Here is a 72,089-nt window from a genome sequence, read left to right on the forward strand (position 1 = left end):
GAATGAATACCAAGAACAATGATTTGAGGACACATAAAGCTAGTTGTGTTGAAGAAAGTGTGTTATGTCAAAGTTGTTACAGAAAGAAAAAGGAATAGCGCTTCTTGATAACTCATATTTTTACGAACTAGGAATAAAATGAATGCCAAGAACAATGATTTGAGGACACAAAAAGCTAGTTGGGTTGAAGAAACTGTGTTATGTCAAAGCTGTTACAAAAATAAAAAGGAATAGCTCTTCCTGATAACTCATATTTTTACCAACTAGGAATAGAATGAATGCCAAGAACAATGATTTGAGGACACAGAAAGCTAGTTGTGTTGAAGAAATTGTGTTATGTCAAAGTTGTTACAAAAAGAAAAAGGAATAGCTCTTCCTCATAACTCATATTTTTACCAACTAAGAATGAATAAAGAATTTAAAATGCAAGAAAGGGTCAATTCCATTGTAACTTCAAATTCAAGCCTTGCAATTCAATATTAGACTACTATAATAGCAACGCTTCAGACCTAATATTTTTTGAAAGTTGGCAATAGGTCACTATTGAGGAGAAGTAAGCTTACAAGTGATTGAAAAAATACACTCCAATCATCAATAACATGCAACAGACCTTAGAATATCCTCACACCCTAGACAAATCAATCAAATAAATCCCACAACCCTGCAAGATAAATCTAGAAAGAATTTTTGTGTATGAATTTTATGTGTGAATCCTCACTGTTTCTTTCTAGATTTCTTGTTTCTTTCTATGAATTTAATTATTCCAAGCTTGTTGTAGTATGAAATTTTATGTGTGAAAGCCCTTCCAATTATGAGTTTCAGATTCGAGATGTATTTAGTTACAATATATAGATAAAGAACTGATTATTGTTGCTCATTGATTGCAAAGGCCAACAGATTATCTTGTTTTCTAATACAGTTTTTTAAAATCAGAATTTCGTGGTAACTATGCAGGTTGTTGTAGCCATGCCAAGAGTTTCTCTTGCAGATCATACAAAGAATAGGAGGAGGCAAGGGGCGAGGGGGGGCCAACTGTGATTCATTGAATCAGATGAGAGGGGGGTGATGTGAATGCTCCTAATGCACCCAATAATGTCATTGAAAAGGACATCGTGGTTGCAGATCATTCTATTCCACCATAACCACAGAGTCACCTTCAATCATAGTGAAAGGTGCAAGTTCAATAAAGAAAATAAGTGCCATCAAAGGTTGGACAAAGCAAGACATGTTAGCTGCAATTAATGACATCGAGTTTAAGGGGCATTCAATCCGTGCCTCCGCAAAAAACATGGTGTTGTTGTCTCTAACATACATTATTTGATAAATGGGTTGACTAATACAAAGCATAGAGGGCATGTTACAGTTATGACTGAAGAGGACTAGGAGGAGGTGGTTGAGTGGTGTAAGGACATGGCCCAATTGGGACATGGGTTAGAACATATACAACTTAAATCCATAGTAGCTCAAATCTGTCAGGGGAGGCCAAACCCCTTCAAAGATGGGTTTCCTGGTAAATCATGGTGGAGTGGGTTTAAAAAAAGGAATTAAGACCTTGTGCTACATATAGTTGAGGGCCTTGACAGAGACAAGCATTTAAATCTATTCCCTGCAACTGTGTCCAAGTTCTATAACACTCTTTCTGCTACATATGAGCAACACTCATATGCCGCAGACCATATATGGAACTGTGATGAAACAAGCTTACAGGCAGGAAGGAATTGTGGTATGCGGGTAATTGCCAAGAGAGGGAGCAGAAATGTGCCTAAGAGTAAGGAGTGGATCACTATTCTTTGTTGTGTCAATGTAATTGGTTCTTCAATCCCAGGATTTTATCTATTCAAAGGTAAAACACAACTAAAAAACTATATGCATAATTGTGAACCAGGTGCATGCATGGCTGCACATCCCCATGCATGGATGACAAAGGAACTATTCCTGAATTGGATTTGTCACTTTGTTGCATTTGTAACAGGTGGTGTCTCGCCTAAAAACAGACACCTACTGATTTTAGATGGCCATGGAAGCCACATGGTTGTGCAGACAATTAATTATGCCAACAATTTGGGCATTGACCTGTTAACATTGCCGACTCATACCACTCACAGACTGCAACCCCTTAATATCAGCGTGTTTGGGCCTTTCAAGAACTATTTAAGGGTTGAGCGAGATTCGTGGATGGAAAATAATCCAGGGGTGGATGTAAAGAGGTTTGAGCTAGTTGAGCTTACAAGTAAAGCATTTAAAAGGGCTCTCACACCTTATAATATCAAGGTTGGATTTAGGAGGACTGGTATATGGCCACTTAATGTTGATGCTCTTATGCATGATACCAGTTGTAGCCAAGCATTTTATGTGGAAGGTCAAGAAGCAGAGAACTTACAAGACCATGTTGATGGTCAAGAAGATGTTGTTGTTGCTGAAGGTATAATGTCCCTTTTTGAAGGGCACTTTTATGGTAATGATGATGAACATGTGAGTGAGACGCAATTCATTCATGAACCAACTATCAATTTCATGGAGGTTGGCACACCCATTGAACTACCGACCAATTCTTCATGTGATATTCCATATGAGGCAGTTGATCAACTTAATGAAAATGCAAATTTGATTTCAAATGATAATGCAACAAGATTAAACAATGAGAAATTGAGCATGCCAACCCAAGTAAGTCCACCATCATGGTTGGTAGAGGCCATGATGAATATCAACACACATAATGTGTCTACCACCAATATAGAAAGCATGGACATGCCTTCACAACCATCAAAGTTGAACATCGAAATTGTTCATTATTTTATGGACAATGGGTCAATGGAAGAAGAGCCTATTCAGCATGAAGTACTTGAAGAAGACAGTAATGGGGACCAATTAGTTGTCCCTGAGGTTGAAATCCAATTCTTAGGTCCTGACGAGCATGGGACATCAAAACAGAGAAAACTTGGAGCATTCCTAAAGTTACCAGTAGAGAGAGTGAAGACTTTGTCAAGGCACTCAACATCAGATTGTCTTCGTTTGGGGAGTTCATTTTTGCTCACATTTGAAGATTATATGAATTTATTGTTTGAGTCTGAACATAAAAAAATGAAATTCAGGAATCTAAAAAGATAAAGAAGGAGTTAGCCAAGGAAAAGAGAGCTGCAAGGACTGCAGTAGTAGAAACTCAAGCAAAGGAAAGGTTGGAAAGACAAAAAGAAAGGGAAGATAAGGAACATCATAAACAATTGGCAAGGCAAGAGAGGGAAGAAAGAAAGGTTCAACAGGTGTTGGAAAAAGGAGTAGGGGTGAAAAGCATCGAAGATTATGGTCCAAGCCAATTTGGGTCAAATAGGATGTTGTCCAACACACTGGACCATATTGCAGAACACACACCATCACACCAAGACCTGATTAACATCCAAGTCCCCCGCTATCAGCCAGGGGTTATGCCCACCTATTATACCCCTACCAGTGCAGGTTTAAATCCTAATTGTGTTTATATGACTCCCGCACTCAGTGTTGGGGTTAGTAACGCAAGTGGACACTTGGGCTACTCAGCCGCTCCATGGCTACAAGGAGGAAATTGGATTCAATCATATGGAAACATTCAGTCACATCCTAATCAACCAATCTTGGGTAGTCCACCATACTTGGGTCAGGCAGGCAACTCAACAATTTTGGGCAATGCAGGAAATGGAGGCCATCAAACATAGGGGTGGCATGACATAATTTTTGTAACCACATCGCAATGTAAATTTTGTAAGGATGCATTATGTTGATTGGTTTAATAGTAGAAGCTACACTTCTACATAGTTAAGGATTATCTAGTTCATCAAATTAAGGAATGCAAATGATAAAAAAGACCATTCTCTTCTACACAGTTACATCAAATTTTACTTGATTTGAGAATGTTTGTTAATGGTCATTGTGATGATCAAGGAACAAAGGTAGATGAACAAAATTCAAGAATTTTAACTTTGTTGTGATAATATGATCTGTAGATAATTGAACTTTGTTTGGATAATTTGATCAAAGTTAGATAAACTGAATTCAAGAATCTGAACTCTGTTAAATTTGAATTTTAATTCTAATCTAGAAAATATTTTTATTTCGATGTCAGGTTTTTATGTTTTTTTCAATCATCAAAATCTTCTCTTTTATTTAGATAAAATCACTAACCCTAAAGCAATGAATCTAAAACAATGAATCACTAACAAACAAACAAGATAACAACATAAATGATTCTAAAGCAATGAATCACTAACAAACTAACTAACTAACAACAAAAATGAATCTAAAGCAATGAATCACTAACAAACAAACAAGCTAACAACATTTTACTGCTAACAATTTATACTGCTAACAACATTAGGGGAGGGATGCCATTAGGTGAATGGGTCCACATAGACCAGCCATTATGCCACGTAAACCAGGTGAGGTGGCATATGACACCTATCCTCCACCATGAAACACATGTCCTCCATGCATCGTGACTGGTTCAACCAGTTTAGGGCATGTTAAGTCCCCTCAAGAACACATTGAACGGTTGTTGTATTCTGTTTGGGTCTGCTACTTGCTCATTTCTAGTCCCAGGTACACAATTCCATACAACAACATACAATCCCTAAAGCTAATTCACAATGGCACAAAGTAATGCACATAATAGAGTAGTTGAACCCACAAATAATTCACAATGGCACATAGTAATGCACACCATAACATATAATAGAGACATGGTAACATATAATAGAGGTGAGACTCTCCAACATGAATTTCTCCTGCTTGAATTGTTGAGAATACAAAAGTACATAGATCAAAAGACTCATAGAAAAGCATAAAAAAATTCATGGAGAAACATCTAGAAAGTAGTACATAACTTATAGAGACATATTTATAACACAAACATTATTTATAAATTTAAACTCAATTACAAAGTACTATAACCAGAAGTAATTAACACATTGGCAATAAAAACTTTGAATCAGTAGACAATTTCTTCAAACCAACAACAATTTTTTCAACATAACCCCCTTGTGCTTGGAAACCCCCTTGTGCTTCTAGCATTTGTTGTAGGGTAATAATTCACAAATGGCACATAGTAATGCACACAATAGAGTAGTTGAACCCACAAATAATTCACAATGGCACACAACAGTAATGCACAGTAATGGATAAAAAATTGTAGGAATTTACCGGGTGAGTTCCTTAGATAGAACACCAAAGGACACCTCTCACAAACAGATCACAGATTAGTACACCAATATTCTTGACATGGTTAAAACCCTCAAAGAGGGAAACACTCCACGGCTTGAGTCAATGCAGCCACTTCAGGCAATTTGTTAATGTAAAAGAAAGAAAATTTACATAAACTTCTCTCATGAACAGTCACCTAACAAATGACCCTCCATGCTCTTTAAATAGAGATCATGGACCAATTGGGTGTTAAGTCACGAATCAAGTGTCAGTAATACTAAGGACAGAATGAACCGTCATATCACTTATTGTCTAGAACATGTCGTGACCGTTGGATTGTAAGTTACAAAAAGTACATACTAAATAAACACACTTTACCTAACTATACACTAGACCAAGTTATACTTAATTATTTCCTATGTGTCAGAATATCCTAACACCCCCCCTTAAGAAAAACCAAGGATAGGATTGAAGATGTACAAAGATGACACAATAGGATAAAGAAGGAGGAATTAGAACCTATACCCCTTAGTGATAACTTCCGGAACTCCAACCATAAATCAAAGTTAGTAAACTTCGCCTCTATGAGAGCCTTTGTAAAGATGTCTACAACTTGGTCATCAATTGAACAATATTGCACTTCAAGAGCATGGTCATGAATGAGCTTTCTGATGAAGTGTATGTGTAGTTAAATGTGTTTGTTGCACTGATGTTGGACTTGATCTTTACATAGTTGGATGGCACTTTGATTATCACACCAAAGTGTAGTCGGATGCTACTGTTGAAAACCAAACTCTGACAGGATTTGACGAAATCACAGGGCTTCCTTACTAGCTTCAATGGAACCACGATACTCTGCTTCTACTGAAGAAAGAGAAATAGAACTTTGTTTCTTGCAAGCCCATGTAATAGGTCCATAACCAAGAGTGAAGACGTAACATGTAGTAGAATTCTGATCATCAGGGTCACCAGCTCAATTAGAATCAGTGAAACAAACCAATAGAGGAGATGCTTCTGCATTGTAATGAATCCCAAATTGAATTGTACCTCGAACATAATGAAGTATTCTTTTAGTTGCTTTCCAATGACTTTCATGTTGGTTTTTCATAAATTGAGCAACAAGGCCAACAACAAAGGAAAGGTCAGGATGGGTATGGATCAGATACAAAAGTTTTCCAACAAGCTAACGGTATAAGGTAGCATCAACTTTTGGGGAAGTACAAGTGACTGAAAGTTTGGCTCCAGACTGAAAAGGAGAAGGGGTTGGATTATAGTCTTCCATGTGAAAGTGGCGTAGAATATCACAGGCATACTTGGACTGGGAAAGGGAAATACCTTCTTTGGATTGCAAGACTTGAAGACCATGAAAATAATGCAAGTGTCCTAAGTTTATCATTCCAAACTGCTTTTTAAGGATGGACTTCACATGGTTTATAACGCTGGGATCACTACTAGTAAGGATAAGTTCATCAACATAAATAACAAGAATGATAAGAGACTTACCCACTTTCTTGGTGTAGACTATATTGTGAGAATGACACCTAGAAAAGTCAGTATCTAAAAGAAAGCTATCCATTTTGACATACCAAGCCCGAGGGGTTTGCTTGAGACCATAAAGGGATTTATTAAGCCAACATACAAGGTTGGAGTTTGTTTGTATAAAGCCAGGAGGTTGTTCCATATAGCTTTCTTCATGCAAGTCCCCATGCAAGAACACAAATTTAACATCCATCTGATGGACTTCCCATTTGAAAGAGGCAGCAAGGGAAAGAACAAGGTGGATAGAGTTCATTTTGGAAACAGGGGAGAAGGTTTCAGTATAGTCAATTCCTTCAACTTGTGAAAAACCCTTAGCAACAAGACGAGATTTATGTTTATCAACTTTTCCAACTGGTCCAAACTTGGTTCTATAAACCCATTTACATCTAACAATTTTTCGTCCCTTTGGAAGAGGAACAAGGTCCCATGTATCATTTACCAATAATGAATGATATTCTTCATTCATAGATGCGCCTCAATCTGGATGGCCTGAAGCTTCTGCAAAGGTGTCAGGGTCATAATTCTCTAAAGCTTGAGCTAGTAAAGAAGAGGCTCTATCAAACTGAGAACATGTATGACGATGATATGTAGGATCACCTGCAAGAGCACTTGCTGCATCCCGAGTAGTGCAAACCCATTTTTGGAAGCTGAGGAACTGAAGGAGGATCTCGAGAAGGTCGAGGAGGATTGTCATCCTCGATGTCATCCTCGATGTCATCATCTGAAGAAGGAATATTTTCAAAATTAGAAGGGATAGAGAGAGGTGTCACATCCGTCGAACTAGGCTCGTAGGACGATATATTTTCAGCAAACTTTACATCTCTTCTAATGATAACATTTTTGGATTTAGGTTGAAGAAGACTATATCCTTTGACATCTTCTAAATATCCAACAAAAATACATTTTTCACTCTTAGGTTCTAAGGCTTTTTGTTTCTCATCTGGAATATGGGCCCATGCTTCACTTCAAAAAACATGAAAGTGACTTACATCTTGTTTAATTGAACTCCATGCTTCGTTTGAAGTGATGTTCTTTAAAACCTTAGTAGGAGTGTGATTTACTATGTAATTTGCACAATTAATTGCTTATGCCCAAAAATTAAGACTAAGTCCTTTAGATTGAAGCATGCAATTAACCATTTCCTTTAAGGTGCAATTCTTCCTTTCAACTACACCATTTTGTTGTGGAGTATATGGAACAGTATGTTGCAATTGAATTCCATGCTCAGTGCAAAAGTTGATGAATTTGTTGTTAACATATTATCTGCCATTATCAGATCTTAGCTTAAGAATTTGATATCTAGATTGTTTCTCAATAAAGCCCAAGAACATGTTAAATACTTCACTCTTGAGTTTTAAGAAGTATAATCAAGTGTGTCTGAATAAATCATCAATGAAAGTTAAGAAATACTTGTAGCCAGAGAATGAAACAACTAGAAGTGGACCACATAAATCACTATGTGCAAGTTGTAAAGGGGCTGAGGCATGCCAAGAGGCACATTTTCCAAAACTATCCCAATGATGTTTTCTGAGTACACATTCGGAACAAACACCATCTCTGCAAGATACCATAGGAAGACTTGACACCATATTTTCTTTACATAGATTTTGAAGGGAGCGATAATTTAAATGACCAAATTTCTCATGCCAAAGTTTGTTCACTTCATCATTATGAGCAACAAATGCCGAGGGAAGAGTTGATGACCCAAATTTGTTAAAATTATACAACCCTGTAGAATCATCAGCAATGTCAATAGCTAAAATCTGTCTAGGATCTCTTAGGTCCTTAATTACAACATAATGAGGTGAAAATTCAATAGTTTTACCTTCACCTGAATGAGTTATCTTATATACACATAGAATGCTGCGGGATAAGGTAGGAACACATATTACATCATTAAATTGACCATTGTCCAAATGAATAGTCCCAGACCCTACAACAATAAGAGATCTATTATCACCAACATAAATATTTTTGGTGTTACAAACATTTAGAGAAGAAAACATGGCTTTGCTTTTGGTCGTGTGATAAGAAGCTCCAGAATCAATGAGCCACTCATGAAAATGAGAAGAATAAGATACAGTTAGTGCATAACCAGACGAGATGTTTGAAAACCACATCCAACAAGTGTTATTCTTGAATATGAAGTTGAAGTTGAAGAGTGCTCCAAATGGATGTTATGCTTCTTCATTGTTGCTTCCAAGGCTTTCATCTTCTTAAAGCATTTGGATTCTAAGTGACCATCATGATTACAAAAGTTGCAATGTCTATCAGTCTTATTCCCTTTGTTTTTAGTTGCCTTATCATTTTGTTGAGTTGATTTTTCATTGTGAGATTGAAATTGCTTGGGACCCTTGTTTGGTTTAGGACTATTCTTTATAGGATGTTGCTTCTTAGGCTTCTTTGAACTTGGTTGTTGTTGGGCTGCTAAGGCATTCTTATAAGTGTTTCTAGTATTAAGAAGACCAAGATGTAAGAGCTTTTCTTGCTCTCTTATTAAAGAATCACAAAAGGCATCAAAAGAGCGGGACTTGTAGGATTTTCCTTGAGAAATAAAGGCTTCTCTAGTAGAATGGAAGGTGGAAACAAACATAGAGTAGGTTGATCCTAACTTAGTAAGAATGAAATATATAAGGTTACCATATTCTTTCTTAACCTTAACACCTTCCAAGAGAAATCTAAGGGTCTTGAACTTAGACAAAAAATCTTAAATGGAAGAAAAATTATTGGGGTCCAACGTAAGCAACTCATTTTTGAGTTGAAGGGCTCTAATTTCATTTTTAATTCCAAAAAAATTACTGAGCTTTTTCATTGCTTCATCGGGGATATCAATTTCTACGATATGGGATCTAAGGTCTGGAGAAATAGTCATCCCTATCATCCCACGTGCTTGATCTTGCTTATTTTCCCATTTGGCTTGCTTATCTTCATCTTGAGGTTTAGACTCTTGGCCTAAGGATATTCTATAAAGACCTTTACTTCTAAGTAAATCCACCATGTAGGATAGCCATTGTAAGTAGTTGGTGTTGTCAAGAATAACTAGGCTTAGGATTTCCATTTTAAAATAAAGTGAAGTTGTATATGCTGAAACTAAATGTTCCAATGGATAGATCTCGAAAAATTAGGCCGATTAAATAAAATGGCTCAGAAAATGGCTTCTGGATGAAGAAATTATGGCTTTTTGAAGAAAAGTTGTTGAAGATGTCAACGAACCACGTGAATGTTGGGAAGTTGATGATAATATTATATTTAAATAAATCCTCCCCGCTTTCCAAACGTAATCTAATTAGCTCACTTTATAAAAGAGATTATTTTATGTGACCCACTTTTATAAATAAGGGAAAGTCACTTTTACAATGGCATTTTAGAACTATCCATTAAATTGTAACTTAAATAAAAAGATAAAGTGACTTTAGAATTATAAGTGAGTCAATTTTTATAATGGGTGAAAACACTTTTACATAAAGTAACTTTAAAACATAAGTTATATGTGTTTTTTGAAAATGTAACTCAACAAAAAAAAAGACTTGAACACAAGACCTCTATTCTCATAAAGTAACTTTAAATCAAGTGGGCTAATTTACAATGTTAGTAATTTTTGGAGAGGAGGAAGGGGATTTTTTTTTTTTTTAATCCACTGAAGCTTTGGGGTGTGTGCTTACTTAAAAAATCTATTTTTCCCTGCAAAACAGAAAACAACCACATAAACTAATTGAATAAGCAAAAGTATCCAAACCTTACAGCTTAAAGTTAGATTTGGTCGGAAACTAGATATTTTCCTCAATGTTTCTGATTTTCTGAGATCACACTAAGGCACGGCAAAAAAGAGCATACGCATGAGAAAAATCATTTCTTTCTATTTTTGGTTTGCCCAAATCTCATAGAGTCGTGGGGCAAAGAGAATATGCAGAAATGAAAAGTATAGATCCGGTAATAAATATTTTTATAAAGAACTATAAACTGAAATAAACAGATAGATAAATAACTATAACTACAAATAAAGACTGTATACCTACATATCTTAAAAATGACGTAGCTATGGCTACCGCTAACCTTTTCGCATGAAACATAAGGGGTTCCTCACTAGTACAAATGCTCCTAACACAATAGAGCAATCCTCTTGGCCCGAAAGCAGTCAGAAATAGTAGATCTAGGAAACGACAGTTGGATGCAGTTGTACATGCTTCGGATTTGAATCACCAATGGACGTGGCCCTCGAATAGCTCTGATACCATGTAGGAATTTACAGGGTAATTTCCTTAGATAGAACACCAAAGGACACTGCACACAAACACATCGCAAATCAATACACCAATATTCTTGACGTGGTTAAAACCTCAAAGAGGGAAACATTCCACGACCTAAGCCAATGCGGTCATTTCAGGCAATTTATTAATGTAAAAGAAAGAAAAATTACATAAGCTTCTCTCATGAATGATCACATAACAAATGACCCTCCATGCTCTTTAAATAGAGATCACAGACCAATCGGGTGTTAAGCCATGGATCAAGTGTCGGTAATACTGAGGAGAGAATGAACCGTCAGATCACTTCATGTCTAGAGCATATCATGACCGTTGGATTGTAAGTTACAAAAAGTACATACTAAATAAACACACTTTACCTAGCTATACACTAGACCAAGTTATACTTAATTATTTCATGTGTTGGAATATCCTAACAAAGAAATCATGGAGAATCATCTAGAAAGTAGTACAAAATTTATAGAGACATCTTTATGACACAACATTATTTCTAAATTTAAACTCAATTAGAAAGTACTATAACTAGAAGTAATTAACACACTGGCAATAAAAACTTTGAATCAGCAGACAATTTCTTCAAACCAACGACAATTTCTTCAACATAAGACACCATAACCCACTGTCTGCAGGGCCAAGTACGGGCATGGTTGTAAGCGGAACACCAGCAGTGCCACGCAAGTAGCTGGGGGGACAAACGAGCAAGTAAACGACCCGAACAGAATAAGGCAGCCGACAAAACAATAGTCGGAGTATGCGTTCTCAAGGGGACTTAAAATGCCCTAAACCGGTTGAACCGATCACGATGCATGGAGGACAGGTGTCGTACGACACCTCACTTAGTTTACGTGGCATAATAGTTGATATACGTGGACCCGTTCGCTTAATGACATCCCTCCTCTAACCTACTTTGACAGATATAAAATTAAATATCAACTCGATAATAAAAAAAGGAATATTACTACATAAAAAATACATAAAATGCATATCAATACTTAGAATTAGATTAAAATATTCATAAAAAACAAATGAGACCTTACTTATTCTATCCTTGTTTTTTAGTGGGATAAGTGAAATTTCGACATTCAACACACTTTTAAAAGTCTATGCACAAACTATTGAAAAAGGTTTTAGTGTATTTTTTAAGTAATGACCCATCACCTTCACGTAAAGTTTCATGCTAGTGAACATACACTATAACTAGTCCAATGCATAATTATTATAAAAAAATCCATTTTGTATTTTGATTATATATCTATTAAATAATTATTAAAAAAATTTATTATAATTATTTTATTTAAGTTTATTTTTATTATATATTTATTTACTAATTACTAAAAAAATCACATTTTGTCTTTTAATTACACATTTATTAAAATGTGATTTTCATTTTGCATTTTGGTTATAGATTTACATCAATATATATACATCAAAAATTGAATGCATAATATTTGTATCTTATATTATATTATTTTGTATTTTGATTACACATCTATTAAAAGATGGCTTCTATTTTGTATTTTGGTTATAGATTTACATCAATATATAAAAGGTTAAAGGAAATTTCAATTTGCAACAAAAATTGAATGGATAATATTTTTATGTTATACTATTTTGTATTTTAATTACACATATATTAAATGATGACCTCTACTTTGTATTTTGGTTATAAATTTACATCAATATATAAAAGGTGATAAGGAAGATTCAACTTACATCGAATCGATAATATTTCTATCTTATATTATTTTGCATTTTGATTACACATCTTTTAAAAATGTGACTTCTACTTTGTTATTTGGTAATAGATTTACATCAATATATAAAAAGTTAAAGGAAGTTGCAACAAAAACTAAATAGATAATATTTCTATCTTATATTATTTTGTGTTTTGATTACACATCTATTAAAAGGCGACTTCTACTTATATTTTGATTATAAATTTACATCAATATATAAAAGATTAAAAAAGTTTCAACTTACCACAAACGTTGAATGGATAGTATTTCTATTTTATATTTTTTTGTATTTTGATTACACATCTATTAAAAGGTGACCCCTACTTTGTATTTTAGTTATAGATTTACATCAATATATAAAAAGTTAAAAGAAGTTTCAACTCACATAAAAAACCGAATTAATAATATTTCTCTCTTATATTATATGTAAGTGTTTTGAATCACTTTTCTTTAATATTATAATAAATTTATGATGTATGGTTTCTATTTTATTTAAGAAAATTAAATTAATTAATTAATTATATATTTTGTTCTTAAAAGGGTACAAATTCAAATCCAAAAGGAGATAGAGTATGCATACCTCTATAGATTTTAATAGTAAAAAATCACTTCATGAAAAGTCTCTTATTTTGTTTTAAATAGTATATGTCAAATGAAAATATAATGAATCATAATTTCAATAATATTATTTTTGCATGATATCTATCAGTTCTATTTTAACTAGTGAATGAATTACATATCTTTCTCTCTCAAAAAAAAATCAATTACTCTACAGCCAAATATACTTCAACTTTCACCTTAATTTTACATCAATTTTATAAAATACTTCAATTCTCACCTTAACTTTACATCAATTTTATAAAAGTGAAAATTGAAGTATTTTACAAAATTGACATGAAATTAGGCTGTGCTCTAAATAGTTTTTTTTCTTACTATTTTTTAATTTGTTAATGCCAGTATTTTTTTTATTTTTAAATGTAACATTATGGGATAACATCTCTCTCATACTGGGTTGTATAGGGTCTCTCCATGCAACATTTACCTTATTTATTTCTATGTAAAATTGATATAAAATTATATTGTTAATATAAATATTGAAATATTTAGTGGTACAAATACTTTTAATTTGTTAGTTTAAATATTATATGTCAATCCAAATTAAAATAATCAAACATCATGTAATATTAATAATATTATATTTACATGTTGAGTGAGCCTAATGGTTAAGAGTATGTGTTTCCTCCTAAGAAGTTAAATGCCTTCTGAGACTTAAAAATAATATTAATATTCTTTTTAAATATAAAATCTTTGAATATAAATTTTGAATTTTTTAAATACATTTTAATTAACAAACCCAAAATTATATATCAACTTTAAATTAAAAAATCCAACAAAATAATTAAACTATACTTAAAAAATAATTATTAATTTTTTTTTTCAAAATGTTCACTATAGATAATTATATTTAGAAAATTTAAATCTTAAAAAAAACCAATTATAAATCTTAAAAGTAAATAATTTGATACTTTGTACTTAAGTGAGTTAACTAACTAATTTAAATTAAAACAAAAAAACCATTATAAATCTTAAAAATATAAATTATATAATCAAAATAAATAATTTGATACTTTGTAATTAAGTAGGTTAACTAAAATAACTAATTTAAATCTTTAAAAAATTTAATTAAATCATTATAAATCCGAATAAATATAAATTGCATAACCGAAGTAAATAATTTGATACTTTGTACTTAACTGGGTTAGCTAACTTAATAAGGTGCATGTAAGTCTTTGATTGTGAAATGTAAGTCTTTGATGAGGTACATGTACATTTTATAGCTTTGAATTGGCGCTCACCCCCTCCTAACATTGACAAAATCAATAGCCTTAAAATTCAAATCTATCGTTGTCTCTTCATAATGAAAGTCATGGGCACGCTAAGACTCTCGTTGTGTAAAGGAGTTCCAAATGGACTGGTCTCGTTGAGGACTTGGATTTTATATTATTGTTCTTTTCTTCTAGAAGTTATTTTCATGGTTGGTAGTTTTAAGTTTTCTTGACTTGGAAAAAATAAAAAATACAAACTTATTATTAAAAATAATATTTTAAATGTGTATTAATTTTAGTATGATAAATAAAGGTCAAATTTCAAAATTAATAATTATAAATTATATTTGTTTAGTTTATTACATAAGAATCTAATTTTATAAATATATTTATAATAAAATATTTTGGTTTTAATTAAATAAATATATTTTTAATAAAGTATTTTTGTTTGAATTAAATGTAATGGGTTTTAAGCTTGAACATATGAGGTAAAGTTTTAAATCATAAATTTAATATATAATATTTCAAAAAAATTAAAAGCAAAAAGCAGAATTTTTATTTATTTATTTATTTTTAATATAAAGACGATAGTTTTTAATGTGGGATATATATGAATGAATGATATTTTAATGTTTACGAAATTAAAATAATCTATGGGATTATCTGCTTCCTTATTTTTTGCGTTTTGCAATTTAATCCTTTTCTTACTCAAATTGATGATGAGGTGACCCAACCTTCTAAGAGTCCCCTCACTAAAAAGACAATGCAAGGAACTGAGGCTAACATACTACTATAATTGTCCCTGATGTCTCTGAAAGCATCACATTCTAAAAGTAATCCTTTTCTTACTCAAATTGATGATAAGGTGACCAAACCTTCTAAGAGTCCCCTCAGTGAAAAGACAATGCAAGGAATTGATGCTAACATACTACTATAATTGTCCCTGATGTCTCTGAAAGCATCACATTCTAAAATGAAATGCTTTTCCGATTCCACTGCCCCAAAAGTGCAAAAAGTACACACCTATTCTTCTCAAGCTTCTTTAGGTCTCTTCCACCATCCTACATCGAAGTTTATGTGAGGTGTTAACTGAGCAATAAGAATCTTTGTTCTCCATAGAATGCTAGCTCCAATGTACTCTTTTTATTGGAGATTACAAGTGGGGTTGAATTCTTGAACATAGTACTTCTTCTTTCTACCCAAGGTTAATTCTTAACTAAGGAATAAGAATCTTTTCTTTCCACTGAATGCTAGCTCCAATGTACTATTTTTGTTGGCGATCATAAGTAGGGTTGAATTCCTGAACATAGTATTTCTTCTTTCTACTCAACTCTTTTCCCCATATACACTTACAAAACTTCTCCATATTTGAATGAGAAAGCTTTAAAAATAACTATAAAACATCCAATATCACCGAAATGAAATGTATATTTCATCACTTGATTTGACTCGTTGTAATAAATAAAGTAAGTAAATTGTAAAACTCACTAAGAGTTATGATGCGTATAAACTCTAAAACTCAGTGAGAGTTATGATGCCTAACTTTAAACAGTACAAAGATATTAATAATGAGCTATGACATGTAGGTATAATAGTTTTTATAATTTTATTAATTTTAAAATAATTTTTTGTTAAACCATCATAAAAATTGGCATCCAATGTACAACTACCAATGAGCAAAAAGTAATTTATATTTTAAATAAATAATAAATATATGCATTACAAAGATATTAATAATGAGCTATAATGTGTAAATATAATGGTTTTTTTTTTAAATAATTTTTTGTTCTGAAATATCTAATTTAAATCACCATAAAAATTGTCATTCAATGTACAACCACTAATGAGCGAAGAGTAATTTATATTTTAAAAAAATAAAAAATATATGTGTACGCAATACAAAGATATTAATAATGAGATATGAGGTGTAGGTATAATGGTTTTAATCACTATAAAAATTGTCATTCAATGTACAATCACCAATCAACAAAAAGTAATTTATATTCAAAAATAAATAAAAAATATAATTTTTTTTAATTTTCAAATAATTTAGTTTAATATTTATTTTTTCAAAACTTTAATAAATTTAATAGAATATACCTAAATTATTTTGGAAGGAGCTCCAACCGAAAAAGATACAAACTGGAAATAGTATTACAGCTTCTAAATGGTTTGACTATGCAAGACAACTCTATGAGCAGGTTCCCAAGGTTGACCCTCCCCCCTTGGTCAATACTGATATTGAACTCTTCACGGTACAAGAGGTAGAGATGGGTATCAAGAAGTTGGGTGTTGGAAAAGCATAAGACTTAGTTGAACTCCAAGCAAAATATCTAAAAGTGGGGCTCAAAGATTCTTTCACCTCAAATTACAAAAATCTTCAACAACATCATACAACGTGGACTCCCCACAGATTGGACAACTTGTCTGGCAATACCTCTTTTCAAGAGCGGTGACATCAATAATCTCTCCAATTATAGGACCATCATGATAAACCCTTTGTTTGCAAAGCTATTTGGAAGCATGCTAAAAAACAAAATTAGCAAGTGGGCAGAAGAAAGAGATAAGCATGCTAAAGGGCAAGCAGGTTTTAGACCTAAACATTCCATAGTTGATCATTGTATAACTTTAAGGCACATCATTGAAATGTTGGAAATAATACTGAGAGGGGTGGGTGGTGGGGGGGGGGGGGGGAGGGGGGGTGTGGGGTGGGGCGGTGTTGAATCAGTATTAGCAAGTCAATAATTTCTCATTTTCATAATCAGATTTATATACGCTACTTTAGTTAGAGGAACTCGCGTGTATACGCAACTGTGGTTAAGGCGACTAGCGTATATACTGCAAACTTAAGATTCAGTTAATTCATCATATGTTGATCTTTAATCAGTGCATCAAAACCATATAAACAGTAACTAGGTGCAGTAAAACAGAACAGACAATCACACACATGATCACAAGGCTACAACCTTCTCTCATTCTCCAACTTCTCCTGGAAGGGAGCTACAACCCCCTAACTCTTGTACTAGATGATATGTTTACTAGTACGTAGGTGTTGGCCTACATAAGGCTACAATCTTCTCTTTTCTTCCAGGGATCACGTTTCATGAATTTTCAAACTGGATCCATTAATAACATCATTCAATCATCAAATATATCTGCATCAACCAATCTCCTTTTCACAACTGAACCAATCAACCACTTTGACAACCCTTGAATTTGATCTTTCAGAATGTTGTAACCAGAATATAGTAACCAGAACCCATAACACTTCAACAAAAAACAGAAGCAACTAAAACATATTTTACAAGGTATACTCTACTTCCTTGTGTCGAACCTGCGTGCATACGCACCTTTCTCAAGGCGAACCTGTGTACAAATCTGCAAATCAAACTTGAAATGTATACGATGTTTTGATATGCAGAACCAGCGTGTATACGCACCTTTTCTAAAGTGAAACTGCGTACAGATCTGTAAATGATGATTTAAATATGACAACAATTCCAGACTTCAGTTATACCCAGATCATCATATTTACATACTACAACATGCGCGAGTTATTTAGATAAATGATCAAACCACATAAAGATACTTCACTTCAAGCCTTAAGGTCTTGACCCATCATTAGATCTTCAAGCGCTAAGGTTCATCCTTGGTTCAGATCCAGTTGTGCACCATAACCCAATAACCTGTACACTAGATCTTGCTTATCATCAGATATTCAACCCTTGAGTGCTTTGGCCTAATGATCTTCTTCTCCTTATATAGTGTTAGGCCTTTCTCAATACCATGGTTCAAAACCACTTAGGACCAATACCTTGGACCAAATACCCGGGATCAATACTTCAGACCAGATACTTTGGACCAATACCATGGATCAAAATACCAGGGGCCAACTACCATGGACTAAAACTTAGATTTCCAACATGTACGCGCCTTTCCTTCTGTGAAACTGCGTGTGTACATTATACGCACTTTTTGGTCTGTTAACCTGTGTGTATACACTACTTTGTCAAGGTGAACCTGTGTATACTTCTCTTTCCTCATTTTGTGAAGTCTGATATGTAACTCTAAGTTGTTAACCTGTTGAACTGTGATCTGTCATCTGAGTGAGTTGCCATCAAGGACAACACCTGTGTCAAATTTGAGTCATAATGCCAACAATCTCCCCCTTTGGACTTGATGGCAACCCCAAGTCACTCTCCCCCTTTGTCATCAAGGGCAAAGGGTCATGCTCCCCCTGAGTACATGCTGAATTCTTTGATATGCTAAAGAGCTCTGATTGAGCTTCATGAACGAGTCCATGCTCCACCTGAATATAAGCAAGGTCTACAAAAAGATGTTCTAAAAGAAGAACATGACTCTATACATACATCATAAATGACCTTCCTATCACTAATGACTCATACATACATCCATCTCCCAACCAAGTGGGGATATACCAATTGTTTATACATGTCAAAACAAAAACATTACAACACCCATCCCATGCATAGTGGAGTAACAAAATAGGTCGTTTCATGACCTTTTCATAAAAGGATATACATGACATATATAACAGAGACCAAGACCAAGATAGTCATCAACAACTATCATCAACAGCATTTGTCAATCAGCCTCCGGTCCAACAACCATGTTCTCCCCCTGAACCTGTTCCACCTGAAACAAAAACAACTGTATGATTCTGTACCAAAATCTTCTAAGATAATGCCAACAATGCATTATTAGAAGCACATGCTCCCCCTAAACCATATCAGACTCCTTTCTTCCTGAGTCTGGCCATTGCTTTTCCTCAAACCAACATATACGTGATTGTATCCACAAAAACCAGCGTATGTACGCGACAAAGCTTCATGAAACTCACGTATAACCACCTTTCTCTGAAACAGTTAGGTTTTAACAGCAGGATGATGCATCAACTACTCCCAGCTTCTGTCTGAGATATTCAAAAGTCTCTCTGAGCAGTGGTTTAGTGAATATATCAGCAACCTATTCTTTGGAGGGAACATATTCCAATTTCAGCTTTTGTTCAAGCACTTGTTCACGTAGAAAGTGATATTTGATGGGTATGTGCTTGTTCTTGGAATGCATGGCTGGATTCTTTGAAACACTAATGGCACTTGTATTATCACATAGAATGGAGATGGGTGGTGTACATGTGATCTGAAAGTCTTGCAATGTTTGCACCATCCAAAGGAGTTGTGTGCAACAAGATGCAACAGCCACATATTCTGCTTCAGCTGTAGATAATGCAATTGAACTTTGTTTCTTGGTGAACCAAGACACTAATCTGTAACCCATATAGAATGCACCACCACTAGTGCTTTTTCTGTCATCAACGCTTCCTGCCCAATCTGCATCTATATATGCATGAAGTGTAAGATTTGTATCTCTAGGATACCATAAACCAAAATTATGTGTCCCTTGAAGATATTTGAAAATCTTTTTGACTACCTGAAGGTGTGATTCCTTTGGATTTTCTTGGAATCTTCCAACTATTCCCACTGCATGCATGATGTCCGGTCAAGTACCTGTTAGATAAAGCAAGCTGCCAATCATGGATCTGTAAGTTGGTTGATGCACCGCTGCTGATTCATCATTTGAGCTGAGACTGCATCCTGTTACCATTGGAGTACATATTGGTTTAGAATCTTCCATGCCGTACTTTTTCAGGATCTGTTTGAGATATTTGGTTTGTGACAGAAAAATACCATCTTTATTTGGTTGAACTTGTAGACCAAGAAAACATGTAAGCTCGCTAAGAAGGGACATTTCAAATTCTTGCTGCATTACCGAAGCAAAATTTCGACTCATGGCTTCTTTATTGCTACCAAAAATGATATCATCAACATACACAACAGGTATTAGCAATTTATTATTGTCAATATTTGTGTATAAATTGCTATCAGCTGATCCCTTTGAAAAACCTTGTTGATGGAGATATTTGTCAAGATGGTAATACTAGGCCCTTGGAGCTTTTTTTAGACCATAGAGAGCCTTTCTGAGTCTGCATACAAGTTTTGCATCATTTCCAAGAATGAATCTGTCTGGTTGCTCAATATAGACTTCTTCTTCTAAGTCTCCATTAAGAAAGAGAGATTTTACATCCATTTGGTATACTTTGAATTTCTGAAAACTAGAAAGAGCAAGGAACATTCTGATGGCAAGTCTAGCAACAGGTGCAAAAGTTTCTTCAAAGTCTATACCTTCTTGTTGAGAATATCCTTTACAAACAATTCTAGCCTTGTTTCTAATAACTTCTCCATTTTTGTTCAGTTTGTTTTTAAATATCCATTTAGTTCCTATGATATTCTTATCATGAGATCTAGGAACTAATTCCCAAGTATTATTCTTTTCAATTTGCTCAAGTTCTTCATTCATCGCCTTGACCCAACATTCATCTTTGCATGCTTCATTTACATTTTGAGGTTCAGTGGAAGATAGTAATGCTAGATAGCTTGAAGCTTCTGCAATGGTTCTTCTAGTCTGCACACCTGCCCCTTTTTCTCCTAAGATTTGAGCTTCTAGATGATTTTTCTGAACATACCTGGATGGAGTCTTTTCTTCTACCGTTATCTCTTCTTCTGGTGCTTCATTGGTTTCTTCTTCAGAATTAGTCTGATTTGATGTGGGAGGATAATCCTCATCTTCTTCATAATCTTCGGTTTTTATTTGTTTTGGATTTTTGCATGCTTCATCAACCACAACATCAATACTTTCAATGATTTTCCCAAGTCTTTTATTATAACATTTATATCCTTTACTTTGGGAAGAGTAACCAAGGAGAATACCTTCATCTACTCTAGGTTCAAACTTACCAAGTTTTGCATCAGTCCTTTTGATGTAACATTTGCTTCCAAAAACTTTGAAGTATTTTACAGTAGGACTCTTACCATACCATAGTTCATGTGGAGTTTGAGTGTTGTTTACTTGAACATTTGCTTTATTGAGAATAGCGACGGTAGCGAATGCAGCTTCACCCTAGAAGGTTGCAGGAGTTCCAGACTCATCTAGCATAGCACGAGCCATTTGTTGAACAATTATGTTCATACTTTCTACCACTCCATTTTGCTAAGAAGTCCTTGCGGTGGAGAATTTCCTTTTTATTCCATGTTCTTCACAAAAGTCGAAGAATTCATCTGAGGTAAATTCCCCTCCTCGATCAGATCTGAGGCATTTGATTTTACGATCTAATTCATTTTCAACCAAAGCTTTGAAGGCTTTGTATTTTTCAAATGCTTCATCTTTATGCTTTAGAAGTCCTATCCAACACATTCTGGAAAAATCGTCAATGAACAATATAAAGTATTCTTCTCCACGAGGTGACTTTTTCCTTGATGGTCCACATAAATCAGTATGAACAAGTTCAAGAGGCTTACTAGCTGATCCTTCCTTTTCAGGGAAATGTGCTCTGGTTTGCTTACCAAATTGACATGATTTGCATATTGTATTTTCTGGAATGCTGATATCAGGAAGATAACAAATAGCCTGTAATCTGCATGCTTTTCTTATTTGAGAGAAGCTTAGATGCCCAAATCTTCTGTGCCATAGCCAGCGTTCATCATTTTTGCTTAGATAACACTGTTTTTGTCCTCCTTTGAGTATGTATAGGTTGTTTGGAGTTCTTGTCCCTTTAGTCACAGTTTCTCTTGTATCAAGCTCACGAACAACACATCCATTTGATCGAAACACTACTTCATTTCCTTGATCACACATTTGACTCACACTCAACAGATTGTGCTTTAAGCCATCAACATACATAACATCCCTAGCTTTAACTTTTTCTTTCAAGAAAATAGAGCCTTTACCTTTTATGACAACGAGAGTGTCGTTTCCAAATGAGACACTCTTTTCCTTTTCTAAGGCATTATATGAGTGTAGATTTTCTCTGTCACCTGTCATGTGTTTTGAGCACCCACTGTCGATATACCACTGGTTTTCTTGTCCTTCTGCATACAGGGCTATACCACATCTTTCTGTTTGTGATTCTTTCTTTCTCCATATTTTGGGATTTAATGGAGTTTGCTCCTCTTAAGCTATTTGCCAAAATTTACTCTTGCATTCAGATTCTTCATGGCCAAAGTTGTTACAGATTGAGCATTCCATTTCATTTCCAAGAAGAGAAGAGCTATTATAAGAACTTTTCTTGATCCCTGTCACATTTCTTTGATTTTGTGCTTCTCTAGTCATGATAGTTTTGTAAGCAACACATCGAGCAGCTTTGTGTCCAAAATTATGACATGATAAACATTGACCATTAAAGAAGTTCTTGCTATTATTGAATCTACGAACCTGATGATTGTAGTTGAAGTTCCTTCTACTGACCTGTTGATTGATATTCCTTGAAGCAAATTGAGTGTGGTTTACCTGAGGTTGATTGTGGCCTCTGTTCATTCTTGAAGTAAATTGAGCCTGATTCACCTGGTGATTTTCTTTATGCCTTTGCTGACGATTGTCGAACTGTTCATTGCTCTTTGCTGCATCACGATAGCTTTTAGTGGAGGTTGACGGCTTCTGTGATTGAGATGTTTCTTCAGAGTATCCAAGACCTGTCTTTATAAGAGGAGAGAACTGCACTTTGATAATTTCATTTAACGTATTTGATCCTTTAGCAAATCTAAGATTTAGAGCTTTTGTTTTCTCAAGATCCTTTCTTAGACCCACAATTTCACATTCTAGCTTTTCATTGTGTTTTTCTCTTTCAACAAGTTGGAATGTCAAGGTATCTATAATCATACTCTTTTCTTCTAAACAGATTTTGAGTTTAGAGATTTCTTCATAAAGGTCATCTTCATCTAAAGCATCTAAAAAATCATCATCTTCATAAGCCATCAGAAGTCTATAGTCATTGCTATTTTCATCTTCATCACTATTTGATAAACCATCGCTATCTTCATGAGTATAGTAGCTCTTTTTACTTACATTTTGTTTTCTGTTCCATTTTGCATATTCCTTACCTTTATCAACCCTATCTTTATGAGGACATTTGGTAGCATAATGACCGACTCTTCCACAAGCAAAACATTTGAAAGGTAGTTTACCTTTGAATCTTTCGGAACCCCGTTGAAGGTTCTTGACAAAGTTTGCTTCTTCTTCTCCTTCTGAAATATGTCCTGATTGATTAAGTTCTTCTTTTCCTGAAGCTTTAAATGTGGCTTCTCTCATATTTTATGGACCTCCTTTTCTCATCTCAAAAGCAGTTAAGATCCTGTGCAGCTGTGTCATAGTAATAGTCTGAAGATCTTGCTTTTCTTCTATGGTAGATACTTTTGATTCAAGCTTAGCAGACAAAGATCTTAAAACCTTTTCAACTAAAGTAACTTCTTTTATCTCTTCACCCAAATTCTTCATACAATTAACAATCTCATATATACGTAAGAAGTAACTAGCTATACTTTCATCATTGTGCATTTTGAGAGTTTCATATTGAATTCTGATAGTTTGCAGTTTTGCACGTTTTACCTAAGTGTCTCCTTCATAGCTTAGAACGATTTTGCCCATATTTCTTTGGCGGATTTGAGCTGCATAACTTTGACAAATTCTAATTGTGATAGACTTCCCAATAATATATTGACAGCCTTGGCATTGGTTTCATATTGCTTTTTACCTGTCACATCTGTAGGAATTGCTGATGGAAATGTATATCCTCCTTCCATGATTTCCCAGACATCTGTTCCAAGAGATTGAAGATAGGTTGTGGTTCTTACCTTCCAATGGATAAAGTTGCTTCCATCAAAGATTGGAGGTCTGATGGATCCCTCTCTTTCTTGATTACTCATGATGATGGATCTTCCTTCAAGCGATCAAGCTTCTTTTGAAGGACCCGCTCTGATACCAATTGTTGGAAATAATACTAAGAGGGGGGGGTGAATCAGTATTAGCAAGTCAATAATTTCTTATTTTCATAATCAGATTTATATACGCTACTTCAGTTAGAGGAACTCGTGTGTATATGCAATTGTGGTTAAGGCGACTAGCGTATATACTGCAAACTTAAGATTCAGTTAATTCATCATATGATGATCTTTAATCAGTGCATCAGAACCATATAAATAGTAACCAGGTGCAGTAAAACAGAATAAACAATCACACACATGAATGCAAGATATAAGGTGGAAACCCAATGTGGGTGAAAACCACTTGCTGCAATCGTCTCTATCTTCTTTTTAATAATAAGAAACTTCTTTTTACAATTTTTGTACTGGTGCAGACTTATACCAGTACGCAGGCTTCTACCTGTAGAAGGCTACAACCTTCTCTCATTCTCCAGCTTCTCCTAGAAGGGAGCTACAACCCCCTAGCTCTTGTACTAGTTGATATGTTTACTAGTACGTAGGTGCCGACCTACAGAAGGCTACAATCTTCTCTTTTCTTCCAGGGACCATGTTTCATAAATTTTCAGACTGGATCCATCAATAACATCATTCAATCATCAAATATATCTGCATCAACCAATCTCCTTTTCATAACTGAACTAATCAACCACTTTGATAACCCTTCAATCTGATCTTTCAGAATGTTGTAACCAGAATACAGTAACCAAAACCCAGAACATTTCAGCAGCAAACAGAAGCAGCTAAAACATATTTTACAAGTTATACGCTACTTCCCTGTGTCGAACTTGCGTGCATACACACCTTTCTCAAGGCGAACCTGCGTACAGATCTGCAAATGAAACTTGAGATGTATACATTGTTTTGATATGCAGAACCAGCGTGTATATGCGCCTTTTCTAAAGTGAACCTACGTACAGATCTGTAAATGATGATTTAAATATTACAACACTTCCAGACTTCAGTTATACCCAGATCATCATATTTACAGACTCCAACATGCATGAGTTATTTAGATAAATGATCAAACCACATAAAGATACTTCACTTCAAGCCTTAAGGTCTTGACCCATCATTAGATCTTCAAGCTAAGGTTCATCCTTGGTTTAGATCCAGCTGTGCACCATAACCCAATAACCTGTACACTAGATCTTGCTTATCATCATATATTCAATCCTTGAGTGCTTTCGCCTAATGATCTTCTTCTCCTTATATAGTGTTAGGCATTTCTCAATACCATGGTCCAAAACCACTTAGGACTAATACCTTGGACCAAATACCTGGGATCAATACTTCGGACCAGATACTTTGGACCAATACCATGGATCAAAATACCAAGGGCCAAATACCACGTACTAAAACTTAGATTTCCAACATGTACACCCCTTTCCTTCTATGAAACTGCGTGTGTACGTTATACGCACCTTTTGGTCTGTTAACCTGCGTGTATACGCTACTTTGTCAAGGTGAACCTGCGTATACTTCTCTTTCCTCATTCTGTGAACTCTAATCTGTAACTTTGAGTTGTTAACCTGTTGAACTGTGATCTGTCATCTAAGTGAGTTGCCATCAAGGACAACACCTGTGTCAAATCTGAGTCAGAATTCCAACATGAAAAAGTTTGGGAGAAAAAGGAAGAAGTATTTTGTTGCTTTGTTGATTTCAGAAAAGCATTTGACTCGATTCCTAGGGATAAGATTTGGCACAGAATGGAGGAACTTGGGGTTCCTAAACATTTCAGAGTAGTTGTGCATAGACTGTATGAAGAGGTGAAAGTCAAAATTAGAACTTAAGCAGGCATTTCTAAAAGTTTTAGAAGCGATATCGAGGTCAAGCAAGGTTGCCCATTGTCTCCTACCCTTTTTAGTTTATATATCGACAAGCTTGAGGAGTGGTTAAATTCGCAAGGGGGTGATGGTATCTATTTGGGCAAGTTTGTTATAAGGCTTCTTTTGTATGCAGCTGACCTTATTTTTTTTGCTAAATCGGCTCTTGGTTTGCAAGAGCACTTACTATCCATTGAGAATTTTTGTAGAAGTGTGGGGATGCATGTCAATATCACCAGAATGAAAGTAGTGGTTTTCTCTAAGAAAAGAAAACATAACCAACATAACTTCTACTTTGAAGGCAACATTCTGAAAGAAGTTTCGGATTAGAAATACCTTAGAATCGACTTCAACAAAAATCTAAGCTGGAATGGTTGTATAAAGAGAAGAACTTTGGGCGGTTGGAAAGCATTTATGCTTTTCAAAATAGGTGTAGAGAGACAGAGTTATGGGACTGGAAAACCACTCAAACTCTTTTTAGGCTTCTAGTGATTTCAGTGATTCTCTATGGTTGTGAACTATGGGCCAGCAATACATCCGACATGCAGTGGAGACAAATTGAGAAAATTCAGAAGCATTTGATTACAAACAAATTCAAGATTAAAAGTGTTGTTTCTTATGCTATCTTGTTAAGTGAAACATGGACTGCTCCTATTGAAGCAATTGCTATGGTGCGGGTCATAAGGTATTTAAAAAAATGAGCAAATGGAAGAGGGTAGATGGCCTAAGGTTGTCTTTAATGATAGATTGTGCAAGAGCAAAAAAACTTGGATGCAACAAAATAACAAATGGTTTAGTAAATGGGGTATTTTCTTGAACGCGTGTCCCATAAACAACAAAGAGATAAAAGCTTTTGTTATGGAAAAGTTTCACAAGCATGCTTGGGATAAGGAGCTAGGAAGAAAGAAAAAGTACTATATTGAAGTGTTTAATCTCACTCATAGTCATCAACCAAAAGCATACATAGAGGCCAATATCTCTTGGATAGCCAAAATTCTTATTTCTCAGTTAAGGACTAATTCTCATCAACTCCATTGTGAAACAGGGCACTGGAAAAGGCCAAAAGAAGTGTGGGAGGAAAGAGTATGCATTTTTTGCTCTTCCCGAAAAGTGGAAACAGAAAAAACATTTCATTTTAGGATGTGAGTTCTTCAAAGACAACAGGGAAAATTATGTAGATATGTTGGCAGCTAGCTCTTGGGATAATCTATTTAGCGAGGGGTTTGTCGAGAAGCTGGGAGCATTTATTTTGAAGCTTCAAAGAAAAAGTGTTGAATGCATCAAGCAGATGAAGAAGCAATCTGTCTCATAGGCTGTCTTTAGCCTCGTGGACATTAAAATAATTTATTTCTTTCTTTCTTTAAAAATGACACAGTCTAACTTATAGACGAAATAGCCTTTTTCACAAGAATTCACCAAAATACGCAATACAATTTCAAGATTTTTTGTTCTTTAAAATACATTTTTGAATGCATAAATGGATTGAACACCTTGAAAAACCCTTGGGGCACTCGAATTATGCAGATTGAACACTTTAAAGTCAAGCTTTAAAAAATATTTGTCAAATTTTGATTAAAATTAACCAGGAAAAACATCGTGAAAAAAGGTCACTTCGCTTATAAATTACACTAAGCCTTTAAAAATTTCAGAACTAATTGAAGTCAAAACCCTTTGACCTAAAAGTAAAAACAATACAACCTACCTTCAGCACATATAACAAGTGTAATATGCAAAAGCAATCGATAGTATAACAAGTGTAATATGCAGTGTTGGCGCAACATTGCCTCTTATACAAAAATTAATTGATAGATAAAGATAATATATATGAAACTAAGGATGATTAATGATATTTAGGTAAGAATATGATAATAGAAATAAGAAAAGCAAAGAGACACGATTAAATGTGAAGGTAATGATATAAATACATAAGAATACGATGTAAACCAATGGAGTTAAAAAAACTCAAAGATGAAATAAAAAATATAATAAATTCATCAATTATTAATTTAAGGGTGAAGGCATTGAATAATATATCGCCAAGATTGACTAAATTTATATATTCATGATTAAAGTTATTGGGATGTTTTTCTTTTTATAAGGTTTCTCTAACAATATAGGTCAAATAATGACACGCTAAATAATGTGTTCTTTTATATTTTCATGATTAAAGTTATTGGGATGCTTTTCTTTTTATAAGGTTTCTCTAACAATATAGGTCAAATAATGACACGCTAATAATGTGTTCTTTAAGAAGGGTTTGGATGTAACGATTGTTTTTGCCAATGTAAGATTTACTATAAGAGCAGAGAAATGCCTTAATGGAACGAGTTTTGCTTATCTTTAAGACCTTTGAAAAGTTGTTTAAATGTCTTATGAAACTTAAAAATAATATTGATATTCTTCTTTTTCGCTTGGTGTAGCTCATGGCTTATCTTTAAGACCTTTGAAAAGTTGTTTAAATGTCTCATGAAACTTAAAAATAATATTGATATTCTTCTTGTTGATCGTGGAAATGAAGTCTTGGATAGCTCAATTGGCAATGGCCGTAGAAATGAAATCTTACCAAACCATTCTATTTAAAAAAATTGAATTCTAATCAAATTTAATTAAGTCATTATAAATCCAAAAAATAAAAATTAAATAACCAAAATAAATAACTTGATACTTTGTACTAAGGTAGGTTAACGAGAGTAACTAACTTGATAAGGTGCATGTAAGTGTCTTTGATGAGGTACATGTACACTATAGCTTTGAATTTGGTGGTCACCCACTCCTAACATTGACAAAATCAATAGTCTTTAATGAAATGAAAGGGGCCTTAAGATTCAAACCCAACCGTGTATGTTCATAGTGAAAGTCATTGGCACGCTAAGAGACTCGCCTTGTGGAAAGGGACATCCAGAGGACTTGGATTTTATGTTATTGGTAACAATATTTTATTTTCTTTTGGAAGTGAAAGTCATTGGCACGCTAAGAGACTCTTCTTGTGGAAAGGGACATCCAGAGGACTTGTTATTGGATTTTATGTTATTAGTAACAATATTTTTTTTTTGGAAGTTGATTTTAGAGATAGTTATGGTTGGTAGTTTTCAAGTTTTTTCTTTTAAATATTTATTATTAAAAAAATAATGTTTTAAATGTGTTTTAATTTTAGTAGGATAAGTAAAAGTTAAATTTCAAGAATAATAATTATAAATTATGTAGTAAGCATGTCTTTTGGATTAATCAACTTTGTCCTGAGGATGAATTATATTAACTGGTTCGAAATATCGATCAAATAATACCGATGTGATTAATCCGAAAGACATACTTACTACATTATAGATTAAAAAAATCTAAAATCTAAAATTATAAATTAAATTTATTTAAAATTTTATAGTTATATTAGTTAAATTTATTAGAAAAAAAACCAATGTAAAAATTAATAATTAATAATTATATTTTTCAATTTTATAAATATGTTTTTAATAAATATTTAGTTTTAATCAAATATAATGGATTTTAAGCTTGAACGCATAAGGTAAAGTTCCGAATCATAAATTCAAAATAAAATATTCCATAAAAAGCAAAATTTTTTAACTTTGAACATAAGGACTGCAGCTTTCCAGTGTGGATCATATATTTGAATGAGAAAGTATTAAAAATAATTATTAAAACGTCCAAATTCACCGAGATGGAATATGTATTTCTATCACTTGATTTGACTCGTTGTACTAAATACACTGAGTAATACGAAGATATTAATGCGAGTTATGACGTGTGCGTTTACCCGGTACAAAGATATTAATAATAACGTGCAGGTAAAATGGTTTTTATATTTTAAAAAATTAAAAAAAAAATCAATTTTCAAATAATTTAATTTAATATTTATTTTTCCAAAACTTTAATAAATTTAATAGAATGTGTTTAAAAATTTCAGAACTAGGGGAGGGACGCCATTACTTGTGCGCCCTCCCCTCCACCTGGCGGACAAGCACGTGGACGGCACGTGGACTCGTACAACACATCGCCAACTTAACGAGCCCCCTGTTAACATGCGTGTCAAGGGTTTAGGGTTTATTTAACGACCATGGATCCGCTCATTTCCGCCTTTACGCCGCGATGTATGCTCCGACTGTGGGTTTTCTGTTCGGGTCCGGTGTTTGTTCGAAGCCCTCCGCCGATGATGGCGCGGGAGGGCTCCATTACCTGTGCATGATGTCCGCCATGGTTGAGCTCATGTCCGCCAATTGCTGTTCAGTCTGGACCGCCGGTGGTTTAGGGTTTCCTGGGTGGTTGTTTAATTCGCGCTATTTGCCCGCCAATTGCTGTTTAGTCTGGACCGCCGGTGGTTTAGGGTTTCCTGGGTGGTTGTTTAATTCGTGCTATTTGCTGTTTGGGGAGGAGCCAGTACCAATTTACAGGTAATTGCATATTTCGGTGGTATTTGTGTGGTTTTTTTCTTCTGCATTTGCTCATTTGTTAATTTTTTCCAATTGTTGCAGCTGTGGCAGGTCCGGCGAGCACTGGAGAAGGTCCGCCGAATGTGTGGCGAGCTCTGGACTGATGGCTTCTATCCGGTAGGATTTTTATCCTACCAGCCATTTTCTGAAGTGTTTTTCAACACCTCTCACCGTGTGTTTCTCAACACCTCACCTCGCTTATTGGAAGTTTTGTTAAATTTGGAGACAGGTTTTACCTTGCGTATTGAATTTAAGTGCTTTATAAGTCTCTATTCCCATCTCTATTGTAGCAGCCCTTTGGTTTTGTATGGCAGCTTTAAGTAGTAGCCCTTTGGTTTTGTTGAAGGTATAATTTATTAGCTGCTTTGTTGAAGGGTTTAGGGTTTTGGATTCTAATGGCAGCTTGGTTTTGGTTGCCATCTCCAAAGCTTGCAGCTAGAGTGAGACTCGGAACATAGGGAAATGATGTTGTAGCTTTTCGGTGTTAAGGTCTTGTGCTTTTTTCTGATATAATGGTAGCCCTCTGGTTTTGTTGAAGGTATAATTTATTAGCTGCTTTGTTGAAGGGTTTAGGGTTTTGGATTCTAATGGCAGCTTGGTTTTGGTTGCCATCTCCAAAGCTTGCAGCTAGTGTGAGACTCGGAACATACGGAAATGATGTTGTAGCTTTTCGGTGTTAAGGTCTTGTGCTTTTTTCTGATATAATGGTAGCCCTCTGGTTTTGTTGAAGGTATAATTTATTAGCTGCTTTGTTGAAGGGTTTAGGGTTTTGGATTCTCATGTGTATATTTCTTAATAGGAATTGTAAATGCTCTTCCGAGGCCAAGATATGCTATTTTTACTGCACCTCTTCGCTTATCCACCAGGAGATTGTGAGGCTTCAGGTCCCTGCCATATTATAGGCAGCCTTTCAATATTGGAGCATGAACAGAGAATGTTTCAACTGCCTTTCGAGCTTCTGTACCATTCCATATAATTTAGGCATACTTCATGAATTGTAAGACTCCTAAGCCGGTGGTGTTCTAAATCCTTCTATGAGATGTAAGGTTGTTTGCTTGTAGGAAGTTTTTCAGACTGTCTTAAGGTGGCTAAGCTGTTTCTAGGGTTCTATTGCGTCTAGTCTTGTTCTGAGGGTTTGAAGGGAGTTATACAGATAAGAAGGTATGCGGATTCCTTCCTAAGCAGGTATTGTAAGGATTCAAGGTCTAGTGTTTCATTCCAAAGATCTAGCTTCCTCAGTCCTTCTAAGCTAATGTCTCAGACCATCTTCAGATTGTCTCTGTCCTTCGGAATGTTGGTTTGCTTCTTGAAGGATACTAGAGCCTATGGTGTAAGCAGCTTACGTATTATTCATATATTATGATAGCTTGTTTCTCTGTATTGGTTACTAGTAATCACAATGCATAACCTTATGGACAGTGTTCACATAATCTACATGCCTTAATTACGATAAGCTCTTGTTCCTGTATTAGTATAGCTTGATTACAGTGATATCATAACTCTTACATATTACTGATATAAGCTCAATGTAAGGATATGGAATATGAAGCGTATAGTCTAATCACTTACACGGTATCAATTGATGTACCATATATAATTGACTAAGCTTAAACTCCATATTAGTAGAAGCTGTAATACATTTATACCTATAACTATTTCACACATATGGCTTCGATTCCCATTGAATTGATTACAATGAGTACTCTTATTCAAGCATTGTGTTAGCTTCTCACTTCCATGGGACTAATCTGATGAATACCGATATAGTGCTTGCAGTAGTTTGGGTTAGGTTCCTAAAGACTATCTCCCATGTTTGCCTATGCCATTCAATTTTGTCTATCACATGCATTTTGTTTGTTTCCTTGGAACAATACTTAGCTCAATTATTTTAGAACTATATATGACTACATATTTGATTATATTAAAATCAGATTTGTTGGATTTATTTACTTATTTATGGTTGAGAATTTATTTGCAGCTCTGTGTCTTATTATCTCAGTGTTTCAGGTTTTCTTCAACAAATTTAAATAATAATTACTTCAAAAATGAAGAAAATGACTTCAAAGAGTCCAGTAGTTCCAATTGTAATTCTTTATGATCTTTGTGGAGTACATATGTTGTGTAGGCTTTAAGTTTAGTTCAGTTTTGGTTTTGAGCTATTGTTGTGTATTAACTTCTTTCTGTATTCAATAGAAGATGGATGTGTTTGAGAGTTAGGATATTTTACAGAAGTATGTGCTTGTAGGTAAGCTTACTTAGATCTAGGTTATTCTTTCAAAGTTGAAAAACTGCTTACAGTGGCCTGCTTTCTATGATACTTGTTGACTGCAATGAATAATTAGATCTAAAGCATATTGCTACGGTGACTGCATAAATACCATAAGACAATAATAATAAGCCCAAGACCACTGCACATTGACCATAAGAGACTAATAAAGTCATATGTTTTTCTGTTGGTGACTTTCCAAGTGTTTATCTAAGGTCTGGTATATGTTTTCTGATATCTGAAATATGCTTTTCGAGATCTGGTGTACTTGTTTTAGTAAGAAGAAATCAATTTGCTAAGGTTTAATATCCATAAGAAATCACTTATCAGTGTTGGGAGCATCATTTTGAAGCTAATGGTGAAGTATTAAGTGATTTATTTTGTGAAATATTGTTCATCTTTGCAGTGGAAAAAGATGCCCCAAGACATAATATGAATTGACATAACAATTTCAAAAGGGGAATAAGTATCTAAGTTATCATTGTAGCGTCTTTTGTGGACTGATATCATTTGTGCTTAACTCGCAAATAAAACTGCTTTACAACCAACCAAGCTGCTGTTGGCTTTTCAATGTAGTGAATGCATAGCACCATAATGTTGTTAGTGTTTCAAAGCAATAAAACAACCTAGGTTGTAAGCCAGAATGTTTTTGTGACAAGAAAAAGACACAATCCATCCAAAATCCACATCATAATGTGGTTACAAACAAAAACATATGACACCCCTATTCTTTATGGCCCTGAGAATCTTGAGTGCCAAAACTCCCCGAGTTACCTTCTTGAGCCAAGTAGGTTGGCCTACCTGTCAAGGGTTGATTAGGAAATGGTTGATTGCTGCCATATGATTGACTCCAATTTGCAGCTTCCAACCATGGAGGTATTGAGTACCCATACCTCACATTTGCACTACTGGTCCCTACATTAAGTGGAGGTGTGTAATGAGCATACATAGAATTGGCACCAACTCTGGTAGGAATAAGGCAAGTGGGTAAACCCTCAGTGGTATAGTGAGGCACTTGAATGTTTATGAGATCTTGGAATAATGGTGTATTATTTGCAATGGAGTCCAATGAGTTTGAAATAATTCTGGTTTCATTAGCTATTCTTGTATCATTGTCAACCATATTGATCATCCCTTGTTCCTTTTCAAGCATTTGTTGTGCCTTTCGTTTTTCCTTTTCCTGTCTTGCCATTTGCTTTTGTTGGTCCTTAATTTGCCTTGCTTTATCTCTTTCAATCTTTTCATCTGCTCGATGTTGTGCTGCAACAATCGTTGCTGCCTTCTTCTCCTTGACTAGATCCTTCTTTTTCTGTTTTAATTCTTGCATTTCAAATTTCTTTTTTTTCAGACTCAACTAACAGGTTTATATAGTCCTCTGAGGTGAGTAACTGTGAGCTTCGGCCCAGACGAAGACTACCTGGTGCACCTTGCTTTTTTTTCATTGATACTCTCTGTACTGGTAGCTTTAGGAATCGTCCAAGTGTCTTCTCCACCCCTCCCACCTGCATGTCATTGCTTGGTACTTCCCTTCCAGTTTCTTTTGGAACTGATTGAACTATATCATTATCTTCATTTGATGCCTCATTATGTCCTTCATCTTCTTCCATTGATATATTGTCCACAAAAAAATGAACAATTTCACTGTTCAATTTTGCTAGTTGTGAGGGCATGTTCATGCTTTCTTCATTGGTTGCTGAGACACTATGTGCATTCATATTGATCATTGCTTCTGCTAGCCATGAAGGTGGGGTTACTTGGCTTGGCAATGTCAATTGGTCATTGTCAACTGCATGTTCAACAATAACATTAACAATATCAACAACAGGAATTTCATGTTCTTGACTTGGTGGAACAATCTCCATGTTACTGCGAATTTGTTCATTGTTATATTGTGTTTCACATACAGTTTCATCATCTTCAGCATATAAGTGTCCTTGAGACAAGGAAATCATATTACCAGCTGCAACAACATCATCTTGGTCATCTACTTCTTGCACTTCAACACCTGTTTGGGCATTCCCTTCTTCCTGACCATCCACATGAAACGCTTGGCTACAACCAGTATCATGCATGAGAGCATCATAGTTCAGTGGCCAGATTCCTGTCCTCCTAAAGCCAGCCTTGATATTTGATGGTGTCAAAGCCCTTTTAAAAGCTTTACTTGCAAGCTCTGCTAGCTCAAACCTTTTCACCTCAACCCCTGGATTCTTTGCCATCCATGCAGCACGCTCCGACCTGAAATAGTTCTTGAAAGGGCCAAACACACTAACATCAAGGGGTTGCAGTCTATGAGTGGTATGAGCTGGCAATGTCAATAGGTCGATGCCTAAATTGTTTGCTTCCTCAATTGTTTGTACAGCCATGTGGCTCCCATGGCCATCTAATATCAAAAGGTGTCTGTTATTAGGCGAGACGCCACCTGGTACCGATGCAGCAAAGTGAAAAAGCCAACTTAGAAACAGTTCTTTAGTCATCCATGCATGGGGATGTGCAGCCATGCATGCACCTGGTTCGCAGTTCTGTATATAGTTTTTCAGTTGATTTTTACCTTTGAATAGATAAAATCCTGGGATTGAAGTACCAATTGCATTAACACAACATAAAATAGTTATCCACTCCCTGCTCTTGGGCAAAATCTTTGGCACATTTCGGCTCCCTCTCTTGGCAATTACCCGCATGCCACAATTCCTCCCTGCCTGTAAACCTGTTTCATCACAGTTCCATATATGGTCTGCTCCATAAGAATGTTTATCATAAGCACTAGAAAGTGTGTCATAGAATTTTTGCACAACTGCAGGGCGCAAATTTAATGCTCTGTCTCTGTCAAGGCCCTCAGCAGTACGCAATACAAGTTCTGGATGCCTTTTTTTAAACCCAAACCACCATGATTTACTAGGAAACCCATCTTTGAATGGGTTTGGCCTCCCTTGACAGATTTGAGCAACTGTTGATTTGAGTTGTATCAACTCTAGCCCATGTCCCAGTTGGGCCATCTCTTTACACCACTCAACCACCTCGGCCTCCTCATCCCCAGTCATAACTGTAAGAGGCCCTCTACGTTTTGTATGAGTCAGTCCATTTATCCAATAATGTATTGATGAGGGAGGAATACCATGTTTTTTTGCAGATGCCCGAACTGAGTATCCATTAAACTCTATGTCGTCAATTGCAACTAACATTTGTTCTTTTGTCCATCCTCTTATAGCACTGATTTTTTTAGTTGAGCTTGCTCCTTGGACTGTTGTTGATGGTGGTTCTGTGGCTGATGGTGTGTTAACATCAGCAGCTGTCACATGGTCATCTTCAACAATGTTCCCTGGTGCATTGCTGGCATCGACATCAGCTGGCCTGTCATCATCAGACGATGTGCATCGCAGCTGCGCACCCCTTGTCACTCTCCTGCCACTTCTCCTTGTACGAGCAGAGTAACTTCCTTTTGCCATAGATGCAACAACCTGTAAAATTATTGCATGCATTTAGACATTAGAATATATGTTAAATTATGCTTTATTACTTCTGCAAAAATTATCCCTATGAAGCTGATGATCGAATAATTCCTGTAAGCTAACCTTCAATTCCTGTAAGGTAAGCAACAAATAAGGTCAACAAATTATTACAGTTTTAAAAATAAAATTAAACATAAATAGATAGCATTCTTAAATTTTCAAGGCTAACAAAAGACTTACACACATGAATACCATTTTGAAAGAATTCATACCATTTGTAACTTACAACACTAGGTAGATCTTGAGATTAAGATTTTTTCTCATCTGTGATGTCAGAACAAGTTTTTACCATGGTGGTGAACTTGTGCTTTTATTTACATTATTGGGACTTTCTTTCTCTACTTAGCATATTTGACTACAAAAATTTAGGTAGATAAGATGTTTTCTCATCTGTGGTGTCAAAACAAGATTTTTACGATGGAGGTAAACTTGTGCTTTTATTTACATTATTGGGACATGTCTTCCTCTGCATATCTGGTTACAAAAACTTAGAAATGCTTCCCACTTGACTGATATGGAATTTGTGAGTTTGATTTTAGTTTTTCATGTAATGTCTAAATGAGTCTTTTTCTCTATCTTTACATAATTTCAAAAGAGTTGAAATTATTGCTTCAGTGCTTAGTATTTTATTGGTGTTTACCATGCTTACTGGAAATTTGGATTCAGTGCCCTGTTTTGATTGTTTCCTTTACAGTTACTCTGTCTCTTCTTTCAATTAATTTGTCCTTAGGCTTTTTGAAACAAATGGCTTGCATCTCCTCATATTACTTCACCGATAGTTCACTAAAATCCTATTTAGTTTGTTCCATGTGCTTGTTGCATGAGCAAAAATAAGCGCGACCTTTGTAAAATGTGACTGAACTTAAAATTCGGCTGAGAGGTCTCACTTTTCATTATATTTTGATATATTTGTGAAATTTTCTCTCATAATCATGTAAGTTCACAGGTTTCTTCAGTATCTGTTTTTCCTGGTATACCACTTAAGCGCGACCTTTGTAAAATGTAACTGAACTTAAAATTCGGCTGAGAGGTCTCACTTTTCATTATATTTTGATATATTTGTGAAATTTTCTCTCATAATTATGTAAGTTCACGGGGTTTCTTCAGTATCTGTTTTTTTCTGGTATACCACTTTTGTTGAAGTTCCAAAATCTTTGCAATTCTAATATATATTCATAACATGACCAAGTGTGAAATAATAATTCTTATGCCAGGAGAACTTAAACTAGTATTTCTGAAATTGGCACCTTTAAAGTTTTGAGTTTTGCAGCTATGGCTTAATAGCGAGCTGGATTACTAATGTAGCCCAAGTATTTTTAAACTTAAAAACACCTGTTTTATTAAGCAGACTTAAAATCTAATAGCATCTTGTCCTCTTATTTGATTTGCTGTCTTTCTAAGCAAGATGTTTGATAGCTTACTGCACTAATTTGTTTGTAATCCTAGAAAAAATGATCTATTTTAGAAGTGTGAAAGTTGAGCTTACTGTACAGTGTATTGTTTCATATTGCTTTTGTTAAGTTGGTCCAATCAACATGGACACAGCGGGGCTTTCGTTGCGGAGACCCTACCGTGTATAAAGGGTTATCGGGAACGACAACAGGACGAGAAACGATGTTTAGAAGTTTCCCATTGAAGAAACTAGGAGAAACGATGTTTAGATGTTTAGAAGTTTCCCATTGTATTCAATAGGTTAACTGTATAAGCTAGAACACATACATAAACTCTGTATAAAAAAGGTTAATTGTAACTGTATAGGTTAACTGTCACCACCCTATGGACAGAACTGTAATGTAAGAAATCTGATAAATGAAAACAGAACTGTAAGAAGAATGAGATGTAATTCATATAACTAACTTGAATATATTGGCCACTGTTTTGTGATGTTGTCTTCAAGTTTGCTGAATAGTTTGAAAGCATAAGATGCAACTTCAACAGTGGGTGGACTTCTTTTATAGTTTTGGGGACTTGATTTTAATTGGTGGACATGGATGCACATGGATTGCAATGGCTTCATTTTGAATGTGTGGTATGGATTTAATTTGCTGTGATCTAATGGTTGGGAATTGTTTATTTGTTGATCCATGTGCTTTGATTTGTTTTAATGAGAAATAGAATGAGTTGGGTGTCATTTATTGCAGTTATTGGGTCTGGGTGTCATTTATTGAACAAAGTGGATTTAATTGTTATTGGGTTGGGTGTCATTTATTGAACAAATTGGATTTAATTGTTATTGGGTTGGGTGTCATTTATTGAACATAGGGTGCTTAGTTGTTGAACAACACAGCAGTTATGGCTGACATACATTCCTTTTGTTATGTGCAGGTAGGCATATTTATTTGGGATGCAAAGTTGGAGTTCTCATGAGTGGGGGTTGAAGTGACTGCTGTTTTGTACTTCTGGAATATACCAGTTTGGAAGCCTTTATGGCTCTAGCTGTTTTCTACTTGGGTCAATATGTTTTGCAATATTAAGTAGTAAAATACTATTTATGGACAGTTGTGGGCCCAGTCAATGTATGGGTGATTTTTGGACATAATTTAAAACTTATTTATACATAATGTTATTTATTTCTGTTTAAAATTTGGTTTCAAAAGTCTTAATCACTGGTGGTTTGGTGGGACCAGTATTATATCAACTACTGGTCCCTGCACAAGAATAGGAATCCCTCCCCTAATTAGAATCAAAACCTTTTAATTTAAAAAGCAAAATTAATATAGGAGAGAGTCTTTTATTGTTGTATAAGGGAGAGTCTTCTATTGTTGTGCACAGACCAATACTAGTTATAGTACTAGTCTCACACATCCATCAAAAAATATTCATAAACCATCAAAAAGATGCACATAAATAGTTTATATTAAGTTATATAATTTAGTCCAAAATGGGCCCACATATTGATTGGGCCAACAAGTGTCAAACACCAAACCTTAACATCACAAGTTGACAAGACATAATGTCCCAAGTACCTCCAGCTCTGAATTACCAAATAAGTCAAAATGCACTACAAAACATTCCATTGAATTCTGTTTAGGAGTACACCTATCCCATCAAACAATCACCCACTGATTTCCACTGGAGCAACACATCCCATTGCCCAGTAATACCTGCATAAGAATAGGTGAAATGTGTGTCAGCCATATGTACATGTGTATTTAACCATTTAACATGTTGAAGACAATAAATGACAATATTCAATTCAGGAATTAGTTCAGAAGAAGCAATAAATGACACCAACCCTTTCAATTCAAGTATTAAACACACTAGCCTTTTCAATTCAAGAATTAAACACATGAAAGCACAAGAATCAACCATGAAAGATTATCATCCATTTGATCATGTACAAATCAATCCAGACCACACATTTGAATTTGGGAGATGGCAATCCATGCCAATCTTCCCTACCAATTAAATTATATATCAAAAAAACTATAAAACATCAACTCTTATTGGTTTTCATTTCAAACATTCATTCTATTCATCAGTTGCTGGAGACATACAATCAAAGTGTTCAGACATTGTTACATTCATTCTATTCATCAATTGTTGGAGAGATACAAACAAAGTGTGTGCATAATGTTACATTCATTCTATTGATCAGTTGTTGGAGACATACAGGTTTGTTTTTGTTGAATAATGGTGTCACTTTTGTTGAATAATGTTATGAAGACATACAGGTTTGTTTTTGTTGAATAATGTAATCATTTTTGTTGAATAATGTTATTTTTGTTGAGAGACAATGGTAAATTAAAGCCATTATAGCCAATATCACGTGTTAAACAGATCACAAGATCTTATCAGAGAAGCATTTCTATATGAATAACATACCCACTGATTTAGTAATCAATTTCAATGCCACTATAACCTCAAAATCTGACCCTTGCAATTCAATATCAGAATACTATAATAGCAAAGAATATCCTTTCACGGTCCTGAAGATGATGCATATAAATTTATAAATATACAATCCTAAAGATGATGCATATCAATTGATAAATTTATAAATTTATAGCCCTGAAGATGATGCATCCCAGAGTGTAGGATCATGTTTATTCTTTGAAGGAAATGAAGCAACTTCAAGGAGATTTGTGACCTCTAGAAGGGGAATGGCCTAGGAACTTTATGAATTCAAAGAGAAAATTTTGATGTGAGGTAGATTCACTGTCTAGTTAGAGAAGAATTTCTAAATGAATAACAGACCCACTAATTTAGAAATTCTCTTTTAATTATTAGAATATCAAATTATTACAATATCAAATTAAGACGAGATAACTACAACATTGTAGGAGCAGAACTACAAGGAATTAGACAATTGAGATGCAACAGATAATCATTTATTTCGTTATGAGGAATAATATGAGCAAGGTGTTTAAGATCCTACAGACTGGCCCATAGACATTAAAATTCTATTTAATCATGATGATAATGTAGAGGTAGCAGATGACTTTATTTCGTTTGATTCCACTGGTCTGCTCATGATGAGGGAGGAAGAAGCTTGATTCCACTGGTTTGCTCATGATGGGGGAGGAAGAAGAAGTGTAAGAGGAGGAAGTGTAATTAAATGATGACCATCCCTTTAACATGTCCCTACCCAGTTTGAATGGTGTCTAATAATATCATGGCGGATGTGAGAAATAAATATGACCCTCGTGGCCTTCTTAAAGTTTTTTAGTTTATTCAACCAATTCTCTGATTTTCCTATGTTCTTATACTGGTCTTTTCATTCTCCTTCTTACCAAGGTTCATTGTGTTGTGCTTTAATTAGGACCGTTTCAGCTAGTCTTACTCCTCTGTCTCGCGGGGTTCACTTAGGTGCAATGTTTATAACAACATCAAGTTTTCTTTCTTTCTCTGGTATCCTTTCCTCAGAGGTTTATAATCTCTTACCATTGGCCTGCTATCGTACTGTTGTATGGGTGGAATCGTAACAGATTTGTCTTTTCTTTCAGTCAATGAAAGGGATGCATATTCAGTGTGCATAACACCCATTCTCTCTCTTTTTCAATTGAGTGTGCCTTCTTTGTTTTCTGAGGCTTTCACTTGCAAGAAAAAAAAGAACTAGAACTAAACCCTTAGACTTTTAGAATTTGAAAGAGAATAACTACATAAAGAGACTACAACTAAGAACCCTTACTCTCTATAGCTCTTCCTGATAATTCATATTTTTACCAACTATTTTTACCAACTAGGAATAAAATGAATGCCCAGAACAAAATGAATGCCAAGAACAATGATTTGAGGACATATAAAGCTAGTTGTGTTGAAGAAATTGTGTTATGTCAAAGTTGTTACAAAAGAAAAAAGAATAAATCTTCCTCATAACTCATATTTTTACGAACTAGGAATAAAATGAATGCCAAGAACAATGATTTGAGGACAGAGAAAGCTAGTTGTGTTGAAGAATTTGTGTTATGTCAAAGTTGTTACAAAAAAGAAAAGGGAGTAGCTCTTCCTCATAATTCATATTTTGACCAACTAGGAATAGAATGGATGCCAAGAACAATGATTTGAGGACATAGAAAGCTATTTGTGTTGAAGAAATTGTGTTATGTCAAAGTTGTTACCAAAAGAAAAAGGAATATCTCTTCCTGGTAACTCATATTTTTACCAACTAGGAATAGAATGAATAACAAGAACAATGATTTGAGGACACAGAAAGCTATTTGTGTTGAAGAAATTGTGTTATGTCAAAGTTGTTACAAAAAGAAAAAGGAATAGCTCTTCCTGATAACTCATATTTTTACGAACTAGGAATAAAATGAATGCCAAGAACAATGATTTTAGGACACGGAAAGCTAGTTGCATTGAAGAAATTTTGTTATGTCAAAGCTGTTACAAAAAGAAAAAGGAATAGCTCTTCCTTATAACTCATATTTTTACCAACTAGGAATAGAATGAATACTAAGAACAATGATTTGAGGACACATAAAGCTAGTTGTGTTGAAGAAATTGTGTTATGTCAAAGTTGTTACAGAAAGAAAAAGGAATAGCGCTTCCTGATAACTCATATTTTTACGAACTAGGAATAAAATGAATGCCAAGAAAAAAATGAATGGCAAGAACAATGATTTGAGGAGACAGAAAGCTAGTTGCGTTGAAGAAACTGTGTTATGTCAAAGCTGTTACAAAAAGAAAAAGGAATAGCTCTTCCTGATAACTCATATTTTTACCAACTAGGAATAGAATGAATGCCAAGAACAATGATTTGAGGACACAGAAAGCTAGTTGTGTTGAAGAAATTGTGTTATGTCAAAGCTGTTACAAAAAGAAAAAGGAATAGCTCTTCCTCATAACTCATATTTTTACCAACTAAGAATTAATAAAGAATTTAAAATGCAAGAAAGGGTCAATTCCATTGTAACCTCAAATTCAAGCCCTGCAATTCAATATCAGACTACTATAATAGCAACGCTTCAGACCTAATATTTTTCGAAAGTCGGAAATAGGTCACTGTTGAGGAGAAGTAAGCTTACAAGTGACTGAAAAAATACACTCCAATCATCAATAACATGCAACAGACCTTAGAATATCCTCACACCCTAGACAAATCAATCAAATAAAGCCCACAACCCTGTAAGAGAAATCTAGAAAGAATTTTTGTGCGTGAATTTTATGTGTGAATCCTCACTGTTTCTTTCTAGATTTCTTGTTTCTTTCTGTGAATTTAATTATTCCAAGCTTGTTGTAGTATGAAATTTTATGTGTGAAAACCCTTCCAATTATGAGTTTCAGATCTGAGATGTATTTAGTTACAATATATAGATAAAGAACTGATTATTGTTGCTCATTGATTGCAAAGGCCAATGAATTATCTTGTTTTCTAATACAGTTTTTTAAAATCACAATTTCATGGTAACTATGCAGGTTGTGGAAACAATGCCAAGAGTTTCTATTGCAAATCATACAAGGAATAGGAGGAGGCGAGGGGCGAGGGGGGGCCAACTGCGATCCAGTGAATCAGATGAGGATAGGGGGGTGATGTGAATGCTCCCAATGCGCCCAGTAATGTCATTGAAAAGGACATCGTGGTTGCAGATCATTCTATTCCACCATCAACCATCGAGTCACCTTCAATCATAGTGAAAGGTGCAAGTTCAATAAAGAAAATAAGTGTCATCAAAGGTTGGACAAAGCAAGACATGTTAGCTGCAATTGATGACATTGAGTTTAAGGGACATTCAATTCCTACCTCCAAAAAAAACATGGTGTTGTTGCCTCTAACATACATTATTTGATAAATGGGTTGACTAATACAAAGCATAGAGGGCCTGTTACAGTTATGACTGAAGAGGACTAGGAGGAGGTGGTTGAGTGGTGTAAGGACATGGCCCAATTGGGACATGGGTTAGAACTTATACAACTTAAATCCATAGTAGCTCAAATCTGTCAGGGGAGGCCAAACCCCTTCAAAGATGGGTTTCTTAGTAAATCATGGTGGAGTGGGTTTAAAAAAAGGCATCCAGACCTTGTGCTACATACAGCTGAGGGCCTTGACAGAGACAAGGATTTAAATCTATTCCCTGCAATTGTGTCCAAGTTCTATAACACTCTTTCTACTGCATATGAGCAACACTCATATGCCCCAGACCATATATGGAATTGTGATGAAACAAGCTTACAGGCAGGAAGGAATTGTGGTATGCGGGTAATTGCCAAGAGAGGGAGCAGAAATGTGCCTAAGATTTTTCCTAAGAGCAAGGAGTGGATCACTATTCTTTGTTGTGTCAATGCAATTGGTTCTTCAATCCCAGGATTTTATCTATTCAAAGGTAAAACACAACTAAAAAACTATATACATAACTGTGAACCAGGTGCATGCATGGCTGCACATCCCCATGCATGGATGACAAAGGAACTATTCCTGAATTGGATTTGTCACTTTGTTGCATCTGTACCAGGTGGTGTCTCGCCTGAAAATAGACACCTACTGATTTTAGATGGCCATGGAAGCCACATGGTTGTGTAGACAATTAATTAGGCCAACAATTTGGGCATTGACCTGTTAACATTACCGACTCATACCACTCACAGACTCCAACCTCTTAATGTCAGCGTGTTTGGGCCTTTCAAGAACTATTTCAGGGTTGAGCAAGATTCGTGGATGGAAAAGAATCCAGGGGTGGAAGTAAAGAGGTTTGAGCTAGTTGAGCTTACAAGTAAAGCATTTAAAAGGGCTCTCACACCTTCTAATATCAAGGTTGGATTTAGGAGGACTGGTATATGGCCACTTAATGTTGATGCTCTTATGCATTATACCAGTTGTAGCCAAGAATTTTATGTGGAAGTTCAAGAAGTAGAGAACTTACAAGACCATGTTGATGGTCAAGAAGATGTTGTTGTTGCTGAAGGTGTAATGTCCCTTTCTGAAGGGCACTTCTATGGTAATGATGATGAACATGTGAATGAGACGCAATTTAGTCATGAACCAACTATCAATATCATGGAGGTTGTCACACCCATTGAACCACCGACCAATTCTTCATGTGATATTCCATATGAGGCAGTTGATCAACTTAATGAAAATGCAAACTTGATTTCAAATGACAATGCAATAGGATTAAACAATGAAAAATTGAGCATGCCAACCCAAGTAAGCCCACCATCATGGTTGGTAGAGGCCATGATGAATATCAACACACATAATGTGTCTACCACCAATATAGAAAGCATGGACATGCCTTCACAACCATCAGAGTTGAACATCGAAATTGTTCATTATTTTATGGACAATGGGTCAATGGAAGAAGAGCCTATTTAGCTTGAAGTACCTGAAGAAGACAGTAATGGGGACCAATCAGTTGTCCCTAAGGTTGAAATCCAAGTGTTAGGTCCTAAGGAGCATGGGACATCAAAACAGAGAAAACTTGGTGCATTCCTAAAGTTACCAGTAGAGAGAGTGAAGACCTCATCAAGGCACTCAACATCAGATTGTCTTCGTTTGGGGAGGAGTTCATAGTTTCTCACATTTGAAGATTATATGAATTTATTGTTTGAGTCTGAACATAAAAAAATGAAATTCAGGAATCTAAAAAGAGAAAGAAGGAGTTGGCCAAGGAAAAGAGAGCTGCAAGGACTGCAGTAGCAGAAGCTCAAGAAAAGGAAAGGTTGGAAAGACAAAAAGAAAGGGAAGATAAGGAACATCATAAACAATTGGCAAGGCAAGAGAGGGAGGCAAGAAAGGTTCAACAGGTGTTGGAAAAAGGAGTAGGGGTGAAAAGCATGGAAGATTATGGTCCAAGCCAATTTGAGGCAAATAGGATGTTGTCTAACACACTGGACAATATTGTAGATCACACACCATCATACCAAGACCTGATTAACATCCAAGTCCCCCGCTATCAGCCAGGGGTTATGCCCACCTCTTATACCCCTACCAGTGCAGGTTTAAATCCTAACTGTGTTTATATGACACCTACACTCAGTGCTGGGGTTAGTAACACAAGTGGACACTTGGGCTACTCAGTCCCTCCATGGCTACAAGGAGGAAATTGGAGTCAAGCATATGGCAACATTCAGGCACATCCTAATCAACCAATCTTGGGTAGTCCACCATACTTGGGTCAGGCAGGCAACTCAACAATTTTGGGCAATGCAGGAAATGGAGGCCATCAAACATAGGGGTGGCATGACATAATTTTTGTAACCACATCGCAATGTAAATTTTGTAAGGATGCATTATGTTGATTGGTTTAATAGTAGAAGTTACACTTCTACATAGTTAAGGATTATCTAGTTCATCGGATTAAGGAATGCAAATGATAAAAACGACCATTCTCTTCTACACAATTACATCAAATTTTACTTGATTTGAGAATGTTTATTAATGGTCATTGTGATGATCAAGGAACAAAGGTAGTTGAAAAAAATTCAAGAATTTTACCTTTGTTGTGATAATATGATCTGTAGATAATTGAACTTTGTTTGGATAATTTGATCAAAGTTAGATAAACTGAATTAAAGAATTTGAACTTTGTTAAATTCAAATTTTAATTCTAATTTGGAAAATATTTTTATTTCGATGTCAGGTTTTTATGTTTTTTTCAATCATCAAAATATTATCTTTTATTTAGATAAAATCACTAACCCTAAAGCAATGAATCTAAAACAATGAATCACTAACAAACAAACAAGATAACAACATAAATGATTCTAAAGCAATGAATCAATAACAAATAAACTAACTAACAACAAAAATGAATCTAAAGGAATGAATCACTAACAAACAAACAAGCTAACAACATTACGGGAGGGACGCCATTAGGTGAACAGGTCCACGTAGACCAACCATTATGCCACGTAAACCAGGTGAGGTGGCATATGACACCTATCCTCCATCATGAAACACATGTCCTCCATGCATCGTGACTGGTTCAACCAGTTTAGGGCATGTTAAGTACCCTCGAGAACACATTGAACGGTTGTTGTATTCTATTTGGGTCTGCTACTTGCTCATTTCTGGTCCCAGGTACACAGTTCCATACAACAACATACAATCCCTAAAGCTAATTCACAATGGCACAGAGTAATGCACACAATAGAGTAGTTGAACCCACAAATAATTCACAATGGCACATAGTAATGCACACAATAACATATAATAGAGACACGGTAACATATAATAGAGGCGAGACTCTCCAACATGAATTCCTCCTGCTTGAATTGTTGAGAATACAAAATTACATAGATCAAAAGACTCATAGAAAAGCATAAAAAAATTCATGGAGAATCATCTAGAAAGTAGTACAGAATTTATAGAGACATCTTTATAACACAAACATTATTTCTAAATTTAAACTCAATTAGAAAGTACTATAACCAGAAGTAATTAACACACTGGCAATAAAAACGTTGAATCAGTAGACAATTTCTTCAAACCAACAACAATTTTTTCAACATGACCCCCTTGCGCTCGGAAACCCCCTTGTGCTTCTAGCATTTGCTGCAAGGTAATAATTCACAAATGGCACATAGTAATGCACACAATAGAGTAGTTGAACCCACAAATAATTCAAGATGGCACACAACAGTAATGCACAGTAATGGATAAATTTTTTTAGGAATTTACATGGTGAGTTCCTTAGATAGAACACCAAAGGACACCTCTCACAAATAGATCACAGATCAGTACACGAATATTCTTGACATGGTTAAAACCATCAAAGAGGGAAACACTCCATGGCTTGAGTCGATGCAGCCACTTCAGGCAATTTATTAATGTAAAAGAAAGAAAATTTACATAAACTTCTCTCATGAACGGTCACCTAACAAATGACCCTCCATGCTCTTTAAATAGAGATCAAGGACCAATCGGGTGTTAAGCCACGAATCAAGTGTCGGTAATACCGAGGAGAGAATGAACCGTCATATCACTTAATGTCTAGAACATACCGTGACTGTTGGATTGTAAGTTACAAAAAGTACATACTAAATAAACACACTTTACCTAACTATACACTAGACCAAGTTATACTTAATTATTTCCTATGTGTCAGAATATCCTAACATCCCCCCTTAAGAAAAACTCAAGATAGGATTGAAGGATGTACAAAGATGTCACAATAGGAGAAGGAAGGAGGAATTAGAACCTATCCCCCTTAGTGATAACTTCCGGAACTCCAACCATAAATAAAAGTTAGTAAACTTCGCCTCTATGAGAGCCTTTGTAAAGATGTCTGCAACTTGATCATCAGTTGAACAATATTGCACTTCAAGAACATGGTCATGAATGAGCTTTCTAATGAAGCGCATGTGTAGTTCAATGTGTTTGTTGTGCTGATGTTTGACTTGATCTTTGCATAGTTGGATGGCACTTTGATTATCACACCAAAGTGTAGTCGGATGCTACTGCTGAAAACCAAACTCTAGCAGGATCTGACGAAGTCACAGGGCTTCCTTACTAGCTTCAATGGTACCACGATACTCTGCTTCTACTGAAGAAAGAGAAATGGAACTTTGTCTCTTGCAAGCCCATGTAATAGGTCCAGAACCAAGAGTGAAGACATAACATGTAGTAGAATTCTAATCATCAGGGTCACCAGCTCAATCAAAATCAGTGAAACAAACCAATAGAGGAGATGCTTCTACATTGTAATGAATCCCAAATTGAATTGTACCTCAAACATAATGAAGTATTCTTTTAGTTGCTTTCCAATGACTTTCATGTGGGTTTTTCATAAACCGAGCAACAAGGCCAACAACAAAGGAAAGGTCAGGATGGGTATGGGTCAGATACAAAAGTTTTCCAACAAGCTGACGGTATAAGGTAGCATCAACTTCAGGGGAAGTACAAGTGACTGAAAGTTTGGCTCCAGACTGAAAGGGAGAAGGGGTTGGATTACAGTCTTCCATGTGAAAGTGGCGTAGAAGATCACAGGCATACTTGGACTGGGAAAGGGAAATACCTTCTTTGGATTGCAAGACTTGAAGACCAAGAAAACAATGCAAGTGTCCTAAGTCTATCATTTCAAACTGCTTTTTAAGGATGGACTTCACATGGTTTATAAGGCTGGGATCACTACCAGTAAGGATAAGTTAATCAACATAAATAACAAGAATGATAAGAGACTTACCCACTTTCTTGGTGTAGACTGTATTGTCAGAATGACACCTAGAAAAGTTAGTATCTAAAATAAAGCTATCCATTTTGGCATACCAAGCCCGAGGGGCTTGCTTGAGACCATAAAGGGATTTATTAAGCCGACATACAAGGCTGGAGTTTGTTTGTATAAAGCTAGGAGGTTGTAACATTAGCTTTCTTCATGCAAGTCCCCATGTAAGAAGGCAGATTTAACAACCATCTGATGGACTTCCCATTTGAAAGAGGAAGCAAGGGAAAGAACAAGGCGGATAGAGTTCATTTTGGAAACAGGGGAGAAGGTTTTAGTATATTCAATTCCTTCAACTTGTGAAAAACCCTTAGCAATAAGACGAGATTTATGTTTATCAACTTTTCCATCTGGTCCAAACTTGGTTCTATAAACCCATTTACATCTAACAAGTTTTCGTCCCTTTGGAAGAGGAACAAGGTCCCATGTATCATTTACCAATAATGAATGATATTCTTCATTCATAGCTGTGTCCCAATCTGTATGGCCTAAAGCTTCTGCAAAGGTGTCAGGATCATAATTCTCTAAAGCTTGAGCCAGTAAAGAAGAGGCTTTATCAAACTGAGAACGTGTATGACAATGATATGTAGGATCACCTGCAAGAGCACTTGCTGCATCCCGAGTAGCGCAAGCCCATTTCGGAAGCTGAGGAGCTGAAGGAGGATCCCGAGAAGGTGGGGGAGGATTGTCATCCTCGATGTCATCATCTGAAGAAGGAACATTTTCAGAAGTAGAAGGGATAGAGAGAGGTGGCACATCCGTCGAACTAGGCTCGTAGGATGATATATCTTCATCAAACTTTACATCTCTTCTAATGATAACATTTTTGGATTTAGGTTGAAGAATACTATATCCTTTGACGTCTTCTAAATATCCAACAAAAATACATTTTTCACTCTTAGGTTCTAAGGCTTTATGTTTCTCATCTGGAATATGGGCCCATGCTTCACTTCCAAAAACATGAAAGTGACTTACATCTTGTTTAATTGAGCTCCATGCTTCTTATGAAGTGATGTTCTTTAAAACGTTAGTAGGAGTGCGATTTACTATGTAATTTGCACAATTAATTGCTTTTGCCCAAAAATTAAGACTAAGTCCTTTGGATTGAAGCATGCAATTAACTATTTCCTTTAAGGTGCAATTCTTCCTTTCAGCTACACCATTTTTTTGTGGAGTATATGCAACAGTATGTTGCAATTGAATTCGACGCTCAGTGCAAAAGTTGATGAATTTGTTGTTAACATATTATCTGAAATTATCAGATCTTAGCTTAAGAATTTGATGTATAGATTGTTTCTCAATAAAGCCCAAGAACATGTTAAAGACTTCACTCTTGAGTTTTAAGAAGTATAATCAAGTGCGTCTGAATAAATCATCAATGAAAGTTAAGAAATACTTGTAGCCAGAGAATGAAACAACTAGAAGTGGACCACATAAATCACTATGCACAAGTTGTAAAGGGGCTGAGGCATGCCAAGAGGCACATTTTCCAAAACTATCCCAATCATGTTTTCTGACTACACATTCGGAACAAACACCATCTTTGCAAGATAGCATAGGAAGACTTGACACCATATTTTCTTTACATAGATTTTGAAGGGAGCGATAATTTAAATGACCAAATTTCTCATGCCAAAGTTTGTTCACTTCATCATTATGAACAACAAATGCCGAGGGAAGAGTTGATGACCCAAATTTGTTAAAATTATACAACCCTGTAGAATCATCAGAAATGCCAATAGCTAAAATCTGTCTAGGATCTCTTAAGTCCTTAATTACAACATCATGAGGTGAAAATTCAACAGTTTTACCTTCACATGAATGAGTTATCTGATATACACATAGAATGTTGCAGGATAAGGTAGGAACACATACTACATCATTAAATTGACCATTGTCCAAATGAATAGTCCCAGACCCTACAACAATAAGAGATCTATCATCACCAACATATATATTTTTGGTGTTACAAACATTTAAAGAAGAAAACATGGCTTTGTTTTTGGCCGTGTGAAAAGAAGCTCCAGAATCAATGAGCCACTCATGAAAATGAGAAGAAGAAGATACATTTAGTGCATAACCAAACAAGATGCTTGACAACCACATCCAACAAGTGTTATTCCTGAAGATGAAGTTGAAGTTCAAGAGTGCTTCAAATGGATGTTATGCTTATTCATTTGTTGCTTCCAAGGCTTCCATCTTCTTAAAGAATTTGGATTCTAAGTGACCATCAGGATTACAAAAGTTGCAATGTCTATCAGTCTTATTCCCTTTGTTTTTAGTTGCCTTATCATTTTGTTGAGTTGATTTTTCATTGTGAGACTGAAATTGCTTGGGACCCTTGTTTGGTTTAAGACTATTCTTTATAGGATGTTGCTTCTTAGGATTCTTTGAACTTGGTTGTTGCTGGGCTGCTAAGGCTTTCTTAGAAGAGTTTCTAGTATTAAGAAGACCAAGATGTAAGAGTTTTTCTTGCTCTCTTATTAGAGGATCACAAAAGGCATCAAAAGAGGGGGACTTGTAGGATTTTCCTTGAGAAATAAAGGCTTTTCTAGTAGAATGGAAGGTGGAAACAAACATAGAGTAGGTCGATCCTAACTTCGTAAGAATGGAATATATAAGGCTACCATCTTCTTTCTTAACCTTAACACCTTCCAAGAGAAATCTAAGGGTCTTGAACTTAGATAAGAAATCTTCAATGGAAGAAAAAATATTGGGGTCCAACGTAAGCAACTCATTTTTGAGTTGAAGGGCTCTAATTTCATTTTTAATTCCAAAAAAATTACTGAGTTTTTTCATTGCTTCATCGGGGGTATCAATTTCTGCGATATGGAATCTAAGGTCTGGAGAAATAGTCATCCCTATCAACCCACATGTTTGATCTTGCTTATTTTCCTATTTGGCTTGCTTATCTTGATCTTGAGGTTTAGACTCTTGGCCTAAGACTATTCTATAAAGACCTTTACTTCTAAGTAAATCCACCATGTAGGATAGCCATTGTAAGTAGTTGGTGCTGTCAAGAATAACTAGGCTTAGGATTTCCATTTTAAAATAAGCTGAAGTTGTATATGCTGAAACTAAATGTTCCAATGGATAGATCTCGAAAAATTAGGCCGATTGAAAAAAATGGCTTAGAAAATGGCTTTCAGATGAAGAAGTTATGGCTTTTTGAAGAAAAGTTGTTGAAGATGTCAACGAACCACGTGAATGTTGGGAAGTTGATGATAATATTATATTTAAAAAAAAAATCCCCTCCGCTTTCCAAACGTAATCTAATTAACTCACTTTATAAAAAAGATTATTTTATGTGACCCACTTTTATAAATAAGTGAAAGTCACTTTTACAATGGTATTTTAGAACTATCCATTAAATTGTAACTTAAATAAAAGATAAAGTGACTTTAGAATTATAAGTGAGTCAATTTTTATAATGGGTGAGAACACTTTTACATAAAGTAACTTTAAAACATAAGTTACATGTGTTTTTTGAAAATGTAACTCAACAAAATGAAAGACTTGAACACAAGACCTCTATTCTCATAAAGTAATTTTAGACCAAGTGAGCTAGTTTACAATGTTAGTAATTTTTGGAGAGGAGGAAGGGGTTTTTTTTCTCACTGAAGCTTTGGGGTGTGTGCTTACTTAAAAAATCTATTTTTCGCTGCAAAACAGAAAACAACCACATAAATTAATTGAACAAGAAAAAGTATCCAAACCTTACAGCTTAAAGTTAGATTTGGTCGGAAACTAGATATTTTCCTCAATGTTTCTGATTTTCCGAGATCACACTAAGTCATGGTGAAAAAGAGCATGCAGATGAGAAAAATCCTTTCTTTCTGTTTCTGATTTGCCCAAATCTCGTAGAGTCGTGGGGCAAAGAGAAATATGTAGAAATGAAAGGTATAGTTCCGGTAATAAATATTTTTATAAAGAACTATAAACCGAAATAAACAGAAAGATAAATAACTATAGCTGCAAATAAAGTCTGTATACCTCCAGATCTTAAAAATGACATAGCTATGGCTACCGGTAACCTTTTCGCGTGAAACGTAAGGGGTTCCTCACTAGTACAAATGCTCCTAACACAATAGAGCAATCCTCTTGGCCCGAAAGCAGTCAGAAACAGTAGATCTAGGAAACGATAGTCGGATGCAGTTGTACATGCTTCGGATTTGGATCACCAACGGATGTGACCCTCGAATAGCTCTGATACCATGTAGGAATTTACAGGGTAATTTGCTTAGATGGAACACCAAAGGACACCGCACACAAACAAATCGCAAATCTATACACCAGTATTCTTGACGTGGTTAAAACCTCAAAGAGGGAAACATTCCACGGCCTGAGCCAATGTGGTCACTTCAGGCAATTTATTAATGTAAAAGAAAGAAAAATTACATAAGCTTCTCTCATGAACGGTCACATAACAAATGACCCTCCATGCTCTTTAAATAGAGATCACAGATCAATCAGGTGTTAAGCCATGGATCAAGTGTCGGTAATACCGAGGAGAGAATGAACCGTTAGATCACTTCATGTCTAGAGCATATCGTGACCGTCGGATTGTAAGTTACAAAAAGTACAAACTAAAGAAACACACTTTACCTAACTATACACTAGACCAAGTTATACTTAATTATTTCCTGTGTCGGAATATCCTAACAAAAAAACCATGGAGAATCATCTAGAAAGTAGTACAGAATTTATAGAGACATCTTTATGACACTAACATTATTTCTAAATTTAAACTCAATTAGAAAGTACTATAACCAGAAGTAATTAACACACTGGCAATAAAAATTTTGAATCAACAGACAATTTCTTCAACATAAGACACCATAACCCATTGTCTGCAGGGCCAAGTATGGGTATGGTTGTGAGAAGAACACCAGCAGCGCCGCGCAAGTACCTGGGGGGACAAACGAGCAAGTAAACGACCCGAACAAAATAAGGCAGCCGACGAAACAACAGCCGGAGTATGCTTTCTCGGGGGGACTTAAAATGCCCTAAACCGGTTGAACCGGTCACGATGCATGGAGGACAGGTGTCGTACGACACCTCACTTAGTTTACATGGCATAATAGTTGATATACATGGACCCGTCCGCCTAATGACATCCCTCCCCTAACCTACTTTGACAGATATAAAAATAAATATCAACTCGATAAAAAAATAAGGAATATTACTACATAAAAAAAATACATGAAATGCATATCACTACTTAGAATTAGATTAAATTATTCAAAAAAAACAAATGAGACCTTACTTAGTCTATCCTTGTTTTTTAGTGGGATAAGTGAGATTTCGACACTCAACACACTTTTAAAAGTCTATGCACAAACTATTGAAAAAGGTTTTAGTGTATTTTTTAAGTAATGACCCATCACCTTCACTTAAAGTTTCATGTTAGTGAACATACACTATAACCAGTCCAATGCATAATTATTATAAAAAAATCCGTTTTGTATTTTGATTATATATCTATTAAATAATTATTAAAAAAAATATTCTAATTATTTTATTTAAGTTTATTTTTTATTTTTTATTATATATTTATTTACTAATTATTGAAAAAGTCACATTTTGTCTTTTAATTACACATTTATTAAAATGTGATTTTCATTTTGCATTTTGGTTATAGATTTACATCATTATATATACATCAAAAATTGAATGCATAATATTTGTATCTTATATTATATTATTTTGTATTTTGATTACACATCTATTAAAAGATGACTTCTATTTTGTATTTTGGTTATAGGTTTACATCAATATATAAAAGGTTAAAAGGGAATTTCAACTTGTAACAAAAATTGAATGGATAATATTTTTAATAATGTTATATTATTTTGTATTTTACTTACACATATATTAAATGATGACCTCTACTTTGTATTTTGGTTATAAATTTACATCAATATATAAAAGGTGATAGGAAGATTCAACTTACATCAAAAATTGAATGGATAATATTTCTATTGTATATTATTTTTCATTTTGATTACACATCTTTTAAAAATGTGACTTCTACTTTGTTATTTGGTAATAGATTTACATCAATATATAAAAAGTTAAAGGAAGTTTCAACTTGCAACAAAAACTAAATAGATAATATTTCTATCTTATATTATTTTGTGTTTTGATTACACATCTATTAAAAGGCCACTTCTACTTTGTATTTTGATTATAAATTTACATCAATATATAAAAGATTAAAAAAGTTTCAACTTACCACAAACGTTGAATGGATAATATTTCTATTTTATATTATTTTGTATTTTGATTACACATCTATTAAAAAGTGACCTCTACTTTGTATTTTAGTTATAGATTTACATCAATATATAAAAGGTTAAAAGAAGTTTCAACTCGCATCAAAAACCAAATTAATAATATTTCTCTAATATATTATAGGTAAGTTTTTTGAATCACTTTTCTTTAATATTATAATAAATTTATGATGTATGGTTTCTATTTTATTTAAGAAAATTAAATTATATATATATATATATATATATATATATATATATATATATATTTCTTCTTCAAATCCAAAAGGAGATAGAGTATACATACCTCTATAGATTTTAATAGTAAAAAATCACTTCATGAAAAGTTTCTTATTTTGTTTTAAATAGTATACGTCAAATGAAAATATAATGAATCGTAATCTCAATAATATTATTTTTTTCATTATATCTATCAATTCTATTTTAACTAGTGAAGGAATTACATATCTTTCTCTCTCTCAAAAAAAATCAATTACTCTATAGCCAAATATACTTCAATTTTCACTTTAATTTTACATCAATTTTATAAAATACTTCAATTCTCACCTTAACTTTACATCAAATTTATAAAAGTGAAAATTGAAGTATTTTACAAAATTGACATAAAATTAATCTGTGCTCTAAATTGTTTTTTTTCTTACTATTTTTTAATTTGTTAATGCCAGTGTTCTTTTTATTTTTAAATGTAACATTATGGGATAACATCTCTCTAAAACTGGGTTGTGTAGGGTCTCTCCATGCAACATTTACTTTATTTATTTATATATAAAGTTGATATAAAATTATATTGTTAATATAAATACTTTTAATTTGTTAATTTAAATATTATATGTCAATCGAAAATAAAATAATCAAACATCATATAATATTAATAATATTATATTTACATGTTCACTGGGCCTAATGGTTAAGAGCATGTGTTTCCTCTTAAGAGGTCACAGGTTCAAAACTGGAGGGGGTAGAGTATGTATGCCTTCTTAGACTTAGGAGTCCGAAGTGGGTCTCTTATCCCATAAACAAAGGGATCTCATACACCAATATAGTGTCTCTCTTGGCCGTGGTGATTTGTGTGTCAAATACAACTAAAAAATTTCTTGAACTATCAAAAATCATTTCTTAAAATAATAAAAACAAGTATTAAAATAGCAAAAACTGTCAAATTTGTCAAATTTCATGAGTATTTTAGATTTGAAATTTTTACCCTGAGTCTAGTGTGTTGTCTGCCATCAAGCAAACGTATATAGAGTGAGAACGGCCTATCGTGTTGTCTAGCATTCTAGTGGTTCTACTGTTATGGCATCGTAGAAGTTACTGTTGGGTTTCTCCTGTATGCAGGCCCTCTAAAAACGCTTGGCTCTATTGCAGGTTTCCCAAGAATCTCCCATGAAACAGGGAGAGAATACTGTAAGAAGAATCAAAATAGGAATATACATGCATGATAATGTGGCCCCTACCTAGGGCACCAGTAACAGATCTGATTTCTAATCAGGTGATCAGGTGCACAATGTGTGCTAGGGTTAGAGCTCGAGAAGAATGTGAAGGGGTCTTTGTTTATCGTCAGGTAAAACACAGATCGGAAGGGAGAGTGGTAACTATGCTGACAAATGCACAGAAAAGGTAGGGATTGCAGAGAACTATTAGAAAGGAATTATTAAGGCGATAGTTTATAATTTTTTTGGAAAATAATGGAAATTTTTGTATAATTAGAAATTTTGCAAAATCCAGGTTACAGTTGTTAAGTTTCAAGATTTTGAAAAACTTCCCCTCTCGTCAGAGTAAAAATATATCCTTACAACTCCAATTATCAAAACTTGAATAATTTGTCATTAAAAAAGCATGTATATGTAAGTTTAAGTGAATGGTTTTTCTGATATCTCTCTAATATTCACAATTTCACTAAATATATTTTTAGATACTTAAATTTTTGTATTTCAACCGAAATTATAACCTCAGTGAACAACACCAATTATCAAAACTTGAATACTTTGTCATTAGAAAAGCATTCATGTGTATATAAGTTTCGGTGAATGGTTTGTCTAATATCTCTCTATTCTATTGCTCATATTTCTTATAATTTAATATTCACAATTTCACCAAATGTATTTTTAGATACTCGAATCTTTTTATGAGTTTACCAACCGCAATTGATATTTATGTAATTAAATAAGGGGATTTTGTTTATTTTGTTAGTTAATACAACTTTTAGTTACTAGGTGTGGTGGTGAACTTTGTGAACTTTGTGACATTTTTGTAAAAATTAATATCTTATAATGGTTTACATTAATAATTTTATAAAAAATATTGGTAAAGAAAAATAAGTGAGAAATGTAAAGTATATTATTCGAGTTAATATTTTGATTAAGGAAATCAAATAAATAATTGGCAAAATGTACAAAAAAGAGTGTCATATTTTGATAAGTTTCACAATTTGTATTGGAGTTACAAGAAGATTTACATAAATTAATGGTTGGAATTTTCAAAGGTTTAACAAGTTCATGAGCATATCAATCAAGAGGTAGTGTTTAGACATGTTAGAAACCTAGTTGAATTATCTAAAAGGTATATGGATGCAATCAAGGAATATACAACCACATCAAGAATTAAACATGAGACAAATGATATCAGTTGTTGAACTTGTCTAAATCATATTGTTATCAAAGTTTGGGATTCATAATGGTATATAAGTAAGTTACTACTATACTAAGCTGACAAATGATTAGAGTGCCTCTCCGTTATGAAGTACTGCTAAATGAGCAAAGTAGAGGGAAGAAATATATATATATATTCATTGAAATAGATGCAACCCTTGTGTATTTGTTAATAGATAGAATTTTTCTTATTTGAATTAAAATTAAATCCTCGATAGTTGAGTTAGGGCACATATAAGTAGATCCACTCAAAACCAAGTGTTCAAATTAGTATGCATTGAATCCAAAATAGGTCTTAGAAGGGGAAATACCACTTACACGCACATGCTACAAAGTCACTCTGGATGACTTGATGAGTTTGTAGAACGCTAGAGGATGTGCTTAATAATGTCCAACCACTCTGAATAAACTTGTTATTCATTTTGGTGTGAACAAACTAAATTGTGATCTAAAATGCAACCTTCGCAATAAGGGATGGATGAAGACCACTCACGCATCTAGGGGTTTTGCAAGGTTTTGGCTAGCGAAGTTCTGAATATGATTTACTAGACCTAAGTTTGACTTGTCAAGTCGTGAATGGTGATGATAGAGGCTGAACTAGCTGAATATTCAATCAATCATGTAGAGGGTCAACCAATCTAGGAAACACATCAATTTAGACTACATAGAATTCCACTTGGAACAAAGAGGAGGAGGTTGAAGGGGTCACTCCCACCTAATTAGACTAAGAGTCAATCGATATGAATAACACCTCAATTCAAACTACATGACATTCTACTTGGAACAAAGAAGAGGAGGTTGAAGGGTCACTCCCACTGGAGGATATGTTGGACATTCTAGGAGAATTGGCTTAGGGGTTAGCCACAGGTGGCACCTAAAATGGATTGTGGATAGGGTTTAGTGTGAAAGATAAAAAGCATCCCAAGAGATTTAATAACACATTTTTTATCCAACCAATGGTGTTGGAGTATTTGGATTTGGTAGATATTCAATAGGTTGTCTCTAGCATTGGTAGTGATGAATCCATTAAGAAAATAGAGGTCAGTGCCAGAACATTTACTCCCTTGCTTACTTTCTTTGTGAATTTTGAACTACACCTTCGTAACTCAATTGAAAATGTAACAACCAACAGGATACATGGTTTATTGCCAAGCACTTAGACATTAACCTAATGAGTGGCTTAATTGTTGTGAACACATGGAGCGTAAGGAAACCCTCACTAGAAAGAGAACATAAAACAAAAAGGGGGAAATACATTGAAAAAATACCCAAGACAATAAGTATAAATTTGGGTTCCAAAACTAGGTTAAATAGTGCAATGGAATTAGAAGAGGGTAGTAGATAGCCATTTTCCAAGAAAGAATGTGTCTTGTGAATGTTTAAAGGAATGGATGAGGTTAGACCTGTGAGCCTTCACTAGGGAAACCAAAGAAATAAATGGAAAAATCTACAAAAATGGTGTCATTTTTTGATAAGGCTCACAAATTGCATCCTATGGAGTTACAAGAAGATTTACATAAAGCAATGGTGCAATTTTCAAAGGTTTAAAAAGTTAAGGAGCATATAAATCAAGAGGCAGTGCTTAGACATGTTAGAAACCTAGTTGGATTATCTAAGAGTTATATGAATGCATTCAAGGAATATACAACCACATGAAGAATTAAACATGAGACAAATGATATTTAGTTATTGAACTTGTCTAAATCATGTTGGTATCAAATTTTGGGCTTCATAATGGCATATAAGTAAGATACTACTATTCTAAGCTAATAAATGATTAAACTATCCTCTATGAAGTAGTGCTAAATAGGCAAACTAGAAGGAAACATTTGTCAAAACAAAAATATATTCATTGAAATAGAGGCAACCCCTATGTATTTGTTAATAGATAGAATTTCCCTTATTGGAATTAAAATTAAATCCTAGATGTCCAAGTTAGGGAATAGATAACTAGATTTGTGATAATCTCTTAACGAAAATCATATTAGACGTGAGTTCCACTCAAAACCAAGTGTTAAAATTAGTATGCATTGAATCCTGAATAGGTATTGAAAGGGGGGTATCTCTAACACATACATGTTACAAAGTCATTATGGATGACCCGATGACTTCATAGCATACTACATAATGTGTGCTTAATGATGCCTAACCTCTCTGAATAAATTTGTTATTCATTTTGGTGTGGACAAAATACAATTTGATTTAGAATGCAACCTCCACAATAGGCGATGATGAAGACCACAAATGCATCTAGGGTTTTTGCAGGATTTTGGCTAGCAAAGATCTGAATCTAAGTTACTAGATCGAAGGTTGAGTTGTCAAGTTGTGAATTTTGATGATAAAGGTTGAACTAGTTGAATATTGAACCAGCTATGCTGAGGGTCAACCAATTTGGGAAACACCTTAATTTAGACTACATGGAAGTCTAAGTGGAACAAAGAGGAAGAGGTCAAAGGGATCGCTCCCACCTAATCAAACTAAGGTTCAACTGATCTAGACAACACCTCAATTCAGAATATATGACATTATACTTGGAAAAAAGAAGAGGAGGTCAAAGGGGTCACTCCCTCTGGAGGACATGCTAGAAATTCTATTAGAGTTGGCTCAGGGGTCAGCCACAGGTGGCACCTGAAATGGACTTTGGACAAAGGTGAGTGTGAAAGATAAAAAGCATCCCAAGATATTTAATAATGCATTTATTATCAAACCAATGGTGTATGAGGATTTGTATTTGACATTTATTCAATAGTTTGTCTCTAGCATTGGTAGTAATGAAGCCATTAAGTGAGTAGAGGTCAATACCAAAACATTTACTCCCTTGCCTATTTTTTGTGTGGATTTTGAATAACACCTTTATAATTCAATTGCAAATGTAACAACCAATAGGATACATGGTTTATTGGCAAGCACTTAGATATTAACCTAAAGAGTGGATTGACTACTATGAACGCAAGGAGCTTAGGGAAACCCTAAATAGAAAGTGAATATAAAAGAAAAGGGGAAAATCCAAGGGGAAAATGTCCAAGACAATATCTATAAATTTGGGTTCCAAAAATAGGTTAAATAATGCAATGGACTTGGAAGAGAAGGTAGTAGATAGGAATTTTCCAAGAAACAAGATTTCTTATGTCTTTAAAGGAATGGATGAGGTTAAATTTCAAAACCTCTAGTGGGTTATACACCTTGCACAATGTCCTTGGCGAAGGGATGGTTGGTTTTGGTTTTTAATTCAACTAACGAGGTGAACAAGGTACTGGAAATCAGGTGGAGATGGGGTTCCCAAAATACTTTCTTGAAATAAGTGGAATGTCAACTTCGATGCTAGAACAACTCAAGTGGGAATACTTCTAACGATGGGCTCAAATAACTAATCCACCTCTTGTACTACGATCCGAGAACATCTTTATAGAAATAGGAAATTCCCTTGGTTCATATTATGAGGTTGATTTAATTTTTCAAGAAATTGGATATTTCGATATGGATAGAAAACTAGCGGGTCTAAATACTAGCAAAGTCATGGCAGAGAAATTAGTTAATCAGAGATGTAGAGACCATTATCAATTAATTCTTGATTATGATGATATACCCTTCCATGTGATCAATGTCATATCTAGGGACATTTAGTAGTGCACTCTAATTACTCTTCATAGAGGAAGGTGTGGACTCAAAGGAAGAAACCTCAAGTATTTGGGGTGCAACTATTGGGGTGACCTCAAATCACCTGAAGTGTAGAAGTTATAAGTAAAAAGAGGCACTTAAAAGGACTCTCAAACAAGAATCTGAAACCAGTAGAGCAACCTTCAAGCTTTGGTCTCCACAAGGAATAGAACCTGGATGCCATCAATGACAATAAGGACTATATACCTCTCATGGGTAATACCCCAAAAATACATTCCCCTTACAAAAGGAAACCTTCAAAAATTTTGGTTTTTAGTACTAAGGGATTAGACAAAGAAACAAAAGGATTGGATTCTATCATTAATTTTGACCCGACCTATCAAGTATTAACAAACATGCGTCCTTGACCCTTATACCTCTACTTATAATTGAGAAGGCCATGGTTGAAGAAAAAACCCATGTGGAGACTTGCAAAAACCCTATATTGGAATTTGAGACTAGGGGATCCTCACAAGACTCTATACCATTGTAATCTTCAAAGTATAATGTCCAACCAAAAAGCAAAGGAATCTTGGACTTCCCTAGGAAGATGGAAAGGTGGTTAGGTTTCCTTGATGGAAAATCCAAAAGCCAACTTAGAGAGGGAGAAAGTATTATATTTCCATGGCACAAGAACACACAATATCAAAGGTTAGATGTGGGAAGAAATTATCTCTATGTAGGGCTCTTAGAGCATCTACCCCTTGTGAGGGGCTTAAATGATCTTCTTGACACTTAATTATCGAGGGCTAGCCAATCCCTCTATTATACTCCTTCGGGGGAAAATGACACTTGGGGAAAAAATAATTTAAAACTCTCAAAATTTATGATATAATGGGAATTCAATTACAATGATGTTATTGTGAGATCTAGAGGGGATATAACTAGATGGGAGAGGTATGCATATATCCTAACTAAATCTTGAGCCTTTCCTATTTGAGGAAAGAAGTATTTGTCCAAAATGTATATGATCCCTACATTGATAGGGTGGAGTACTAGGACTAACTCATCAACATGGAATATGTTCATAGTGGCCTTGTGGTGATAATGATGACCTAACCTTTACATTGGTAGTTTTAGAAATTCGAGGATTTGTTGCTCACGTGGCTTGTATCTCAAAATATTTCAATATAAAACTAGAAGCAATAAGTTTGTTGGATATCAAACCAACAAAAATAACTCCCACTTGGAGAAATAAGAAAACAAGGGAAGACATAATAGTCAAAAGGCTTAACCACTTTCTAATATAAAAAGGCTTTTTATACAAAGTTATTCAAGTCAAAAAATAGGTATCCCTAAGGGGGGACTAAAACCATAATGTTGTTGTACTAGAAGTTCCACTTGCCCAAGAAAAACCACCCAGTCCCATCAACTTGAATCTTGAATGGGGTAAGGTGGAAATTTTTGTTAAAAAGATCAAGTGCGTTTAGAAGCTGTTAATGAACACCTCAAAGAGTTTTTCCCGCTTCAACTTCAACGAAATCTAAAAGAGGCAAAGAAGATAGCAACCTAATGGGCTAAGGGTAAAAAAAAAATACGATAGGCTTCTTAAAGAAGTGGAAGGAGGTCTATAGAACCTACATAATCATGAAGGGTTTGGATGACTTGAGTAAGTCCCATAAATTGGAAGCAAAGTAAGTGGAAGAAAAAAAGAGGAATACCCTACAAGAGAAAGAAAAGGAATTGAGATTCAAGGGAAAGGTCATTTGGCTTCAAGCAGGGGATGAAAAATCTAAGTTCTTTCACCAATATGCAAATGGTGGAAAAAATATCAACTATGTTTTGAAGTTTAACAAAGGAAATAACAAGTAGGAAACAAATTTTAAAAACATAGCAAATGAAGAAGTCAATTATTTATGCAATCTTTTCAAAGAGGACTCTAGGGCCACTATTGTTGAGCTAATAAGACTTGCCAATTCTTTTCCCAATTTCGCAAACAATGAAGACAACTTGGATCTAATGAAGTAAATAGAGATAATTGCTTCAAACTTTAAAGAGTTTCCAAAGGGATAAAAGCCTTCAGACATGATGGATTTTCAATGAATTTCTTCCTAGAATGCTATGAGATTATTGAAGAAGATCTAAGGAGGGTAGTGGTGGCCTCAAGAAACACAACGAAAATGCATGGGGCTAATAATACTACCTTCTTTACTTTTATCCCAAAAGAGGATAATCCATATTTAAAAAGTTTTAACAAAATACTTATGCTATTACATCCACAAAATTTTCTCAAAGGTCATTTCCAAAAGACTAAGAAAGGTATTATCAAAACAAATCTCAAGCTAGTAGTTTGAGTTTTCACAAGGAAGATAAATCCATGAAGTAGTTGGGATAACTTAGGAAATCATCCACTTGATCAAAGATCAATGGTAGTCAAAGTGGACCTCTTCAAATCCTATGACAGTATAAGTTGGGATATGTAAGATTGGTCCTTATTCTATTATATTTTTCACAATTTTGTAGTATGGGTGACAAGTCGCATTACCTTTCTATAATTTTCTATCTTAATCAATGGAGAAGCATCCCTTTCTTCAATCTAGGCAGGGGTCTTAGACAATGATGCCGTCTCTCCCCTCACTTGTTTCTACTAATAGTTGAAAGGTTGAGCATATTACTAAAACAGGCATAAGAAAATGTCAGCTTTAACGAGATTTCCATTGGTCAAGCATGTAGTATCACACATTTTTTTTATTGTGGATGATGTGCTATATTTCTGTGAAGGCACTAGAAGGATTGTTTAAAAGTTTAAAAACATTTTGGATTTATTCTATAAAGCTACAAGTTTGCAAATAAAGCTTGATAAATCTGCTATGTCCATGTGGGACATACTAGAGATGAACACATATATTTCCATACTACGTGATAGATTTGGAAGAAGGATTAAATTACCTTAGATTTCATCTAAACCAAATACATATAAAATAGGTGATCAACAATAGCCAATTGCCAAAGTAGGAAAGAAGATTAACCACTCATGCAATAATCAAATCTAAACTCCCATAAAAATTTTCATTCAATGTACAACCACCAATGAAAAAAAAGTAATTTATATATATATATATATATATATATATATATATATATATATATATATTCAAATTATTTAGTTTAAAATTTATTTTTTCAAAACTTTAATAAATTTGATAGAATGTGTTTAAAAATGTAACATCCCTGGTGAAAATTCCATGTAAAAAATATAAGACCACGGTGATGGGACACGTATTCCAAGTTGAATGTTGGGCAAGACATCCTAGTGTGGGTGTTCATTTCAGTTATTATGGCTAAAGGAAATTGGCAATGTCAATGGCAAAGGCTTTGGAAAGGCAAAATGGAATTTTTGGCACATTTATTTATTAAAATAAAGGAAATTAGGAGAAAAGTAAGGTGAAAGGTCACAGGTTGCATGTGAGGAGGAAATTGAAGGAAAATAATGGAAAATGAAGAAAATAGAGGCCTCATTGATAAAAAGGCTTTTGAGGATGAGTTCATGGACCTTTTGTCAGTTCAGTTTTGGAGCTCTATCATTATTCACTCTCTCTCTCACTCTCACTCTTAGACACTTAGAGTTTTCTTGGAGCACTTGGGCGTTGGATCAAGAAAGGCAAAGCAGGCAAGAGGAAGCGAAGATCAAGCAAGGAAAAGCAGGATCAAGCAACTACAACAAGATTCTTTGCATGTGTGATTTCCTTGCTAGATTTGGCATGAATGGTATTGCATGTGGTTCTTTTTCTGTTATGGCATGTGTTTTTCCAGGTGTGACAATGTTTTTCAACCTAGCCTGTCCATTTCATGATATCCTTCACAAGATGGGTTCTCATACTTCGGTTGACCTAGATTGCCGGATGGATTCGAATATGAGTGGGGTAGATATCTAAAATGACAAATGCATGGCCTAGTGGTCCCTGAACCAAACTATGGATCACGGTAAAACCACTGGCCTAATAACCCCTGAGCCAGACTATGGGTTGTGTAAATCCAGGATTGTGTGCCTCGGTGGGCCTAGGAATCCTTGCTAGTGAATGGCAAGATATACAGCAAAGCCAAGAGGTGGGTTGCTCTTTGTTGGGCCTAGTAGTCCTGGGATGGGATGTAGGGTAGAGCTTGGAGAGTGGGCCTCGGTGTAGGGCCTAGTGATCCCTAGATCAGACTATGGATTACAGTAAAGCCTGAGAGACTAGGAGGCACTCAAATTCCTCACGGTGTAGGTGGAGAACTTTGGTAGAATCCATGCTTGTTTGGTTCTTTTCGGTTGGTTATCAGTCCCACATTCATGCTTGGAATATTGGACGGGGGTGATTGGCTAAAGAGAGATTTGGATCAACCAATATATGGTCAGGTGGAACGTGGGAGTCCAATCCCCAGTTGGTTTCTACATTCATTAATGAGAAATTCATCCCTTTGGTTTTTCATGTGCAAATGTACTGGTTTGTATGTGGATTCTATGGTTGATGTGTTTATGGTATTTTTATTGTTACTATGCTGGTTATGTATATGTTTTATGACAGCAACTATGTATGGGTCTCATCATGTTTCTACTAGTGAATGAATGGACAATGTATCTATGACCTAATAAATGATAATGCAACAAATGACATGAGGGAACAATGGTTCTTAGCGATTCTCAGATAAGTACGAGATCCCTATGCTTAAATATGTTGTTTACACATGTAGATTACATGTTTGTGATATGTTTGACGAAATGTCTGTCATGGCTAGTAGGGGTTTGGTTAAGGGCTTGTTCAACTAATTTATTTTGCATCATTGTTTCCTTGTTATTTTACTGCTTTGAATATGTCATTCCATTATGGGCTGTGACTTGGGTTCTGTGCCTGAAAAAGTGGCTCAAATCCCAGGGACGTTGGCACAGAACTAGACAAAATGGTCCCTGAACGTTGGCTTCCAGGCCTGTGAGAGCATCCATAGGTCCCTGGACACTGGCATTCCCATAGCATGAGAGCATCCAAAGGTTAAGTTATCAAAAATTTCAGTGGGACCCAGGGGCAAGTTTCTTGAAGTGTTGGCATGGTTCTCAGCAGTCTTGTAGCTGATGTGGAAGTTTTGTATCTTGTGTTTCCATCGATTCCATTTCCTTAAGGTCACATAGGAGGTTGAATCCAATCACAATATCCTCTCGTCACATGTTTACCCCGGTTGGTCGGTTACTTATGTAGATGTGGGAGGAGGGTGTTACAAAGTGGTACCAGAGCATGGTCCGCCCCTCGGATTGGATGGGTTGTGTGTTGGTCATGCATTCATGTCAAGTGCATAGGTTTTCCTTATGCTTGTAGTCCATGTGCTTGTTGCATTTGCATGGTGTTGATCATGGTTGTAGTGATGTCGTCATGTGAAGGTTGATGGTGTTGTTGTGGAATGTGTCATCATGAGTGTATGATTATATATGCATTTGCTATGCATGTTAGTGTCTATATGTTGTTATGCACACACTATCATGGTGAAGGTTGTTGTGCATGAGATCATTGTATGAAATTAGGTCATCATGATGATATTTGTATGTTATGATGCTAATGTGTTGGTTGAGATAGAGCAAGAGGTGAAGACCATCAAAGTGAAGTTGCAGCATTGGACCTCAAGGCAAGAGAATATCGTCATACATGTTTGTAGGTTGGACATGCAGGTATGTAGGTTAAGGATTGTTATATGCATTAGGTTTATGTACATCTCTATTGATGTTAGGGTTACATACATGATAGATGCTAGTTGATTAGTATAGTCATATGCACATATGTTGGATAGTCATGAATGATATCAACATGTGGTTGTCTGAATTTCTATTTTGTTTTATGTAAAGATAACTTGATGATTATGTTATACATTGTTGATGAGTACGTTATAGGTTAACTTCTTGTTGTTATATGATAGTTAGCTTGATGATTAGGTTATATGTTGTTGATGAACATGATATATAACTTCTTGTTGTTATATGATAGTTAGCTTGATGGTTAGGTTATATGTTGTTGATGGGCATGATGTATAACTTGTTGTTGTTATATGTTAGTAACTTGATGATTAGGGTTATTACATTAAGATCTTGATGTTATATGTATCATGCTAAATTTGATTGGCCTATGTAGATGGTTAGGGTTATGACATTCAAGTATGATTCGACTTATTTGTGACATTGTGTTGTGCTAATCTAGACTGAATTTGCAGATGTGATTATTATGTATGAATGATAAATGTTTATCAACTTATGATGTGAACATGTTAGTTAGCTATTGTTATGGGTATCATGATCTTATTTATGGTCAAGTTGATATGTTGTGAAGTTATATCGTGCTACTATGGATTGATTATGCAGAAAAGGTTGCCTCCCCTGAGATACATTAAGGTATGAACTTGCTTATGTCGTCTACTTTGTGCTTGACTATTTGATTATGACGTCCAGTTGGTGTTTGAGTGTTTGGTGTCTATTATGTCATCTAACTGATTTATTTAACCTGGTACGTTTATAGTTTGTTGAATGTTTGATTTATTGCATGATATGAGTATGAGTCTATAGGAATGTATGAAGGAATGATCTTGTTTTAAGATGATTTTACTAACACATATGTATTGAGATAGATGACATGTACTTGAGTGTAATAGTTGACAGTTGTAGTATTATGTCTAATGACTATGATTAGACTATGGATTATGACGTGCTTGTTAGTATTGGTAAAAGTTGATTTAAAATTAGTAGATATGTTGTCTTGATCATTGGATCAGGTGGTTGACTTATGTGAGCAGTTGTAGGGTAACGTGATCGGTATTAGCATGACAAGGTAATATTTGATTTTCTTACATAACTAGTAATTGGGTGATGTGACAGTACATAGTAAGCCTCGATTGCAACAAGGTAAAAAGGTAAAAGAAAGGAATTAGGTAAGAATTCCTTTGGCCATGTTTTCAAACCCTAATTCCAAACGAATGATTGTTTTGCATACAAGAAGTCTTCTTAACCCTAATTTGTCTGAAATTATGTGGAAATGTGTTATGTTCGTGGACATGTATTTGATAGGTATAACAGCTGGTGTCTAGTTATACCTAGATTTGTCAAGGGAATTGGAGTCCCTTGAGACATGGCACAAATTTGTCCAGTTACAAGGCAGTGTGCTTGGCACAACAAGATAAGGTAACTGGTGTATTATGATTATTTATGAATTGAACGTTATGTGTTTATGGAAGTATGATGCAAGGGATTGCATGGCAAAAGAGATTGCCATGAAATCTTAAAGAAGGCTCAAGTTGAGATTTCCATTGGAGGCTTTGGGAACCATGGGGATTGAGTCATGGTGTATGTTATTAGTCTTGTGCTTTTGGTCTTTTGTGATTTTTTGTGCTTGATTATGTCTTTGTTTATGTCTTATGTATTGACATACCACTTTGTTTGTGGTGTCAATTTGTTATTGGTTTCCATGGTTTTCTCTTGCTTGCTTCTTGGCAATGCCTTTTATGTTTTGAGACTCTTGGGAATTGGTTAGGAAAGAGGAAAGTTAATGGAGCTCGAGAAGAGTTGAATGAAACCCAACAGGTGATGTAAGGCCTAAATGAAGCTCAATGCATGTATAAGGGCAACTGAAGGCAAACGCATGACAACTAGTTGGATTGGTTGGATCCATTGGGGTAAATGGATGGTGATACGATAGTCATGAGAAAGGTAACAGGGGTGAAGTAAATGGATATGAGGTGTTAGATGCCTTGGTTATGTTGGAAACAGTTGTTCTTAATGTTGCGCATGTGTTGCACGCATAAAGGGAGTTCTCTTAACCTTGACCTTATGCTATCTGGTAATATGTTATGATGATGTTTATATACATATACATGTATGTATGTATATATGTCGTGTCTGACAGGGTCGTCATGGATCATGGTTGTTTAATGCTAATGTTTACATGTATATATGTGTGTATGTATGTCGTTTTCTGACAGGATCATGATTGTTTTATGCTAATGTTTATGTATAACATAGTTACCGATCAAATGAGAAAGTGAACTGGTACCCTTTTTTTGAGGTAGCAAAAAATCACCCGATTTTGAAAAGTGGTGATGCCAGAATACACTTTTTTTTAGCATATTTTTGGCACTTTAAATTTTCTTATGTATCAAGTATGAACATTTTTTTTTGATGTTAGTGATTTTCATGCTGATTTTGAAAAGTGTTGATGCAACATCAACACTTTTTTTTTAAATGTTAGTGATTTTCATGCTGATTTTGAAAAGTGTTGATGCAACATCAACACATTTTTTTAGAGGGCTTATTTTTGACACTTTAAATTTTTTATGTATCAAGTGTGAACATTTTTTTTTGTTAGTGATTTTCATCTTGATTTTGAAAAGTGCTCATGAACATCAACCCTTTTTGTTTAGAGGGCTTAGTTTTTACACTTTAAATTTTCTAATGAATTAAGTGTGGATGATTTTTTTTAAATGTTGGTGATTTTCATGTTAGTAATAAAACATGACAAAAAATAATAATAAAAACATGACAAAAAAAAAATCAAATATAAAAAAAATAGATAAAAAAAACAAAAACAAAAACAAAAAACTTATAAAAATGTAAAAAAAAGACATAAAACATAAAAACAAAACATAGAGCATGACAAAAATAAAAATAACTAGCATTTGCACCAAATGTTGCAAAGGAAACGCCGTAAGGCATAAATTGAGAAGAATCATGACATATAGATCACTGAATATAAAAATTGGTAAACAATATGACATTCAAAAGCTTGATCAAAAGATTAAAGTCTTTTACCATTTTCTCTTAAGGTGATTGGATTTTCATTTACTTGTCCTTGCTTAACTTTTTTTGTGCATTTAGATTACTTTTTTCCAAATTGACAAATTCAAAATTGACCATAAATGAACTAGTTTAAAGCAGAGCTATGAAATAGATATATCAATAAAATATCAATACAACTAGTCACTGATATAACAACTTTACACTCTTTGATATTAGAGAAGTGGATATTTTGTTGAAAATTAATTATAGAGTCTTGACTACTTAGTATATCATGATATTGAGTAGGTTGAATGCCTAGGTCCAATCCTTTCAAATAAATGAATCTTAGAGAAGTGGAACTTTTGTTGAGCATTGATTAAATAATTTTTTTAGTTGACATAACAACTTTAATTCACTATTCAGAGGTACCATGGTGAACTCGTATGGTAGAAACCACGAGATTTCCTTTATTTAGCATGATATTATGCGAGACTTGGTTATGTATTTGACCAGGTAGAGGCCTATAAATAAACAAAAAAAAGATTTTTATGACTCAGAAAGCAGACTCTATTCCCAAAAAGTGGAAAAAGGTCTCCACTAGTAGTCATTTCTGACCATTTTTCAATATTGAATTGTCTCACTTCATCAAAAGCTTGCAGTCTTTTAAATTCTACCTTCACATAATTTGATTTTGAATGTGTTAATTTATGCATTATTGTATGTAGGTCTAATGGAGGAGAAGGATTGGTGTCATACATAAATTTCACAATTACTGTTAGGTTACTCGAACAAAATGTTTGATACATGAAAAAAATAAAAATAAAACTCTACATGTGCATTTTTGTACCTTCTCTTCTTCAAGAAAATAATTTTCAATTTATGTTCCACGAAGAGATGTTGGTCAAGGCTGTTATAATCTTAATTAATCAAAGTACTAGGGGGAGCAATTTTAACTTAACTCTGACTAGGTGGAGCAGCGTACTCCAATAGAATGGATACAAAGAATGGACCGGCTTGTTTGATCTTCTTTGATCAAAAACTCAATAGGTGGTGAGATTAATGAAATATTCATAAGAAATGGAGTAAAGTTTTATTGACATGTTTGAAAATTTTATTTAATATATTCGTTTCATTATTAAAAAAAACTATTTCCTAGATATTTTGATGTTATTTGATATAATAATAACTTAATTTAGATGTTATTTTATATTATAATAACAACAACAATTTAAAGATAAAATTACCTACATTTAATAATTGATATTTAGCGAGGATAGTTATCTATTTGTCAATATGGGTTGACTCTAAATTAATTAGAACTAATGGTAAATTTTACTTTATAATGACTTTGTTTAATGAAATGTTACAATTTTCCCTGGTAAGATGACGAATTATTTTTCAAAAAATCAGACTATTGGAGCGTTCAAATCATTATTTAAATATTTAAATCAAAAGAATATCAATAAAATTAATATTATTTTTACATGAAAAAATAAATTATTTTTTACTAAACTGAGAAATTTAATCTTATAATTATAATATAAATAATTGATTATGTATATAAATATAAATTTAGATCCTAGATTACAACTAATTTATAATTTAAATAATTAAATATATAAAATATAAATTAAGATCATGGATTACAAATTAATTTATGACTTGACCTAAGGAGAAACATAATTAACATTGGTAATTAAAAATTAATTAAATATATATATAAGAGAGGAAAAATCATAACAAATTTCATGAAAAAAAGTTA

The sequence above is a fragment of the Pinus tabuliformis genome, chromosome 4_2 (genome assembly GCF_031772625.1).
Source record: "Pinus tabuliformis cultivar Carrire ecotype Pingquan chromosome 4_2, CPIR1, whole genome shotgun sequence".
NCBI lineage: Eukaryota > Viridiplantae > Streptophyta > Pinopsida > Pinales > Pinaceae > Pinus > Pinus tabuliformis.